Source organism: Dermacentor silvarum, chromosome 1, assembly GCF_013339745.2.
Source record: "Dermacentor silvarum isolate Dsil-2018 chromosome 1, BIME_Dsil_1.4, whole genome shotgun sequence".
NCBI lineage: Eukaryota > Metazoa > Arthropoda > Arachnida > Ixodida > Ixodidae > Dermacentor > Dermacentor silvarum.
This window is the reverse complement of record NC_051154.1, coordinates 165,866,046-165,938,134: the sequence shown is the minus strand read 5'-3', so window position 1 is coordinate 165,938,134 and position 72,089 is coordinate 165,866,046. Positions and strand designations below refer to the sequence as shown.

Below are 72,089 nucleotides of genomic sequence, written 5' to 3'. Positions count from 1 at the left end.
CATTATCAGTGTATGAAGGAAATTGGCAGTTCAGAGGCGAACACAGCTTTGGCCACTTAAAGTGCAGGATACGTCAACTATAGAATAACATGAAAAATTAATTAGATTCATAATGCAGCAGCTTAGTTAATTTACACATAAACATTTGTTTTATTTCATTAGTTTACACAGCAGTCATAAGCGACATGGTCGTAGAAAGCAGGGATGAGTAATCAGTTATGGTCAGGCCACGCAGCACAAACCATACCTGTACACGGTGTGCAGATCTGTTTTTATTGTAGTTAAGCAGATCTTTCGGTTTCTTACTTATCGTTTTGTTCTCTACGAGAGAAACAATGCGCCAACTACTGCAATAACTTCAGCTAAGCGAAGCAGCACTCACGTTGCGGAAATCTTGAATGTAAAATAGATAACAGGAACGCAAAACTAGCGGGAAATGATCGCCACAGATTCGAAGTGCATGCTTGCGATAAAGTGCAAAGCTTGATTTTAGGTTCGCTTGCTCTCTGGACTGAAAAGAGCGTGCAGAGTTTGAGCCTTCGCCGAACGAAAATGTGTTAAGGCAACAACAATGAGAAAGTGCGCGCCGCCTGCACATTTATGCGTATGTACAGCGGCAACAGCTGATCGAGGAAGTCGGTGCACTGCTGCGGGCCATGTTAAACGTGCCAAACTGAGCACGTTGTAAGATTTCGGCAATCCTGGCGAGGCCAGCGTGACGTATCAAACTTCGCCGGCCGCTGTCTCGCACGCTCGAAACGCCGGACTATCTATCCGCGCCTTAACAGTGAATAAAAGCAGCAGAAACGTGCTTGTACTTTTCCGACAATCCGACAGTGCACGACTACTTCGGTTCCACGACCAATGGGTTCAAGAATAAATCAGTGATTTTCACCAGAATCTCGTGCGGGTCCGCTGTCACGCCAGATGTTTGCACACACCGTGCGACCACTTCAGCCTCATTACCCACTGTGCCTCTCTCAGATCGGCTGAAATGACTTGGTCGGCGTAAACTACTCGCTCTCCTTCCACAAAACAGTGCAAACCGGCATCACACTGTACGAAAATCATCAAACTACAGTGTACTGTACATCAAAAAGAGCGGTTGCGGCGACGCAGGGACCTCCGTGTAGCCGCCATGTTGCACAGTGTAGCCAGACGCGGCCAGTTTTCGCAGCGCCCCCTGCAGTTCATTTGAGTGGCGAATTGGTTGTTTGTTTCCACCGCATCTGCGTTTTCGCAGAAATGTTCAGCACGCCGAACATCGAAAAATTGGACGCACAAAGGGTCCGGCAGCCTATTTCCAGCAGCTGCGAATTCGCACCATGTGAAACGGGCTTAAGACTGTATCGCGCTATCGGCGTTGTCACGACAGCCACCAGTGGTATACGTTGTTATTTTATTGCCGTCGTAACACAGCGATTGCGGGAGTGCAGTGAGCCTTTTTCGCATGAGAAAGAAACAGATGGCTTACGACGAGCTCTCGACGATCTAAACACAGACTGACAGGCGTGACGTGTCCGTCTTCTACAATCAGTGCTCTTGCGGGACGCTTCATTGAATAAGTTTTCGCCGCCACATCCTCATTAGCTTCCTGCTATTTGATTTCTTCACGGGGTTTCACGTCCCAATGCAACACTGGCTCTATGAAGAGGCCTTAGTAGAGGGCACCGGGTTAATTTGGCCACTTGTGGTTCTTAAACGTGCACCTAAATCTAAGCACACGTAGTGTTTTTGCATTTCGTCCCTATTGAAATGCGGCCTCCGGGGCCAAGAATTGAACCCGCAACCTCGCGCTCAGCAGCAGAACGCCATAGCCACTGAGTCACCGCGGCGTGTACTTCCTGTTATTTCCCAAGTGTATTGTTATTTTCGCCGCTTCCCTTGCAGCAGCGGCGCCAACGCTGGTTTATCTGACTTTCAACAGCAACGCGCACTCGTCGTGTTTTTTTTAGAGCAAGGTTTCCGCGTCGTACCCTGTGTCACATGCGCGGCGGGCATTTTATGGTCCCATTGTGTTCATGTAAAAGCTAAAGCAAACCGTTCTAGGTCCCATCTGCTACAAAAAAACAAGACAAAGCCAAGCTCAAAATATCGAGAACATTATCGTTTGCTGAAGTTTCAAAGCTTTAAGAGTTCGAAACTATATAGGTGCTCTAGCACAACATGCGGCTGTGTCTGCTTTAATACGCTGTCACTAGAGTGTACTAGAATGGGGGAGTGGGTCCAGTGGACGCCTTGCCAAGCGCCGAGGGTGAAGCAAAAAACGCGAGAAATGTGGCGGCGCTACGGTCGCCTTCTTCTGAATTTCCGGCCAAATAAACGTTGGCTCCGGCTATTTCAGCAGCGCTCATTGGCTGAGGCGAGCTCACGGGTTGAGTATAGCTGTCGTATCCTCGACGCAGCGTCGTTGTTGCGTTCTTTCCGTCGCCCTTTGCCATTTTATTTACAATAGAATGGTGGGGAATAATATCAGTGTTGCCGTCACCGAGTATCCGCCTGTCAAAGCTTCATGCAGCTGCGGTAGGGTCTCCGACGCGAGAAGTGTCCGGCCGGCGCGCGTGGCCGCTCATTCGGGAGAAAGCGACGGTGGCGCCACCAACTTTTCAATTAAAAAAAAAGCCTCAGCGGGGAGCCTGCATTGGACCCACTCCCGCAATCTAGTAGACTCTACCATCACCATACCGTCACTATGCACCAATAGCAGCCTCACACTCATCACATCACCAAGAAAAACAAACTTTGCCCACCATCGCCACTGCAGGGGTACGGACCTCATGTCATGTACGGACACTCACCACAAACCGTTCTAAACTTTACAGTACAGGTTGCGCACTTTCATCGACGACTTCAACGCTAAGCGACTATGGACTGTTCTAGAGTATGGATTGTTCTTAACGGTGATGTAATGTTAAATTGTGAAATAAAGAAACATAGCGGGGGAAGAAAAACTTATTCAGCTTTCTTAAACTTTTTGGAGTTGCATGGCTTCAGCGAAATATTTCTTCGCTGTTTTTGTGCGTGTGCCACTTGATCCCGTATTATAGTGGTGATGCACTTTTAGCGCGCTAAGTCACGGTCAAACTTTTTCTTCCTCCGTATACTGTTTTACTTGCAGCACGACGTTCAAATAAACCTTCCCGCAAGCGACGTCGTTCGTCGTCGTCGAAGGATCGTGGTATGGACTTAGTTGTGGATTTGTTGGTTTATAATGTGGAAAATTTTCAGTGCATAGTGAAACAAACACGCTAAAAAACCACGTATAAACAACGTCTGTACTAACGTGTGTCACGCAGCCAGGAGTGCGCGACCGGCTCCTCGGTACATACTTTATATAAATGTGGGTGCTGCTCGTTTTCCCTCCGGCTGACTGATCTCCCCTTCCGAACTTTACAAAGCGCTAACTTCAAAATCGTCAATATAGACTTCCCCTGCATCATTAGCTGAATAATCATCAGAGATACGATTGCGTCACAGCCTTACTGCTTTTAGACACCCGCACTTCTCGCGAACATACATTCGTTGACCGCGCATCACTTGCGGCCTGTGTTGTCAGTTTTGCTGCCTCTACACAGAGCGAGCTTGTCACTCGTTGACAAATGCGTCTCTTTGAATAGTCCTGTTGGCCTCGTGCGGGCGTGACGTATGGCCGCAGAGAAGCAATTGAGCGTACAGGCTATAGTAAAGCTTACCCATGGTGATGTGTAGCATTCCAAAAACTACCTGGGACATAATTGCGGCGTCTGTAGGCGCGTGCTTCATAGGCTCAGCAATCGTCCTTGTTTGCGCTGCTGTTCTGGAGCATAGATTTAACCAACACTCGTGTTATCTGAACAGCACGACCCTTCAGCGTCGACGAAAGCCACGACCGCGTGGAAGTCTACATAGGGGTCCGACACACCGACCGGCGACAGATGCAAAACGTTAAGAACGTTCCTAACGCGCCCAGTGCCCTTTCCGTTTGGCCACAGTTGTGTGTTTAGCTATAAAACGTTAGGTTCAAGATACCAACATGTGAGGAAACCGAATGCAACGTCAGTGCCGTTCCTCGAGACGCAGTCTAAAGAGATTTCTTTAGACTGCGTCTTTCTGCAGACATTCAAGAGCCGTGCCCGGCGTTTATGTTAGATGAGTTGCTAAAGCATAGCATAATTCGTATATTGCACAATGGCTTTCACCTAGGCATATTGAATACAGATGTATTTTAACACGAAAGTGTTTTATGCCGGGGTCCACCAAGACTTCACTGACGTATTTCCGTCACGGAAATACGTCACACGAACATACACGAACATAATACAAAGAAAGAAACCAGAAGAAAAAGTTCCACAAACATGCAAAATTTGGAAATCGAACCCACGACCTCTCGGTCCGCGACGATAGATCGCCGAGCGTTTAACCCATTGCGCCACAAACGCATCTGCAGAGAGCTACACAGACGCGCCTTATATATCTAACACTCCTCCGTGTACCCGCGCTCTTGCTCGGGGCGGTGCCGCCGCCTGCGAGCAGAAAAGAGAAGTACTGCATTATGACACTAACGCGCACCGACAGTGAACGCTTCGGTGGTCTCAGCACTACGACGCCTCGATGCCAGCATTCGAAGGGACGCTGGCATCAAGAAGCACTACCAACGCGTTCTCGCAGAAGCACTACTAGGTGGCGTTCACCGTACTCAGCACAGCGGAGCGTGGCCTCCGCAATTAGCTCTGAAAATGTTTCTGAAGTTGATCGCGGAGGCTGCAATTACGACGCGCTGTACGCGCTGATTTGACTCGGTGACGATTCAGTTACGTGCTTTGTCTTGCGCGTTGTATTAGTGTGTCAGTTACGTGCTTCGTCTTTCGCGTTGTGCTAGCGTGTGCAGCGTAGTGCAGCTTCCATATGCACGACGGTTGCTCATGGTCATCGACGTTGGTAGTCGTGATGGAGGAGACGTGCCACCAGGCGTCAGCGTGGGTGCATCAACGCCTAAGGGCGCTTTAGCCACAAAACACCAATAGACATTATATATCAATGTGCAATAAACATTACACTACTTCTGTGAAGACACGTTTCACTTTCGTGTTCTATACCGATTCCTATATAAGAGGGATCAACCACATTTTTCATAGTCTTGTTCCATCCGAACTGAATACCCGGACGCGAGCATTTCAGAATGGTATCAAGATGAACAGCAACATTAGGGAATGGAAAGAACACACTTAAAATGAATTCTTTCCGTTCACGATTTGTGTCGCATTCGATGCGCCTACTATTTTGCAACACATTTTCCCGACCTTCTGCTCTTGTCGCAGTCTGCGCTAGTCAAACTTTATGATTCGACGCAGCATTCGACGCTATCAACACCGCGTGCTGTCCCACGACAGTGCTCGTGGCACACACTCTGGTAGATTTAAGACTTTTCAGCAACCTCTTTTCTTCTATCTTTCTGGGATTTTGGGTGCCAAAACCAGTTCTGATTATGAGGCACGCCGGAGTGGAGGGCTCCGGACTAATTTTTTCAGCAACCTCGGAGGCCACAGATACGCATATACACTTGCAAGCTTTTCCCTGTTCGCCTATCACTCTCGAGCGCATAATAAAACGATATCGTGAGCTTTAGTGGTTGAAGGAATGACATGAACGCGCACGCAAATAGCACTGTGGGCGCGCTTGGAGTCTCGGATAGTCTCGGACAAATGATAATCTCTTTAATGCTACACTCGCGCAAGCAATAGTGCATATGCATGCGCAACGCTGCGGATGCGCATAACACATGCCGCGCAGTGCTGCAGATGCTGCAAATGTGTCCTGGTGCTGTTTCTAGTGCGCTCACGAAAAAAAAAAAAGAGAGAAAGCATGTTGGCCGTGTGCTTCGAAACAAGCCTCAAGAATTCCAACACCTAGATGACAAGGAGAGGAGCGCAGCTGCACAAAAATGAAGGCGGACAAAAAAAAAGAAATCGAAAAAGGAAGGCTACACTGGACGTGCCAGCGTTAGTTGAGCACCGAAACCACTATCCAGCAACACAGAATGCATGGCTAAGTTAAGCGACAGCCGAAAGTTGCTTCAGTCGTGGGTTAACCATGACACAAATAAAAAGAGACGATGATCACAGAAAAACGAGGAATGAGAAAAGAAAAAAGAGAAATCAGCTTATAACTTATTTCTTGACGGCGGTCCGGCCTCTGTTATTGCTTGTGCCAGAGTACATGGCAATGCATAGTGTTCAGAGCCATTTCCCTCTCAAGGGGGCCTGTCATTCCGTTCTTGAGTTCTTGTAGTTGGTGCACTATGGCCAGGCTGTCCAAGACAGGCTTTCGCCTGTCCTTCCTTTTTGGTTGTCACAGGAAGTATTGAAGTTTACGCGTAAGCACCGTAAATGCATGGATAGAGTGCTATGTCGGTAAGCACTTGCAGGTTTATACGTGACGAAATGCACCACGTACACGATGTCCAGCCGACATCCTCGGTCATATATCCAAGTGTAAATATATTTATAATGAATGAATATGAAATTGTGAAGCCTAAAAAGTTGCGTCAGTTCACCAGCAAATTTCAGAACGTCGCTAAATGCTTTGGTTGCCTGGACAGGAGATGTGTTGCTGCTACCTGTATTAAAGCTATGCTGTGGTTGACGTCGATATTTAGGCAGTAAATAGAGCGGTAGTCCGTCTCAAGTGTATAGCAAGAGGACGTTGTAGGACATCCGTGTAAAATGTATATACCAAGTCATCATGACGTAATAGTTCAGCGGAAATCCGCTAGGTGGAGATAAGTAATTAAAGGGAAACTGAGACGTCCACCCAAATGTAGCAATTCCTACATTTAGGTGGATGTCTCAGTTTCCCTTTAAACAAGTCATCATGCATGTACAGTTGACGGCCGATGAACGCCTTCTAACGGCGCGAAGCGACGATATCAGCACGAGATAGAGAGGTCCGCAAGACGTCAACAAGTCCTAGCTGATCTCGACGCCTCGCGCCGTTAGAAGGCGCTGACCGGCCGGCTAGTCGACGCTCGCGCGATACTGTTAAAGAATCGGTCGACTGTACGTATAAGATCGTCATACGAGCAATTTAGAAGTTCCAGGAAACGAAAACAAGAGGAGGTGTTTCCTTGGCATATCCGGTACGCAAGTGGTGATTTTCAGTTTGTAACGATGTTCACGGGGAGGTGCTGAAGGGGAAACTTCAGCAGAAGAGTGTCGCTTAAGCATTCCATGCTGAAATAAGGCTGCGGGCTTATAGACCATTTCGCTGTTTACAAATATGCGCCCTGGACGGCTTCCGGTTTGGCTCAATGACGTAGTCCACTAAATATAGCGAGCAAGAAAGGCGATGGCGGTGATATAGATTAGCAGGAGTGCGCTTTGTGATCCGGCACAGTAGACTGATAACGCCCGTGACCGGAAGTTTCTTGGGAGCGCAGTATCACTGCTGTTATCACGCGAGCGAAATCGTCTATAGTCTCGTTTCATCGTTTCGGTTCCGGATTAATATAGAAGAACCCTATGGTGCTGCTCATGGGACAGCTTCAAAGCTGTCTTGTGATATATTGGAAAGTATATTATAGAACCAAAGACGACAAATCAACTATTTAAATTCACATTTAGTTGAGAAAAATACTTCGGCGTCGAAGACGAGAAATTCTGACAGCAGCCACAAGAGTTCAAATCAAGCTGCTCGCGTCAGTACCGCTCATCTATGTCATTCCGAGTGGGCGCGCTACCGCTTACACAAGTAACGTGGTCTCTGAAGCTTAGCAGCTGCACTCAAATATCGCAGCCTCCTCTCCGCCGCACGAGCAGTTCGGGCGCTCGCCAGACACGAGACGTGCGCTCTATGCATACACGCCTTCGTGCCGGCGGCGGGAAAGATTGTGGAATGTTTTCCTACAGCACGGGAAGCCCGGTCAAGGCGCCCCACCTCCGCTTGCTCGCCTTTCCTGCATGGTGCCGCCAAGGTACCCGCAACCTCGCCATATATGATGCACGCTGCTCGCCGTGGGAAACCGCCGGGCCACTATACGATGTACACTCAAGAGCAAAAGTCTATAGACGCCACGACATCAGCAAAAAAAAAAAAAAATTCTTCTAGCACAGCCATGCAACGTGAAATTGTCTTAATGCATGACGCTGGTCAAACAGGCGAACGCAGACAGCACCACTTAATTTCAGCCTTTATGCCTAGGCTGCGAAATAAAAAAATTTTAGCGGCACCTCTGGTCCCTAGACTTGTGCTCTCGACTGTATATGCGTACAGCTCGCGCAGTGACACGAGAAGCCACTTTCTCGCGCAAGAGTACAAAACTAAGAACTTCACTTTTTGTCCGCGTCCCGCAGGGCTTCCTCTAAAGAACAACACGTCCCGTATTCGTAATAAACATTTAGCACAAGCAGGCCCACACAAGAAAGAGACACGAAAAGACGCTGTATGCACGCGGAGCCTTGTGTCGCCCCGTTTGTACAAAAAGTTTATTATGAATACTAGCCCGTCCATGCATCTTGTTGCATGAACTCGTCTCGGTTTCGTGCCAGACTTTGCATCCACCCAGCCCGAAAGCGAGCTATGCCAAAAGAGACAACACGACGTCCTCGTCCTGTGTTTTAGGTAAATCGCGAAGCCCGTTAAAATACGGTTCACAGCTATTTATTTATTTTATTTATTTTTAATACTGCCACTCTCAGTTGAGAGCATAGCAGGTGGGCATTACAAAGAGACAATCATGTTTAAAAAAAACGACATTTTGTAAACATGCGCTCTTATACAGGGCATTTAAAGCAAACGTCACGCACAAATTCAAATTAACATTTCAAAAACATGCATGCTGCGCACACGAAATGAAGTACAACCACGAGGAAGGATTACAACCAGTTTGCCAAGCAACGAGAATCAACGCCTTGTCGATCGTGCGCAAACAGAAAAATAATACTGGGAAAGAAAAATAAAAACGCGAAGCACAACCAGGCACAGGATTGCAATCTGTTAAAAATATGGAATGGAATAAAGAAGCCAGCAAGCGATAGTATAAGAACGAAGTTATGTGCAACAGCATAAGCAATCCCTTTCACCAAGAAAACCGGTACACATTTCATAGGCCATCACCAGCAAATATTAGGAAATGAAGTACATTGTATAAGTGCAGGAATATAAGAAGACGGAAAGAGTGTGCGTGGCAATGGGGGTGGTACTAGAGGTTAGATGTATGTTCTAACTTTGCACTGAAAGCGGACACTGTTTCGGCGTCCGTGATATCTGGATGTAACCGATTCCATTCACGTATCGTAAGTGGAAAAAACGATTGCCCAAACGAGTCGTTGTTGAAAGAATATTCAATTAATGTGTATTTATGCTTATGACGAGTCGGGCGCGACTGTGAAAATGCGACGTACTTAGACACATCTATCTTATAGCAGTGATGCAGCAGTTGGTACAGAAACTTGAGACGTGCCTGCTTTGCTCTTGTGGATAGAGTCCTAATGCCAGAAGAAGTCAGAAGGTTAGTGGGAGAGTCCGTGCGTTTATACTTGTTATACACAAATCTTATGGCTTTGCGCTGTACTGACTCCAATTTTGTTATACTAGTATTTATTCTAGTATAACAGAAGTGCTATTACAGAAGTTCTAGTACTATATTTATTCCTATAATAGCCAGGATTCCGACTTTTAGATTTGAACGCTGAAAAATAATGCCGAAAAACGTCTGCCAGGTAAAAAATTTACTCATCGGTAAAACAAGACACCGTTTCTTTTTTTCTTCTTAGTATATTGTACGGAACGCCACGCCATTGAAATAGCCAAGTATTTCAACGTAGTAAAACAACAAGCAGCGCCTCTTTCTCATTCTTTTTTTTTTCGCCAGTTGGGCAGCCTTAGTGTGCCCAAATTTATGACGGCTAACATATTTTGGGCAAACGTAACGGTTGTTGCTTCTAAAGTATTACAGCATCATCGCACGTAAAGACACCTCACACTGCTGCCTTCTTGTGCTGCACGTTAAGAGGATGCTTTAGCTCAGAGTCAACTCCGATTTCCATTTTTATATACATTGATATGAAGAAATGCTCTCATCAGACAAACGCTGACCCAATTTGTATTAAATTTTCAGCATTTATGACGGAAAGTGAAGTTCCACCGATGCTTAAGTGGCAGGAGAATGTTCATTTGGGGCCTCAAATGTTATACGAAAATTGCCAAAAATCGACAAAACACCCCCCAAAAATTGAAGCACGATGTTTCTAACTCCGTAGTTCTGCACCAAATAAACAGACATCGCCATTCTGTAAACTGAATCTGTTAGATCGTGTAAAACGTTTAAATATTACGTATTAGTCCGCAGCTGTTATGGTTTATTTACAATAGAATGGTGGGGAATAATATCAGTGTTGCCGCCACCGAGTATCCGCCTGTCAAAGCATCATACAGCTGCGGTAGGGTCTCCGACGCGAAAAGCGTCGGGACCCTACGTAATAATTTGACTGAGTCAAATTATTACGTTGACGTTTATAATGTTCCAACGCGAAAAACCACCCGCCAACAAGCTGCTTTGAAAAAAAGAACAAGAAACATCTTTTTTTTTTGCGATTTTCTGTTGCACCTTGCCTCCAAGCGGCCGCCGGCAGAAGCTGAAATTTGACGTCATAACGCCCACCGGCGCGCGCGCGCGCGACCAAGGTCGGCTACAGCCGTCGCAGTGTTTCCTGGGGTGTCGGTTCCTTGCAGCGTTTGTTTAACCCGTTTCGGCGATCTTCGCACGTGGTCCATCTGAAACATTATCCCCGTCGATGCTCCACGCAGGTGGTGCGACTTACATGCGCCTTCCTGCGGTCGTCGTTCGGTATTGACGCGTTCGTCGCGGCGGAAGGAAATGCCCAGACATTGCTGTTATAACAGCATCGTCGGTCGTGACACGCCGTCGGACACGTTTCCCAGAGAGGAGAAGGTGCGTAAACGTTGGATACCTGCCTGTCAGCCATCACGTCCCGCCTGGAGACCTCTAAAAAATGACTTCGTTTGCGCGGACCACTTCGCCAACGATGATTATGTGACCAGCCCGGCTGTGCTGAAAAGCCTCGGCATGCCGCTCAAAAGGCAACGCCTAAAGCCTGACGCTGCGCCATGGGTCTTCTCACGAAAACGCAAGGCTGAAATGATCAGTGGCGCGCTTGAAAAGAGGAGGCGAAAAGACGGTCGGTACTGTTTTCGTTCACTTGCAGCCTTCTTGAGCAGTGTGAGAGCGAGGCTGGGGCGAGATGCCTGAGACTGGGCACGAAGGCAGTAATGTCTTTAAAAATGTTGGCAAAGCATAGTAAAACAATACAAGGCTAGCGAACGCGAGCGCGACTCACAAGATCAGTCCTACATGGCAGCGGGGCAGACACACATAGCTCTGCTTCTCCACAGGCTAAAAGCAGAAAAAACTGGGGAGAATTCCAGACAGGCACTACCATCTGTCGGGCGGCTGGCAAAGTGGATGTGAGAGTCTCGGAGGTACTGATACCTCCCAGCAGTTGCTCACGCCGACGGCATAAACTGAGTACTATTAAGTCATCCACGCAGTGCTGAAGTACCCCGCAGCTGCCTTGCCTTCGTGCGCTCTTGAAAAAGCAAGTTTACAGAGGAAATTACAAATAATTCTTGGACAAGTGTCTGGTGCAGAGCGAAATCTTCGCGCTACGGTTCGCGAAAACCTGACCGGCACTTCCACGGCCGCCTGCTCTTCTTCGTCGCTTGACGCGGAGGGCTCGTAACCGTAAGCGGTAATATTTCTTGCCAAGTTGCAATGGTCCTCGTCTTCAGACGTGTACTCATCGCTGGTAGAGGCACCAGAACTCGAATCCATGCTCGCGATGGCGGCGTCGGCGCGCTTCGAATGACCGCGGCCGGCCGGCTGGCTATCCGACGAGGGTGTCGTGACATCATGCCGTCCAACTCCCGCGGGTCGGGCGGCGAGGCGCGCGCTCACAAAAACGCCAAAAATAAAGCCATCGGCTCAAAAATGAGCTAAGTGACTACTTCTTTTCGGTGGAATCATACACTGAGGATTCATTTTCAGCATTTCGTAAAATTTTCAGATTTTGTGTCCGTATCCCTTTAAATATGCGATAAAAATCATTATCAACCATTCTGGCCTTGAGTGTGCCATGCAGGTGATGCCCTCTGGATGGTGGCCTTCTAGTTTTTTTTTTTTTTTAACTGATAATCACTCACCTTTGGCAACACTTTTATTTTCTTTATCTATATAAACGCTGAAACACCAAGAAACATTCGACGATTTCAATTTTCTAAAGATAATTCACACGAAGTCGGAAGCCTACTTACGGACAAAGAAGCGGAGTACACTAACGCAGTCATCACGCTGGCGTTACTCATACAACTTATCTGTACGTTGTTATCTAGGGTGTCCCAGCTAACGTTGGACAAGCTGTTAAGAAAAAAAAAAGAGAAACACGGTGCAACATACGATTATATGACTTATACGGTGTTCGGTTGTCAGAGGTCGGACGACCGAAGACGTGCAGGACTTATAATCACATCTAGCAGTGTTTTTAACAGCTATGCAAACGTTAGCTAGGACACCTTATATACTGTATGCTAAAGGGAACGCCCGGTTTGACTTTCATCTATTACTGCTAAGATGCGACATGAAAGCTTACAGATAATTTCTTTATACACAAATGTCTTTCGCAAACACATATCAGCCACATTTTGTCGATAGAGCTCAAGAAATATTTCGAGTCATTTGCTCTATTACCGGATATGTTGTTCCATTAAGGGTGAACAATTATGTCTACATGTCAAAGTATAGACGTATTGTTTCCGTCTAAACACAACTTATTGATATATATATTATTCAAGGTCCTCACAGGCTCCGAAGTGGAGTATTGCGTAAGAGGGGTCACAAAAGGTTAAGCAATGAAAAGGAGCAAAAATCTTGTTATACGTGAATTCACCAAAATAGAACTTATACAATAGTTAGCGATAAAGATCATTTCAAATGTATACAATTCAAGCTGGAGTAAGAACTTTTTAAACATACAGATAATTCAATTCAAAACACGTTCACATGACATACTCGCAAAATGAATTCGATATCAACATTTAAAATGTGCACTTAACTCTTGTCTAAAAATCACGGGATTAACAATATTAACTATTGTGTCAGGAAGGCCATTCCAATATTTAATAGCCTGTGGCAGGGCGGATGAATTAAACGCGTTAGTTTTGCCAAAGAGCCGTTGAAAGCTATGTTCATTATGCAGACGTCTTAATGAACGGAATGGACGAGTTAAGGTTAAGGAAAACGAATGTTCACTGTGAACTATTTTGTGCAATAAGCAAAGTAGCGAAATAGTTCGACGTTTTTCTAAAAGCGGTAGTGTTAGTGCTATCTTGCTTGTTACGCTAAAATGTATGCTTTAATCTCTGACGATGAAACGAGCGGCACGGTTCTGAATAGCTTCAAGGTCATTGATTAGATAAGTTTGGTAAGGTGACCAAATGGGCGCAGCATATTCAAGTTGAGGGTGGACAAATGTTTGATATGCTAGCTTGCGAGTCGTTTGAGGAGCATCGTAAAGATTACGCTTGAGATAGTCGAGTGTACGTGATGCTTTTGCTGTAATTGTGGTGATATGAGTTGACCATGAAAGGGTTAGTGTAAGATGGACGCCTAGATACTTACACGAGGATGTGCTGGAAAGAGAACGGTTGTTAATCGTGTAGTTAAATGAAGAATTCATACGTTTACGACTAAAGGTAATAAACTTGCATTTTTCTGTATTTAAAGTCATTTGCCATCAGGAACACCAATGGGAGATTCGATCAAGGTCTTGTTGAAGAGTGATGTGGTCATGATGCGCATGAATTTGTCTGTATACGACGCAGTCATCCGCATGCAACTGAACTGTCGATAAAATACCGGAAGGAAGGTCATTTATTAAAATGAGAAATAAAAGTGGACCCAGCACGCTACCCTGAGGTACACCGGACGTAACATTAGACGTATCAGAACAGTAGTTGTCAATGACTGTGAATTGTTTCAGAGGCATGCCAGTGATATACCAATGGCACAGAATAGAAATTTATAGCTTTCAACAGCCTTGAACACTGTCTCAACTAAATATTCAGAACGCATATGAGAGCGAGGCAACGAATTCATTTCGAAACAGCATGCGTGGGTTTAAGTTTCCAACGCCATACTATAGCACACGGCGCAGTGTACTGTTCCAAAACAAACAAGAACATATTCTTTTCGAGTACATCCTAAAAAAATGACACCATCAAACCAGCCAGTGACGTAAATTTATCGCTGTTTATACACATTATTCCGTATGTACATGATAAAAAAGTACAACATATATCAGGCAGCAACGCTACGTGTGATGTGAAATATAAAAACCCCACAGAACATTTTACGTAGAAAAACTGTAGACGACCTAATCAATATCCCCTTAATTTGGCATGCCACTGGACGGTTATACAGGCTGGGAAACCTCGCTGGATATCTTCAGCTACAAATAGATGGAAACGATCGAGCATCCGTCCGCGCATGGTGACAGCACCGGGACGCTATATACCTTTCCCGTACTGCGCGCGTTAATAATGCAAGTTGCTACGCCATTGTCACGCGAGCGAATAATCGCCAGACGCGTCATCTTCGGTGCTCTCGGGCGGAACGCAGGGTAAAGTCCTTAGGGCGGGACGGACATGCACGCACTGACTCGCTCGACAAGTTGTATACGAGGAAGGCGCCGTATATAAACCCCGCGGGGAAGTGAAGCCGCCACCGTTGCCCGTCATCCCACCGTCATTGCCCCGACTTCCGCAGCGCAATGACCATCGGACACCAGTGTGGCGGCGGTACGGATCTAGCCACCGTAGCGGCGGTACCGTAACCCCGAGGGAAGTCCATGCCAGCCTCCCCCTGTTCGCGCCCATCGCAGCGTGCTTTTCCGTGGCTTTTCCGCCCTCCCTCCCATTCGCTCCCGGTGGAGGCTCCACGCACACGCAGTCTCCGGCCTCAGTCACTGCAACACCAACAGCACAGCGCCATGCAAAGCGTGCAGAGGCAGCAGTTCTTCCAGCAGTCGTCATCTTTCTTTTCGTGCAAGACCCTGCAGGGAAGGAACACGCATGAAATTTGATATAGGGCCAGTAGCGCACCCAGGATCTCTGCCAGGGCGGGGGGGTGTGACAATTCTCCAATACCATCTAAACAGCACTAATTTCGATTTCTTCACGAAAAATTGTCCAAAAATACGCTTTTTGCGAGTGTGCAGACGATTTGCGCGTCTTACATCTTAGTTGCAGTACTCAAATGCGCAAGGAAAGAAAAGGGGTTAAACAAAAGGGGGGCTTAAGCAGGCCTCCGGGGGGGTTACAACCCCCGAATCCCCCCCGTCGGTGCGCCACTGTATAGGGCTCTTTTATCTGCCTGATGGTTGCTCTATGCTACCCACGTTGAATTTTCAATTTTATTTTTTAAGCAGTCTGGAAGGCTTAAGTAGCCTTCCAAGACTGCTGCTGCTTTAGTTGTCTTTCCATTAATCGGAGGAGACTAATTTTGGTTATGCTTACTGTATTGTACTCGTCCTCTTTGTTGTATGCTCTAGTTGTCCATATGTTCTAGTTGTCCCCCCCTAAACTTCACCTTTCGTAGCCGCACTACCCTCCCATATTTTGGACAACACGTACACCGTTGTCGGTTGTGCAGGCGGCACGTAGAAACTGCCAGCCTGCTGCTGCGTCGGGTACAAGTGCTGGGGCCCGGGAGGCGGCGGTGGTTGGTATGTGTCGCCCACTGGCGCCGACGCCGCGAAGTAGGGCTCCGCTACGGGTGCCGGCGGCGGTTGCGGGTAGCCAGGGTAGCCGGGGGGCGGCGCCTGCTGTGGAGGCGCAAATCCGGGTGCCGGCGGTGGTTGGTACTGGTGATGCGCCTGAGGGTATCCGTAGCTCATGTCTGCCAGCGGTTTGCTGCGTTCGAAGAAACAAAAGTTTTGTCGGGCTCCGCGTTCTCTCCGTGCGACTTATTCTTGGGGCGGAAGAAACGCGTTGGCTTATTCAAATGGAAGTCGTCTGAGTGCTGCGTCTTTCAGCGACAACCGTAAACGGTTCTGCCCGCTGAACCACCGGAACGCTCGCGCTATACTTTCGATAAACGATAGTATTCGACGGTTTGTTCTGTTGAATACTATTTGCATGTAAAGAAGTGATGTATCTTCATCGTATCAGCGAGAAGATGAAATCAGTAAAATTTACACTAAAACGCATCTAATGTATCTATGTAAGTCAGGTCACCGCAATGTCAAAAATGGTGTTAGGCTGATAGCTGATAGGCCTCCGTTCGTTGAGGCTCGGGCTGTTTGGTCAAGATGGAATAGCGACAGCCTGGAGTTGCGCGTAAGAAAACTACTCCATGCTTTAGCAGTCATGTATGGACAGGGACGTGCATGCAATTGAGGCACCGAGTGTGTTCAAGTTGCCGTCAGTTAAAAAAAAAAACTATGCTGCACGACTCCCCATGCTCATCAGTAAAGCACATGGCGTCCACATAGCTGTTGTCGAACGTCTGTGAACGAATACCTTATCGTTACGCGAAATGACGGAACCTAAAGATATGTGTTCGCGCTGCACTAGACGGTTATTCTGCTAGCTCACTTCCGGCTATCACTAATGGGTTTACGAATTGAAAACGAACCATTGGGAACATTTTTAATTTGGATGTTGTGATACAGATGCTCATTTGCGACGGCCTTAATCCTGTCGTGATCTCCGTGCCATGGCCGACCTAGCTCTGAACTGAACTGTAGCGTTTCATAATTGAGTATACCCTGTTGCGAAAGCCGAGGTCCGAGCGGCCACGATCGAGGGTTCCATGTATGGTGCCGTGCCAGGTGCCAAGAGGAGGAGATATCCAGGGAGATTAGAAAACTGTTTTATATGCACTGTACATGTTGGTATATTACAAGAAGGGCTCCATGATATTGGAGCCGTCTACATGCTAACATATTTGCATGTTGTAGCGTTTACATCTCCAAGCGTTCTACATGGTCGAGCGTCCACAACACTCAAGTCCCGCTGTTTTATCCCTTTCGTTTCCCTCTTTCACTCGACGAGGGAACGCACTTTAGTTCCTCTTAGCCAATCACCATCTTCGACCAGGTCGCCATATCCCGCACATGATGTACCATCGTTTTCCCCTCCCGGCTCCGCCTCCAATCTTGCCTGGTCGCCCCCGAACACAGGCAGCGGTTGACACCTTGGGAACCGAACGTTGATGTGGCTCCCACGGGATTGCTAGACGCTGGCCCTTTGCAAGAGTCGCCTCTCCGTAGCGGTCAATTCGCGGAAGCCACCATTTCCAGGGAGGGTGGTGGTTGTTGTCTCGAAAGGGGGCTCCAGGTTGGCGCGTCACTGTCGGCGCCGGGCCTCGTCGTAGTTCGGGCGGCGCTGGTAATTCACGGAAACGCACCAAAGGGCGACATTGCCGTTTAGCGACGCATGAGGCCGATGACTCATTGCACCCTGGAGACTAATTGCTCATCCATCAGTCCCAGGTAACACTCCCCGGCCGCGAGAACCGACAAGCGTGAAGAGTACTTGATATGTTCACGTCTGTCAATTAGGCCTCCTTTGTCCCGAAGGACCGCCAGACACAACAACCCACACTTCACTCAGTTCAGCTTACCAACAACATTAGCAAGAAGTTTTAAGAGCTAGAACAGACTGGAACCTCCGTCCACTATGGGGCATTCCACGCCACAATGGTACTAAGCCCTTAGCAAATTTCAGCAACAATCCTTCTGCGTTGACGGCCGCTGTAATGATGCCGCGTTCAACGAAATTTAAGCTGCTGTTGTACCACGCCGTGCCGCGGTGCACCGCACTTAGGCACGATGCCAGTCCATTAACAAAACACTATACAGGTTGTCCCAATTATCATGCACCAAGACTTAAAAATATGCGAATGCCATGTAGCTGAACCGAACCAAGGTAATGTTGTTTGTCGTTGCTTAGAGATGCTCAGATTATTTTTTTTTTTGCATTCCGCCTAATTACATGATTAGTCTTCATTAATCAGCTTCTGAAATATTATAATTAGATTAAAACTGTCAATGAGAAAATCGTAGAGCAACATGAAAAACTCCCGATACAGCTTTCTGTTGCTCAATACGTGCTACATAAAAGTGTTTTTCCGAGCGTGAAAGAAGCCCGCGAAACACAAAAGTGCCTCGAGCGGTCAGTCGCGCGGCAATATTGCGTGTATTCGCGGACTTCTTTCACGGCCAAATCTAGGCCGTGAAAGGAACTTAAAGCTCAGATATGTAGCTGCGTTGCCGTGAAAGGAACTTAAAGCTCAGATATGTAGCTGCGTTGCCACAGATATTCGCAAGTGCTTGTAAATATCTTGTATTGTCAGCTAGTAACACTATGTCGTCCGCATATGTCGTCCAGGGACCTTCTGTTGCCCCATTTGTCCATTACACATGTAGGCTAAAGCAAGCCCTAATTCACTGCTTTCCAGTCGTCTTTCTATGCCCTTAACATAAAGTGTGAACTACAATGGAGACAGAGGACATCCTTGCTTCATTTCTTGGTGAATATCCACCACTTCATTACATTTTTGGCCTTCCCATACAATTTGTACTCGGTTGTCTCTGTATATATCCCTCAGCAGCTCTACGAAATTGTCCCCTATGCCTTCGTGCTTGAGAATATCACATAATTCCCTGTCTACGTTGTCGTAGGCGCCTTTATTATCTACAAATGCTATCCATAAAGGTCTACTCTGAGCTACTGAGATCTTTATGCACTGAGTTAGTACATAGCATCTTGTTCCTTTTGCGACACCCTATAGGCATGTTGTCGAACGGGCCTTTCGGTATAGGTTCGGTAATGATACGATGCTGGGCAAGCGGCGTCTGGTTAAACTTCGTCGTTGTAGCGAAACAATATTGAAAAGAATCGAGTACATCCAGAAGCTTTTCTCGTTGTGCTGATGGTAGGCTCGGGTTCACATCGAGAGTGCTCGCGAACGCCTTGGCAGAATGGTCGCACTGCGAAAGAGCTGCTAATACTGGCGGACCGTTGACGTCGGCAATTTCCGCAAATTATGCAATGGCGGTGCGTCTTGTAAGATGACGATATTCCTCGCTGAATTTCGTGACCAGCAGGTGAGCCTCTCTGTTTCGAGGCTTAATAACTCCTCGGGCAACACAGATTTGTCGAGCAAGAAAGAAAGACAAGTTTGCCTCCACAATTACAGCGTCGAGGACGTCCAGTTCACATTCCACACCGACAACGAGGCGGCAGAGTCGCGGATTCATCGAACACACGTAGCGCGGTCTTCGTGGTGTTGTCAGCTTCAGAAGGAAAGGGGTCCTCGAACGACACCAGCAACTCACGTAGGTCAATGATTGCGCTGTATTCACGAAGAAAGTCCATTCCAAGGATTATTGGGCGGGAGCACACAGCACACGCACGGATTCGAATACGTGCCGTGCACATTCCAGTTGGCATCACCAGATGGCCGCCTGCCGTGTGTAACATGGGGCCCTTTCCATGGCCCCAGTTACCTGGGGCCCTTGCCACTGGCGTGAGGAAGTGGTGACTTTCCTCGCGCCAGTGCGCTGCTCATAATTGAATAATTGGCACCGGTGTCGACGAGGGCAGTGACAGCATGATTATCAACAAATACGGCGATGTCGGCAGAAATAATCTTAGTAGTTTCGAAAAATAAAGAAAAACCGGAACCGTTGTCGTCGGGTCGTTGCGTCGAGACAGGTTCTTTGAATGTTCGTGGGAAAGCGACTCCACCCCCAGAAGTCGCGGTTCCTAGTTTCCCCTGTGGCGACTCGGTGACCGGTTCCTTAGGGGAGGGTCAGACGATGAGGACAAGCTAGGTGACACGGACCGGCGAGGGGATGGCGATCGCGATTGGCGGTGCTGAACAGTCGAAGGAATTCGCTGGCCCGTCAGATACGCGTCGATTTCGCGGGGACGCTCACCGTAGTGTGGGCACCGCGCGTCGGTGTAAAAGCCGCGGAGACCTAGCTGGCAGTACTGGCAGTCGCGGTACACGTTACCCGCTTCGCCACAGTGGTAGCAGAGCGGACGCTTATCCGACGAGCGCCATACACTTGCCTTAGTAGCGCTCTGTCTTGAACCAGGCGGTCGATACGTAGGTACGTTAGGGTCAGGGGCTCCGGAACCGGGGGGCGGGGGGGGGGGGAGTGGCGGTGCAGTGGGGGCAGGCGCCCCCACAGGTCCTACACCAGTGAGGGCATGCCCCCACCCTCAAAGCTGTTCTGACGACCCCCCCCCCATCTTCTCCCCTCCCACCACCCGTGAGGCTAGTGACTCGTTTGGTAGTTATAGGGTGCTTCTTTCCTTCAACAAACGAAACACAATTTTCTGGAAGCTTGTGACTTCTTTGTGAGACTTCTTTATTAGTGAGAACGCACCATATATGTGAGTTCTCACGGTAATAAATCTCCGAAGATTTTATCAGACTGCAGCCTTCATTTCTCTGCACTGCGCTTCGTCAGTGGTCGCTGAAAAAGCTTAGCAGGGGTGTGCGCGATAAGTTTGATTTGCATAAAATGCGCTTTCCTGAAGGAGTAGGCGTATATTTGGAGAACTCAAGAGGCCCTGCGAACATTGCACATGCATGCTCAGTTCTTAGCCTCCTAAAAATCCGAATGAGGTGAAAGTTTGTTATCATTTGAAGAACGTATAAAATTTCTTAAATAAATCGTACGTATATTAACCCACAATCCGCGGATTTTCCAAACAGTGCCGGACACCAGAATTAACCACTTTTGTGTTGGACAGCAGAAAATCACGTTTGTTGTGTTTTATTAATAAAGCTTTCTTTCACAAAAAGTCGCAGTTTCCCCCGAAAGGCGAAGCATCAATTGTAATTGCAAATTAGTAGACAGCTATGCGGAGTAAGGATAGTAGCTGTATCGGCTGCATAAACTTGGGCACATTCGATTATTAACTGAATTAACCAGCATGGCGTCAGCGCGCACAAACATGAATCGATCACACTCGATGACCGCAGACAACCCCTGTCAAAACGCTGGCGTGAGCAAGCGAGGCTTCAGCAGCGAGCGAAGGTTCGTGCGGTCTGTCGCTTCAACGGAAACAGAGCGGCGTAAGCACGGCGCACACCAAGGTCAGAGCCATGTGGAGATCGCTTTCAAGATACGGTGCGCGCGACAGCCCGAAGCTGCGCAAAGTACAAGTACGCAGTTGCTGTCAGAGTAGAAGCAATACCCCGTCCCTCCCACGCTGCCTTCCCGCTTCTCTCTATTCGCGTAGGAGATTGAGTCGCCAAATCTCTTTGCGCCCGGTCGCAAGATACGCATTAGGGCGGCAGCTAAAGTCGCCTCCCCTCCCTCCCTCCCATCCCCCCACAACCATTCGAACGACGGAAGACATCGCGTTTGCTCTCCGCCGTGCGCTTCTCTCCGTGACAGTGCGCGTCTCTCGCACGCTTTCACGCGCACGTACAGCATACGGCGCGCGGCGACAATTTTATCGCCCTTTTACTTTATACGGAACCTCACGGCGACGACGACGGCGACGGCAGAAATCCGCTTGGAGTGTCCATATAATTGATATCGAAATGTGGAGGTGGAGGTGGATGACCAGCGGAGCGGTGTATAAAGACACATACCACATGACTTGTCATTTCCTACCGTCTTTATCATTTGGTCACTAAGGTGACTATAGCTTTGTGGTCGCTATGGTAGACGGTCATGGGTTCTGTAACGATGCTTGAGCGGGAATGGGCGCGAGGCGTTAGCCATTACACGGCGGGAACGCAACTGAGATAACGTGTCTATGCAGTGCGTGAAGGCACCAACCAAAAAGACACAACCATTGGCTACTAAACACAGCTGGGGCACACCGGCGATAGGCTTTAGCTTTGTATCGAGGCTACGGCGTTTTTGTTCTACGCGCTCGGTCTACGCACGCAGCGATCCGCTGGAAACTAGAGTATAACAGCTCCGCTGTAAAATCAGTGACATATAGTAACGATATATATATTTATAAATTAAATTATGGGGTTTTACGTGCCAAAACCACGTTTTCATTATGAGGCACGCCGTAGTGGGGGACTCCGGAAACTTTCGACCATATATATATATATATATATATATATATATATATATATATATATATATATATATATTGTAAGGAAGAAGAAGTGCGTCGTGTAGAGCTCCGCAGCCGAATCGCCAGCGCTACTGTAGTGGGGCTCGTGCTCGACGCTGTTCCTGGTGCGCCTGGCGAAACCTACGCTGTTGTGTCTTCCTGTCGGCGTCCTTCGTGTCGTCCACAGCCGTGCTAGACTTCCTTGTCATAATATATATATATATATATATATATATCGTATAGTTTCCTCTCTCTCTCTACGTATATATATATATATATATATATATATATATATATACGTAGAGAGAGAGAGAGAGAGGAAACTATACGATGCGACATGAGCCCCCCTCCCCCCCCTCTCCCCCCCCCCACACACACACAAATCAGATATACTTCCGGAGCGCTTGAGCCAGGTAGCGGATGCGAAGAGGTGTCCGGGAACAGTTGTGTAGCTTGGTTCACTGTCTGTATGGTAGGATCTGTAGATGGTGGCGCAGGAGCCCTCAAAGCCGCCGCATATGTTAGGACGGGGACCTCAGGTCTTGGTGGTGGGAGTGGTAGCACCGCCTGTCTGATTTCACTCCGGATGCAGTGTTGCCAGGTTTTGCCTTTATATAGCCAAATTGGGCTACAGAAAAAAAATTTGGCGTCGACTTTGACGAGTTGGCTACGTGGCTATATTTGGGCTACTGAAAATCTGCGACTTGGCTTTGTTTGGGCTATAAGTGGCGCCCTAATCAACGCTCCAGAGGTTGCTCTGATCGAGTAGAAACGAATCTCGATGGCTATGTTTTAGCTCGCTGAGTCGCCAGCGCGCCTGTGCGTGTGTGCGTGCGCGAAATGCCGCCCCCCCCCCCCCCCCCGTCTCTCTCCCCCTTCATTCGCTGCGCCGTTTTCTGAGCCGGTGGCTTTGATGTACTTAAACTGACATCGCGCTTCACCGTGAGACGCCTGATCCCCAGGCATCGGGATGAGCCTGGGAGTAGAGGTGTTTTCACAGTACACAGTGCTATGCTGACTCAGAAAGCAATAAAATAGGGTCGGGCGATCGTGGCGCCGACATGAAAGAAGATCGGGTAGATGACACGCTCCAGTGTGTTCATGGTCATGGTTTCTTGGTCAACTATCGCGCCGGGCACAGCTTTCGACCTGCTTCACGTCATGTGAGAGCTCAATGATGCTGAACATTATTTTCCGTTCACGTGAGCTAAAAAACAGAGTTCGTAGTTAGTTACTGTATATAGATAAAAATAATTCTCAGTCCTATTTGTTATAAAATAAAAGCACTATGATTTCGCCCTCTGCAGCAATGTGCTGGAACTTGAGAGCTTTCGGGGCCAACCAAAAAGTGTTCTGTGTGCAAGCGTGGTGTCGACTGTCATGGCGGCAAGGACATTTGGTTACAACGGGTTGTGCAAAATAGGGTTCCCGTAGTTGAATGTGAAAATTTATATAGAAATAAAACTGCAAATAAGAATGGCTACATTTGGCTACGAAATATTTGGCTCTCTTTTTGTGTTTGGCTACATTTGGGCTAGAATTTCTCTAACTTTGGGCTACGCCGCGTCGTCCGACCTGGCAACACTGACCGGATGACGTCCGCAAGTGCTGTCATAGGTGATTGGGGTCCCACTGGTGCCACTGCTTGGAGTTGCCGCAGTTCGTCACGCACAACGCTTCGTATGAAGTCTCCGAGGGCCTGCTTCTCGCAGTCGGACCCAAGAGAGCATGCAGTAGCCGTGATGTCGTGGCGTTCGTACTGCGACGACCGCTGCTGCAGAGTACGCTCCATGGGGGTTGCCTCACTCACGAACTCGGCCACGGTTGTTGGTGGATTACGTACAAGTCCGGCGAAAAGCTGTTCCTTCACTCCACGCATTAAATGTCGCACCTTCTTTTCCTCGGACATTGAAGGCTCTGCGCGTCTGAAAAGACGAAGCCTGTCCTCGACAAACATCGAGACTCTCTCGTTGGACCACTGGTTCCTAGAAGAGATGGCTTGTTCAGCTCTCTCCTTTCTTTCGGCGTTGCGGTACGCATCGCGGAGCTGTCGGCTAAACTCTTGACATGTCGCAAAGGAACCCTCATGGTTCTCGTACCAAGTCTTCGCAGTCTTCTAGTGCGTAGTAAACTCTCCGCAGCTAGCGAACATCATCCCACTCGTTGATGATGGCAACCCGATCGAAGTGGTCCAGCCAGGCTTCCACATCCTCAAAAGTGTCTCCGTGTCTGTGGCGCATGAAAAACATGCGGGAGAGAAGACTGGGCATCGTGGGTTTGGCTCGCCTGGTTTGTAGTGGTCGTTGACATGATTATTTCCAGTCTCGATGACAAGGGACCGAATTCGGGTGGTAGTCCTTGAAGCCGGCGGCTGCTTCTTGCTGGGGGAGCTGTGGCTGCCTGTAAGGTGCTAGGAGTGACGGCGGAAACTTGGGAGCAAAGGTGCATTTACCCAGCGCCTGCACCAGTAATGTCACGAGCGAAACAACAGAGACAGCCAGGAGCCCACGTCTTTACGGGCACCAGACCAAGGAAAAACGTCCTCTTCTTCTACCAACCCCAAAGCGTGTAGGTGCCACATTAGATGACTCATATGTGACGGCATGTGCCATTATTATCCTCTAAACGTCTACATGCTCTGAACCCATTCTGTAGTTATTCCAGTACATCATTTTAAATGCGAAGCATTTCTTGGCGAACATTTGCCACTTTGACAGTATCTATCTATCTATCTATCTATCTATCTATCTATCTATCTATCTATCTATCTAGCCGCCTACGTCTTGGTGCTCTCATGGTCATTTCGTTAATTTGGTATGTACTAAAATTGGCGTTGTATATCACAAGAGTATGACGAACATAAATTATAGGTCATGACATGTGTGTTATGTAGGTCATGAAACAGCCGCCTACGTCTTGGTGCTCTCATGATCGAAACGTTTCGCTAACTTGGTATATAACTAGAATGGGTTCGGACAGAGTACTAACTGAAGGAAACACTAAAGGATGATGGCAGAAGTCATAGTCATGAGCATGACTCAGAAAAAATGACAATGACTCAGCGAAAAGTGATTAACTCTCAAAAACCCCTGGAATGGGTTCAGACGTGGGCACTAAGTGAAGGAAGCACTAAGGGATCGTGGTAGAAGTCATAGTCATAAGCATGACTCAGCAAAAATGACAATGACTCAGCGAAAAAAGGATTAACACTCAAAAACCACTGAAATGAGTTAGGAGATAAATGATAGGTCATGACATGAAAGGTCATGACCTATCATTTGGCGTTCCAGTTACATTCTTAACAAAATGTCGTTTTATGCATTGAAGTACAAAAGTAAATGGAACGCCAATGCATTTCTCCGCAAAATTCTGGAATTAATATCTCGAAACTGGTGTCATCCTGAGAATTCATTCGGACAACGCAAATAGACTTTATCATTAATACAAGTGGACTGGCTTTGCCAGTTCCCAGCAGCGCACCATGCCGCTGCTATGCATGTTACTCTCTGTTTAAAACACGTCCGCGTGTTCTAATCACCAGCTGAATTGTTACTATAATTACTCGGATGACTAACTACTCGCCACTATACTTAAGTGCCACCGAAGCGACATCATGTTTTCTCGTATTAAACGTCGTAGCGAGCAGAAAATGGACTTTGATGTACGATTCCTTCGCCAGAACGATTTCCTTCATCCCTACACAATTCTAACTATTCCTTACAATTACGTGGTGATTCTCTTTTTTTTTTCTCATTCGCTCAAATTTTTGCCCCCGTGTGCCTCGCGAAAGGAAAAACTTTCTGCACGGAATATCACTGACAAGAACCACTGGTATGTTCCGACTATTTAGAACAATAGTATTTGCTTGCGCCATAGGTCTTCCCTGTCGCTGAAGAGTTTACAGGGTTGTCAGCTTTCCTATCGGTGAAAAAAAAAAAAAAAACAAAGCGCGGCATGTTCTGTCTGCGCGTTCTCTCTATATACTCTGTCGCTATCCATCCGCCCAAAACAATATGTATTGCATCATGCGGAGAAAGCCAGGTGTGTCTGATAGCGACTGAAATCCAAGGTCGGCAGATGACGCATAGTGAATAAAAAGGCGCATGTAGAAGTAGCATCTCAAGTTTGAGGGTGGGGAACTGCAGCTTAGTACTGTACTCTCATAAGTTCCTCAGCGACATAGGATGCAGATTCACAATGCTGTTCGCATGCGAGGAAAATTCGTATGAGAGGGTGCCAGCTGACAGTGCTAGTGAACGAAGGATTGGGAAGATAGTGGGCAATGATAAACAGCTATCGCGAACGAAATGCTATTGAACTCCGGCCCACGTGTTTTTCCAGCGTGGAGTACTCCATTGTACAGTATCCCTTGCGGTATCACTGCCTGCTGATAGCGCCCCTGCAGCGTATTGTCGGTTAGAAGCTTCAACAGAGGTTTCTGGTTTCAGTCCTGGGGCTCTGTGCGTTTATTAAATATACTCTACTCATCTTCAGTGATCGGCGTCATATACCTGGGCGCTATTATATTGTAGGTCTTTCTGAAAAGCTTTTGTCGCGTTACACCGGACCTTACAAGGTGTTACGGCAACTAAGTGACGTTAACTATGAGATCGCGCCACTGGACAGTTCTTCACCATGTACCGTATCTCGCGACGCCGTGCACGTATCCCGGTTGAAAGCGTACTCCCGCACCTCCATGTGCATCAAATAGCTGAAAGTGAAACACGATTTGTAAACAGAGACTATTTACAGAAATGGATAAGATGGCTGAACACGCGCAGCGTCCCTGTCATCGTGGTCTTCGCCGTTAATCCAAGGAGGTACGTGGCTCGTAACAATAGAAAGCTATCCAAACTTTTCTATTCCATTTCTGTAATCAGCCCACCACGATTTGTCAAAAATTTTTTGGGCCACCCCCTACTTTGCTTGTTTGTCACGCGACGTCAGGAAATCCGAAAAAAGGTCCTCATCTGATATGACGCGTACACACTGATTATGCATGATTAGACAAAAAGAAAATAAAAATAAAAAGCGTCTGAACGCGCTCGCTCGCCAGCGAGGAGTTCATAACTCGAAGGACTGCTCAGCGTCAACCAATTGAACATTAAAACTTTTTAATTTATACACTAATTTCATACACTCATGACATGGAGCCACCTCCTTTCCATTGGCTGCGCCGTCACGCGCCCAATGAGGCACGCACTAGGCACACCTTTAGTCAGCCAGAACCATATAACCGTCGTGGCATCTGCTCTCGCACCCCGGAGGCCCGCGTTCGATTACCACCCAGACCGAAATTTACCGAATTTCCTTTTCAAAGCCGTTAATTTACTTTGTTTACAGGACCTCCCTGAGAGATTTGACGTCAATCTTATTATTTCTAACGTGCTTTTACTCTGCGCCGTCGGCCAATTCTGGTACCACTGTTTGCGGACAATTCACTGTAGAATAATTTACACCCCTAAAAGTGAAAAAGGGTGTAAATGTGTCTATAACTAACACCCTTAGGGTGTAAATTATATAAGTAACACCCGAAGGGTGTGAGTTATAGGTACATTTACACCCTTTTTCATTTTTAGGGGTGTAAATTATTTTACAGTGAAGGCCGGCTTTTCTGCCTAATTGGACATATAATGATTAAAAAGAGACTGGAATAGTTTTTACGTTATAGGGCCCCTATGCGGCGTCGAACGTGTGATGTGCCGTTATGAGTCGCCTGCATTACTTTGACTAAAGCTATAAAGGCTCCCTTTTGACAGCGTCACTCTACACACCATCTCTATAACAGCAGTTTCAGCGGGGACCTCATTATTTTTCTGTGGGTTCGTCATATTAGCATAAAGAGTAGCGCCTCGTTTTTTATTAGTCTCATTATTATGGAGATTCGAATATGAACAACTCGTGTGAGATCAAAACATGTTCAGTCCATCTATGCCTCGCTGATATGGCAACTCCTTGTTTTCACAATAGACAGGGAGGAGTGCACAAACACTCTAAGAGCCCACGTACTCTTTGTTTGTCTTATTAATATGGACCCCGTCGGTCTGACTAAAACCTGAGCTCGGTATATGGAAACATTTTTGGGGGGCGTTTTAGCGAATGTGCATGTCCTGCAGATATATACCGCTAATTCAGTAGATTACTTCTATTTGACGCGAATTTTCGCTTCTTTGTTCTGTTAATTGGGACTCGGGGTAGCGTTTAGGCCGGTGATCCTTCAGCCAAAGGGATGAGTACGTCCGGGAGTAAGAGCGATAGAAAAAAGGGTTTCTTCTACATACTTCTACATATTCTACAAGCCCACTCCATGGGAGAGCACTTTGAAAGTCTCAGCTCACTATACATGTCTGAGCACATATCAGAACACATCAGGACCTACCACTGCACTCAAGATGTCTCCTTATAAAACATTGGTCTTCCCTAGTTGACCCGACTAGGGAATCTGATGACCTTGGTGCAGCCAATCAGAATGCTCGTATTGTTTACAGAACTCCGCCTCTAATGCTGCACCTTTGAAGCAAGGACGAGGCAATCTGGAAACAGGGGATTCACACTCCTTCTACGAAAGTCGTCTCCTTGGTTTCTATCTCTCAGTGACGTTCGTCTTGCCAGGGTCGGGAGAGTGACCTTCGCACTGGTCCCCGCTTCCACGAAAGGTGGTGGTTGTGGTCGCTTGGTGAGCTTCTTTGTCATCGCGTCCCAGCCGGTGTCGCGCCGCGTCGCCGGGTAGGCGGCCGCTGATGAAGGGGGTGGCATCGAGGGAAACACACAAACGATGCGCACTGCCGATTTGGGGCGCTTGTTTGCCAGTCAACGTCGGTGTCGGGCACTGTCGCCGTCTGGGCGACGCTAAAGAAAGGGCCTGCCTCGATGGGAAACACTCAAAGAATACGCCAGCCGATTCGGGGCGCAACAGTTCCTATATGCGCGCAAGCAGTGCGCTGGTGCACTGACGGAACCGTGTATCTCTATCAGATCAATGTCAATTTGAATGATTCGTGAGCTCGCAAATCCTCTTGGCCTAGTCACGTTAAGTTGTTTTGGGAAAACGACCAAAATCTATCCTGGAATCAGTGGATTGTGGATGTGGCCGTGAGGCCGCGAGACATGCAACCAGGAACGACCAAGTAAATGCGAATGTATGAAAAATGCACACCGTGCAACACCATTGCTCTCGCTAGCAATTCTACAGACGGTGCTATTTTGGTAATACCCAATGGTATTACTCCCGTGTGCTACGTTTCATCCGTGTCAACCTTATACGTGTTGCGTGCATCCGAGTCCCCCAGTGCACAAGCAGTGCGCTTTACCCTTTGCTTCCCTTTCCTGCAGTTCAGTCAGTCGAAGAGACGCAGCCACGGGGGGTAGGTTTGGGAATAACTCCCAAAATTTTGTTTATGCCTATAATAACATCTAAAAATTGAGACAGATGTTACTAGCATGATGTAAGCACCCAGACCCTTAATTCCCCTAAACTTGTTGGCAAGTTTAACGCACACCAGAAAATTACGTCCTGGCTGCGCTACTGGTTTCGGCATTTTCGGTATTTTAAGAAAACGGGATTGTATCACATTTGGTAAGTATCCCTTCCAGCTTTATTGATTCGTCTATCTCGTGTTCTGTTTACGCCCTGTGTCCTTTGCCTTTGTCCCTACGTAATTCCTTCCCATGAAACATTACCCCTTCGCACCACAATGAAACTGTCATATACATTTTCCTAACAGATGCAATTCCAACGCCCAAAAGCGAGCATAAATGCGCAATTTAAGCTAAAGACCAGCATAACAATTTGCAGGTTTCCCTAATCTCGCACAAACTTGCATTCCGGTATAGCTCGTTGTGGGGAGGATACCAGGTGGTAACACTTGTGATGGCTTGTGCATATGTAAATGATCTCCATTTGGTATTACCTGTATATATAATACCTCGATCGTTGCGTATGAATAAAACTTACTTGCGAGTCAAAGCTTGCCCCGTGGCCTTCTTGGTCTTTGTGTCGTGTCTTTTTGCGCTGTTGATATTATACGAACTCGCCCAACTTTTCATCCTATTGGCGTATATTTTAGGCGACCTAATTTAACTTGGCACTCTTGCCTCTACCTCTATATCCAGAACACCAGTCAGGATCATCGAACTCTCTCTGTAAACAACCCCTCATGAAGTATTACCTGTCTTTGTGCGTCCGCCTGCTTGTGTGCGCCGTATACTTTGTGCGGTTGCCAAAGCCTTCCATATACGAAGTATCCATGCAGGCTCCAAGGCAGACATTTAGCCACAGAATTTATTAAAGGCTTTTTGCAGTATCCTTCGTATATCGCTATGGAGCAGACTCATATTACGGCGTCCCCCACGGCTGTTGAGCTGTTTAGATTCGTTATGTATGTATGTATGTATGTATGTATGTATGTATGTATGTATGTATGTATGTATGTATGTATGTATGTATGTATGTATGTATGTATGTATGTATGTATGTATGTATGTATGTATGTATGTATGTATGTATTTTTGTTTGCTAGTTTGTTTATTTGCTTGCTTGCTTGCTTGCTTGCTTGCTTGTTTGCTTGCTTGTTTGCTTGCTTGTTTGCTTGTTTGTGTGTCTGTCTGGTCTGGTCTGGTCTATCTGTCTGCGTGTTTGTTTGTTTGCTTGTTTGTTTGCAATAACAACAGAGGTGAGCAGGAACGGCGCAAGTTGCCTAACGAATTCCCTTGCCTCACGCAAGTACAGATTGCACAACAAGCTGTCATGTATAAACGTCGCAGACTGCGAAATTGTCACCTTAATTCGCAGGCTTCACTCAAAGTAATACTACGCCGCTGTTTTGTAGCGATGCCTTTTGTGGTGCTATTCCTTTTCGTGCTTCGTCAGTGGTCAGAGCGACACTCCGCCCGCGTTGTCAATGGGATCAGCCGGCAGTGAATGGTGGATTACATATAAGAGTGGCATAAGAAACGAGCGGAACGCATCGCTACAGAATCGCGACCCTAATATATGGAATAGAAAATCATTAAATACGCATAGCAGTGCCAACATACATTGCATGCAATAAAACTGAATAAATAGTTCAGCTCTGATACAGGTGGCATCGTCCTCATAATAAAAGATTTACACACGCGATACGATTTAAAATTGTATCGTCAATTCAACGCGCTGTAACGCGACTACGTTTCAGCATCGAGCGCCTCGAATTCCGATAGCAGGCTACGAATGCGCACCGTTTGACTTTTCACACGGACCAGAAGCCGAACTAACGGAGGCGTAGAATGAAGCCTGCAGCAAACGTGCCGGAAGACACAGCCGCCCATCCGTCCGTATGCCTATATATGGAAAGCAGCCGACGACGTGCAGGCGTGACATCGATCCCGATAAGCGGGGGTCCCTAAGCCCGCAATCGCAATCGACGTCTCCGAACGATGGCCCGCCTTCCGTCCACAAGGCTCTCTTTACTTCTGCTTCGATGATCGTGATGAACACGTCTCGCTCATCGCGTATTAACATGCCCGGCAGAACGGGTCCTTGGTGTGGGAAAGAAACGTCCCAGTCTGATAGGTTTTGTGCGCCGTCGCACGAAATGGCTTTCTCGAATTTGCATTTTCTCACGCTTAACGTGCGCATGCATCTCTTTGCCTACCGACCTCCCCCGCATCCCAACTGCTGTCTTCCAATTATGTTTTCACGGCACTTCAAGAAAACCTCGATCGTGAGCTAAGGTTACAAAGAGGGCAGACAGAGAAGAAAGAAGAAAAAAATGCAAGAAAATAAATTCCAGCATTCCTTCAGTCAAACCCCCCTATATAGAAACTACCAGAATTCATTCCGGCCTGTGTACCCTTGACCATGCGCGAGATTATGCCTTAGGGCTATACGGGCGCCTTCGCAGCGGCACACTGTGTGCGAGCAAGCAGGCGGCCGTGATTTAGACACCAATCATACCATGGAACGGGTAAATCTCTCGACAACTGCAATCTGAGCGCCGGCCACCCGGGCCGGGCACGTTAATTTCGCAAACCTCGCCATGCGCCGTGCTGTGCTGACACCACCCTTTATTCAGCTAGGTTTCCTGGACAAGAACTTTCGAACTGAGCAAAAGTAAGGAGAGCATCAAGATTCGCGTGCAGCTACAACGCACGGCTTTCCGAGTAAATAAATATACGATGCTGCCAGTCGACAAGAGTCGCGACGGCATTCGATTTGCAGCTATACTCGTATATACTTGCCACGGAATGCTCGAGCCATTTTGCACAGTTTACAGTGAAAATATGGTTGAGTAATGCGCACTAAGGGGGTCATAGGATATTTGGCATTGAAATCGACCAATATGTGTATAGCGTAAACTTTGGCATAAAAGCAGCACTGCGTGAAGTTCAAAATTTGATGGGTGGGCAAGTACTGCGGCAGAGTAGACGATTCGCGCAAACCGCAACCTGATCGCTGGTCTTTTATATCAGCAGACAATTCTTTTTACGAAGCATCATGCTTATTCGCGATCACTGTACCCCAGTCCGACAGGAGCACCTGCTTTTAGGAAAAGCTCCCACTTGAACGCTTAGGGTAAACTCTTGCAGGACGCAGGTTACAGCACCCGATTAGGTGAGAACATAACGATCCCAATACCTCAAATGGTAATACTTTGTTTTACAAAACAAAAATAAAATGTTTCGACTGAGCTGGTGCAAACATGAGACCAGGCGAACCATGCACCGCATCGTCCTGTTCATTAGGAGTTAACCCACCCCCCCCCCCCCCTTTGTTTTCTTTTTTTTTTTTTCACTTCTTGATTTACAAGCTGCATGTTGCCAGCCTATCATCAGCCCGCTATTCCGCCCAGTGAAAACAATTAAACGAACCAGATCCGATTACGACGTACTAGCAGTTCTTTATATAAAAACTATTCTCGAAGTATTTATCAAATTTGAGCTCGAGCAAGCATGCACAGCGAAGCGTTGCCGAGATTAAAACTGAAATCTTGTTTTTAAAAATAGCACATTAACAAAAAAGCAGTCGGATGCATACACTCAATAATAATTATACAAACAACCTCAGTGGTCGCCAGTGCGGAGGTTAGGCGCTCACACAAGTACGCCCCACTTCCTTTTTACATTTCCATATGGCAGATGCAGACTGCCCTCTATATGACACTGGAAAACGTCCACAGGTATGGAGGTCTAGAGCCAGTTCGGAGTTTTTATATCGACTACAAAGCAGGTGTGAGACACATCTTCGTTTTACGGATTTCTTTTTATCAAACCCCCAAACAAATTTTATGAAGGTAAAATATTAGAATTTGCTCGTTATAGTGCATACCTTTGGCAGTACACCATTTTCCCAAAAAAACGACGTCTTCTTTTATGTGTACTAGAAGCGTGTGCTATAGAAAATTCTTTGAACTCCTTTCTACCCGATCGGTCATTCGAGACAAAATGACCAATCGGCGACCGAAGCAAATAATACAAGCGACATTCACTGTCCCTCGCGACTCGACAGTACAGCGCAAAACGCGAAAATGTTTCGATGCCAGTGCCAATGATGTTAGTGGCTTCCTGTAAGTTCCGCTGACGCATAAGTATACTCTAAATTGCAATATGCTGCGCTCGAAGTATACCTGCTATATGCTCCGGTGTTCGTTCTCTCAGCTCGTGCGCATGAGTAATGGGCAATGCATATACATACCTCGCAACGGCGGGTGCGTTGACAGCAAGGCGAGAACAGAGTGTGATACCAAAAGTCCACGTCGAGCTTGCTAAGTCAACAGCAGTCCTATCGCGCTATCGGCGTTGTCACGACAGCCACCAGTGGTATACGTCGTTACTTTATTGCCGTCGTATCACAGCGACTCCGAGAGTGCAACTGAAGTGCAGTCAGCCTTTTTCGCATGAGCAAGAAACAGATGGCCTACGACGAGCTCTCGACGGTCTAAACACAGACTGACAGGCGTGACGTGCCTGTTTTCTACAATCAGTGCTCTTGTCGGACGCTTCATTGAATAAGTTTTCGCCGCCACATCCTCATTAGCTTCCTGCTATTTGATTGCTTCACGGGGTTTCACGTCCCAATGCAACACTGGCTCTATGAGAGAGGCCTTAGTAGAGCGCACCTTGGTCACTTGTGGTTCTTAAACGTGCACCTAAATCTAAGCACACGTAGTGTTTTTGCATTTCGTCCCTATCGAAATGCGGCCTCCGGGGCCAAGAATCGAATCCGCAACCTCGCGCTCAGCAGCAGAACGCCATAGCCACTGAGTCACCGCGGCGTGTACTTCCTGTTATTTCCCAAGTGCATTGTTATTTTCGCCGCTTCCCTTGCAGCAGCGGCGCCCCAACGCTGGTTTATCTGACTTTCAACAGCAACGCGCACTCGTCGTGTTTTTTTAGAGCAAGCTTGTTTCCTCGTCGTGCCCTCTGTCATATGCGCGGCGGGCATTTTCTGATCCCATTGTGTTCGTGTAAAAGCTAAAGCAAGCCGTTCTAGGCCACATCTGCTACCAAAAAAAAAGACAAAGTCAAGCTCAAAATATCGAGAACATTATCGTTTGCTGAAGTTTCAAAGTTTTAAAAGTTCGAAACTATGTAGGTGCTCTAGCTGAATCTCCTGCTGTGTCTGCTTTATTACGCCGTCGCCATGCACCCCATCAATGGCAGCCTCACACTCTTCACATGACCAAGAAAAATAAAACTTTGATCACCATCGCCACTGCAGGGGTATGGACCTCGTGCATCTGCGGCAGTTGGGAGCCGGACACTCACCACAAACCGTTCTAAACTTTACAGTACAGGTTGCGCACTTTCATCGACGACTTCAACGCTAAGCGACTATGGATTGTTCTATAGTATTGATTGTTCTTAACGGTGATGTAATGTTAAATTGTGAAATAAAGAAACAGAGAGGGGAAATAAACTTATTCAGCTTCCTTAAACTTTTTGGAGTTGCATGGCTTCAGCTAAATATTTCTTCACTGTTTTTGTGCGTGTGCCACTTGATCCCGTATTATAGTGGTGAATGGTGATGCACTTTTAGCGCGCTAAGTCACGGTCAAACTTTTTCTTCCTCCGTATATACTGTTTGACTTGCAGCACGACGTTCAAATAAACCTTCCCGCAAGCGACGTCGTTCGTCGTCGTCGAAGGATCGTGGTATGGACTTAGTTGTGGATTTGTTGGTTTATAATGTGGAAAATTTTCAGTGCATAGTGAAACAAACACGCTAAAAAACCCCGTATAAACAACGTCTGTACTAACGTGTGTCGCGCAGCCAGGAGTGCGCGACCGGCTCCTCGGTACATACTTTATATAAATGTGGGTGCTGCTCGTTTTCCCTCCGGCTGACTGATCTCCCCTTCCGATCTTTACAAAGCGCTAACATCAAAATCGTCAATATAGACTTCCCCTGCATCATTAGCTGAATAATCATCAGAGATACGATTGCGTCACAGCCTTACTGCGTTTAGACACCCGCACTTCTCGCGAACATACATTCGTTGAACGTGCGTCACTTGCGGCCTGTGCAGACTTTTGCTGCCTCTACACAGAGCGAGCTTGTCACTCGTTGACAAATGCGTCTCTTCGAATTGGCCTCGTGCGGGGGTGACGTATGGCCGCAGAGAAGCAATTGAGCGTACAGGCTATAGTAAAGCTTACCCATGGTGATGTGTAGCATTCCAAAAACTACCTGGGACATCAATGCAGCGTCTGCAGGCGCGTGCATCAGAGGCTCAGCAATCGTCCTCGTTTGCGCTGCTGTTCTGGAGCATAGATTTAACCAACACTCGTGTTATCTGAACAGCACGACCCTTCAGCGTCGACGAAAGCCACGACCACGTGGAAGTCTATATAGGGGTCCGACACACCCACCGGCGACAGATGCAAAACGTAAAGAACGTTCCTAACGCGCCCACTGCCCTTTCCGTTTGGCCACAGTTGTGTGTTTAGCTATAAAACGTTAGGTGCAAGATACCAACATGAGACGAAACCGAATGCAACGTCAGTGCCGTTCCTCGAGACGCAGTCTAAAGAGATTTCTTTAGACTGCGTCTTTCTGCAGACTTTAAAGAGCCATGTCCGGCGTTTATGCTAGATGAGTTGCTAAAGCATATATAGCATAAATCGTATATGGCACAATGGCTTCCACCTAGACATATTGAACACAGATGTATTTTCATAGTCTTGTTCCATCGGAACTGAATACCCGGACGCGAGCATTTCAAAATGGTACCAGGACGAAGAACAACATTAGGGAATGGAAAGAAAACACTTAAAATGAATTCTTTCCGTTCACGATTGGTGTCGCATTCGATGCGCCTACTATTTTGCAACACATTTTCCCGACCTTCTGCTCTTGTCGCAGTCTGCGCTAGTCAAACTTTATGATTCGACGTATCCTTCGCCGCTATCAACACCGCGTGCTGTCCCACAACAGTGCTCGTGGCACACACGGTAGATTTAAGACTTTTCAGCAACCTCGGAGGCCACAGATACGCGTATACGCCTGCAAGCTTTTCCCTGTTCGCCTATCACTCTCGAGCGCATAATAAAACGATATCGCGAGCTTTAGTGGTTGAAGGAATGACACCAATGCACATGAAAATAGCACTCTGGGCGTGCTTGGTGTCTCGGATAGTCTCGGACGAGTGATAATGTCTTTAATGCTACACTCGCGCAAGCAATAGTGCCTATGCATGCGCAACGCTGCGGATGCGCATAACACATGCCGCGCAGTGCTGCAGATGCTGCAAATGTGTCCTGGTGCTGTTTCTAGTGCGCTCACGAAAAAAAAAAAAAAGAAAGCATGTTGGCCGTGTGCTTCGAAACAAGCCTCAACAATTCCAGCACCTAGATGACAAGGAGAGGAGCGCAGCTGCACAAAAATGAAGGCGGACAAAAAAAAAGAAATCGAAAATGGAAGGCTACACTGGACGTGCCAGCGTTAGTTGAGCACCGAAACCACTATCCAGCAAATCAGAGAGAGAGAGAGAGAGAGAAACGAAGAGGGAAAGGTAGGGAGGTTAACCAAGGACGTGCCCGGTCGGCTACCCTACACATGGGGAGGGGGAAAGGGGAAGAATAGATAAAGAGAGAAAAGAAAAAAAATGGAGTCAGTCATTCGCAGAGACAGTCAAAGAAGAATCTCCGCTGTCACAAGCGTTCGTACAATCCAGTACTCTTCACGAACTGCAGAAGGGCTTTTGTGGCCTTTTGCATGCAAGAATGCATAGGCCATGGCCCAAGAATCTTTTCTTCCGAGAACGTTCTGTTGTCTAACAGGTTGAGTTTAGCTTGGAGAATACGTCGTTGAGTGTCAAAAGATGGACAGTGACACAGAAGGTGCTCGAGAGTCTCGTCGCACCCGCACAAATTGCGCGCCGCACTGTTGGCCATCCCTATTAGGAACGAATAGGCGTTGGTAAATGCGACACCCAACCACATGCGACACAGTAAAGTTGTTTCACGACGGGAGAGTCCAGGTGGTAGGCGAAGTCGCAAGTTAGGGTCAAGAGAATGCAAACGTGAGCTGGTGAAACCCGGTGAATTCCATAGCAGAAGTGTCATATGGCGAGCAATCGATTGAAGTTGCCGTGCAGCATCCGTTCTTGAGAGAGGTATAGGAACCAGCTGATGTTTGTGATGAGCCGAGCGTGCTGCTTCATCTGCGCTGTCGTTGCCGACAATTCCGCAATGGCTCGGCAACCATTGAAACACAATATCGTGTCCTTCTTCGAGAGCGTGATGGTGAGCGTACCTAATTTCGTGCACTAGCTGCTCGTGTAACGCTTGTCGTAGGGAAAACTGCAGAGTTTGTAGAGCTGCTTTAGAATCACTGAAAATGGCCCAACGATTTGGAGGCTGCTGGAGCACGTAGTTGAGTGCACCTTGAAGAGCCGCAAGTTCTGCAGTTGTAGACGTGGTGTTGTGCGAGTATTTAAATTGCAAAGTGACGGCGTCCGATGGAATAACTACTGCTCCGGTAGAGCTGTTGGAAATGGTGGAACCGTCCGTATAAATGTGTATGCGGTCAAAATAATACTCGTTGATGACAAGCAGAGACAATTGCTTCAGTGCTAGTGTTGAGAAGTCTGCCTTTTTGCTAATCCCAGGAACTGAGAGGCACACGTGAATTTGCCGGAGGCACCACCATTCCGATGTTGGGCGTTTCGCAGGCTTGAAGCCACACGGTATGGAGGCATGATGTCTTGTCACAATACTACAGAATGTAGCCTGTGGTCTTCGCAATGGCAAATCGGCTAAATGATGGGATGGTAGCCGTGAAATTTGTAGAATGTGCGCTCTTAGCGTCTCACCGACGATATGAGTGGTGATCGGGTGCTCCTGTGCAATGACAATTGTTGCAGCTGTCGATGAACATCGCGGGAGGCCAAGACATGCCCGAAGTGCTTGGGCTTGTACGCTCTGTAGTGCAAGGATATTAGTCTTGCATGTATTGGACAAGACAGGAAGACTGTATCGCAGGAATCCGAGAAAAAGTGCCGTGTATAGCTGTAACATGGAGTGCACGGATGGTCCCCACGATTTTCCAGCTACGAATTTAAACATATTCTCAATACAATTAATCAGTTTTTTCTTCATGTAGGAGACATGGGGACTCCAAGTGAGGTCGCGATCCACAATAACGCCCAAGAACCTGTGAGTTTTCTTGTACTCAATTGACTGGCCCTCGATACACACCGGGTAGAAATACATCGGTCGTCGTGTAAACACAGCAACACAGAATGCATGGCTAAGTTAAGCGGCAGCCGAAAGTTGCTTCAGTCGTGGGTTAACCATGACACAAATAAAAACAGACGATGATCACAGACAAACGAGAAATTAAGAAAGGAAAAAAAGAGAAATCAGCTTATAACTTATTTCTTGACGGCGGTCGGCTTCTGTTATTGCTTGTGCCAGAGTACATGGCAATGCATAGTGTTCGGAGCCCTTTCCCTCTCAAGGGGGCCTGTCATTCCGTTCTTGAGTTCTTGTAGTTGGTGCACCATGGCCAGGCTGTCCAAGACAGGCTCTCGCCTGTCCTTCCTTTTTGGTTGTTACAGGAAGTATTGAAGTTTACGCGTGAGCACCGTAAATGCATGGATAGAGTGCTATGTCGGTACGCACTTGCAGGTTTATACCTGACGAAATGCACCGTACACGATGTCCAGCCGACATCCTCGGTCATATAGATAAGTGCAAATATATTAATAATGAATGGATATGAAACTGTGAAGCCTTAAAAGTTGCGTCAGGTCACCAGCAAATTTCAGAACGTTGCTAAATGCTTCGGTTGCCTGGACAGGAGATGTGTTGGTGCTACCTGTATAAAGCTATACTGTGGTTAACGTCGATATTTAGGCAGTAAATAGAGTGGTAGTCCGTCTCAGGTGTATAGCAAGAGGACGTTGCTATACATGCAGTTAATAGGACCATCCGGGTAAAATGTATATACCCGTGAAAAAAGGAAAAAATACCAAGTCATCATGCATGTACAGTCGACGGTCCATGAACGCCTTCTAACGGCGCGAAGCGACGATATCAGCACGAGCAAGACAGGTCCGCAAGAGGTCAACAAGTCCTAGCTGATCCCGTCGCCTCGCGCCGTTTTAGAAGGCGCTGACCGGCCGGCTAGTCGACACTCGCGCGATACTGTTAAAGAATCGGTCGACTGTACGTATAAGATCGTCATACGAGCAATTCAGAAGTTCCAGGAAACAAAAACGAGAGGAGGTGATTTCCTTGGCACATCCGGTATGCAAGTGGTGATTTTCAGTTTGTAACGGTGTTCACGGGGAGGTGCTGAAGGGGAAACTTCAGCAGAAGAGTCGCTAAAGCATTCCATGCTGAAATAAGGCTGCGTGCTTATAGTCTCGTTTCATCGTTTCGGTTCCGGATTAATATGGAAGAACCCTATGGTGCTGCTCATGGGAGAGCTTCAAAGCCGTCTTGTGATATATTGGAAAGTATATTAAGAACAAAATAAGACAAATCAACTATTTAAATTCACATTTAGTTGCGAAAAACACTTCGGCGTCGAAGACGAGAAATTCTGACAGCAGCCACAAGAGTTCAAGTCAAGCTGCTCGCGTCAGTACCGCTCATCTATGTCATTCTGAGTGGGCGCGCTACCGCTTACACAAACAACGTGGTCTCTGAAGCTTAGCAGCTGCACTCAAATATCGCAGCTTCCTCTCCGCCGCACGAGCAGTTCGGGCGCTCTCCAGACACGAGACGTGCGCTCTATGCATACACGCCTTCGTGCCGGCGGCGGGAAAGATGGTGGAATGTTTTCCTACAGCACGGGAAGCCCGGTCAAGGCGCCCCACCTCCGCTTGCTCGCCTTTCCTGCATGGTGCCGCCAAGGTACCCGCAACCTCGCCATATATGATGCACGCTGCTCGCCGTGGGAAACCGCCGGGCCACTATACGATGTACACTCAAGAGCAAAAGTCTATAGACGCCACGACATCAGCAAAAAAAAAAAAAAAAAATTCTTCTAGCACAGCCATGCAACGTGAAATTGTCTTAATGCATGACGCTGGTCAAACAGGCGAACGCAGACAGTACCACTTAATTTCAGCCTTTATGCCTAGGCTGCGAAATAAAAAAATTTTAGCGGCACCTCTGGTCCCTAGACTTGTGCTCTCGACTGTATATGCGTACAGCTCGCGCAGTGACACGAGAAGCCACTTTCTCGCGCAAGAGTACAAAACTTAAGAACTTCACTTTTTGTCCGCGTCCCGCGGGGCTTCCTCTAAAGAACAACACGTCCCGTACTCATAATAAACATTTAGCACAAGCAGGCCCACACAAGAAAGAGACACGAAAAGGCGCTGTATGCACGCGGAGCCTTGTGTCGCCCCGTTTGTACTAAATATTTATTATGAATACTAGCCCGTCAATGCATCTTGTTGCATGAACTCGTCTCGGTTTCGTGCCAGACTTTGCATCCACCCAGCCCGAAAGCGAGCTATGCCAAAAGAGACCACACGACGTCCTCGTCCTGTGTTTTAGGTAAATCGCGAAGCCCGTTAAAATACGGTTCACAGCTATAGTGCTATAATTATTCCTATAATAGCCAGGATTCCGACTTTTAGATTTGAACGCTGAAAAATAATGCCGAAAAACGTCTGCCAGGTAAAAAATTTACTCATCGGTAAAAACAAGACACCGTTTCTTTCTTTTTTTTCTTCTTAATATATTGTACGGAACGCCACGCCATTGAAATAGCCAAGTATTTCAACGTAGTAAAACAACAAGCAGCGCCTCTTTCTCATTCTTTTTTTTTTTCGCCAGTTGGGCAGCCTTAGTGTGCCCAAATTTATGACGGCTAACATATTTTGGGCAAACGTAACGGTTGTTGCTTCCAAAGTATTACAGCATCACCGCACGTAAAGACACCTCACACTGCTGCCTTTTTGTGCTGCACGTTAAGAGGATGCTTTAGCTAAGAGTCAACTCCGATTTCCATTTTTATATACATTGATATGAAGAAATGCTCTCATCAGACAAACGCTGACCCAATTTGAATTAAATTTGCAGCATTTATGACTGAAAGTGAAGTTCCACCGATGCTTAAGTGGAAGGAGAATTTTAATTTGGGGCCTCAAATGTTATACGAAAATTGTCAAAAATCGACAAAACACCCCCCAAAAATTGAAGCACGAAGTTTCTAACTCCGTAGTTCTGCACCAAATAAACAGACATCGCAATTCTGTAAACTGAATCTGTTAGATCGTGTAAAACGTTTAAATAATACGTATTAGTCAGCAGCTTAAGTCAAATTAATACGTTGGTTAAGGCGAGTTCTGCAAAATTCCTGCTTTTAATTTAGCAGTGTGTATCAATTGTGTCCACTTTAAACGTCCAAATAGGTGTAGTTTATATGCAGATTTGCAATATCGTTCTTTATAGCCGAGTCTAAGTTGCAAGCTTAACACTTTTCTTTCCCTACTCTCGGCATTTTTTGAAGAAATACGTAGATGGCCTAAATCAGGAATATACTCCATAAAGTCGGCGTATAGATTTAAACTTTTCTCTGTAAATGCATTGCACCACTCGCCTTTCAACAGGCAAGAAGACTGGGAAGAAGCCGTCAAGAGCGACGACCTTCAAGTCCAGCTTCGGGCTGTCCAAAGGGCCTGCGAAAGGGCTGAAGATCACGGTCTTCCGCCCCCGGTGCAGGTGCGGCCCGCGACTACGACAAAGTAGTCCCTTAGGACAAAATAAAGTTTCTTGTCTGTCTGTCTGCCTGTAAATGCAACAAAGTTCCTCCAAACCGGTCCCGCCGGGAGGCGAACAAAACAATTTCTCTGTTCAAATGTTTTTACGCAGGAGTTCCCAAATAGGTGCCATTATGCAGTCCTGCGGTTCACATCCAAGGGTAAATTTTAGTCCTTCAAAGCGATATTACAGGGACTAAAGTTACCTTTCTTCAGCTTTTACAACGTACGGGCCGATGTTTCTTCTTCTGATATAACTAGTGTAAAAGCGCAATTCATTAACACAACGTGAAATACAGTCCCGTTTTCGCCGACATCTATTGTTTGTTCATGGCTGTTGCAATTTAACTGTGGCGCAGAGAAAGGGGCTTACTTCAAAGTTCTCTCCGGGAGCAGTGACGCTTGTAAATTCAAGTGGGTTTTGCTCGAGCTGCGCATGTTCATTGGTCAACCACCACTTAGTTTCAAACCCCTAAATATAGTAAAACGTGCGACAGGCTTCCACTAACTACTTACGCCTTCATGACGATGAGCAAAACGAGAACAAGGTGAAAGCAGGAGCCAACGTTTCGACAAGTGGATATTTCTTTCTTCAAGGCAAGTCCTATCTGTACGCCTTGGTGTGATTCCGCTTGTTCGAATACAGGTATGACTTTTCCTCTGTTTACGTGTGCTATATGTACTTAACCAGAAATTACACATCTCGTCCTGTCCGTTTACTCGTTTGTGTCTGTCTCGTCCTGTATTGTTTAAGTATGTGATAAAAATCCTCATCAACCATTTTGGCCTTGAGTGTGCCATGCAGGTGATGCACTCTGGTTGGTGGCCTTCTAGTTTGTTTTTTTTTTTAACTGATAATCACTCACCTTTGGCAACACTTTTATTTTTTTATCTATATAAACGCTGAAACACCAAGAAACATTCGACGATTTCAATTTTCTAAAAATAATTCACACGAAGTCGGAAGCCTACTTACGGACAAAGAAGCGGAGTACACTAACGCAGTCATCACGCTGGCGTTACTCATACAACTTATCTGTACGTTGTTATCTAGGGTGTCCCAGCTAACGTTGGACAAGCTGTTAAGAAAAAAAAAAAAAGAAACACGGTGCAACATACGATTATATGACTTATACGGTGTTCGGTTGTCAGAGGTCGGACGACCGAAGACGCGCAGGACTTATAATCGCATCTAGCAGTGTTTTTAACAGCTATGCAAACGTTAGCTAGGACACCTTATATACTGTATGCTAAAGAAAACGCCCAGTTTGACTTTTATCTATTACTGCTAAGATGCGACATGAAAGCTTACAGATAATTTCTTTATACAAAAATGTCTTTCGTAAACACATATCAGCCACATTTTGTCGATAGAGCTGAAGAAATGTTTCGACACATTTGCTGTATTACCGGATATATTTTTCCTTTAAGGGTGAACCATTATGTCTACATGTCGAAGTATAGACGTTTTGTTTCCCTCTAAACCCAGCTTATTGATATATCAGAGGCATGCCAGTGATATACCAATGGCACAGAATAGAAATTTATAGCTTTCAACAGCCTTGAACACTGTCTCAACTAAATATTCAGAACGCATATGAGAGCGAGGCAACGAATTCATTTCGAAGCATAGCATGCGTGGGTTTAAGTTTCCAACGCCATACTATAGCACACGGCGCAGTGTACTGTTCCAAAACAAACAAGAACATATTCTTTTCGAGTACATCCTAAAAAAATGACACCATCAAACCAGCCAGTGACGTAAATTTATCGCTGTTTATACACATTATTCCGTATGTACATGATAAAAAAGTACAACATATATCAGGCAGCAACGCTACGTGTGATGTGAAATATAAAAACCCCACAGAACATTTTACGTAGAAAAACTGTAGACGACCTAATCAATATCCCTTTAATTTGGCATACCACTGGACGGTTATACAGGCTGGGAAACCTCGCTGGATATCTTCATAGATGGAAACGTTCGAGCATCCGTCCGCGCATGGCGACAGCGCCGGGACGCTACATACCTTTCCCGTACTGCGCGCGTTAATAATGCAAGTTGCTACGCCATTGTCACGCGAGCGAATAATCGCCAGACGCGTCATCTTCGGTGCTCTCGGGCGGAACGCAGGGTAAAGTCCTTAGGGCGGGACGGACATGCACGCACTGACTCGCTCGACAAGTTGTACACGAGGAAGGCGCCGTATATAAACCCCGCGGGGAAGTGAAGCCGCCGCCACCCTTGCCCGTCATCCCACCGTCATTGCATCGACTTCCGCGGCGCAATGGCCATCGGACGCCAGTGTGGCGGCGGTACCGCAACCCCGAGGGAAGCCAGCCTCCCGCCGTTCGCGCCCATCGCAGCGTGCTTTTCCGCCCTCCCTCCCATTCGCTCCCGGTGGAGGCTCCACGCACACGCAGTCTCCGGCCTCAGTCACTGCAACACCAACAGCACAGCGCCATGCAAAGCGTGCAGAGGCAGCAGTTCTTCCAGCAGTCGTCATCCTTCTTCTTTTCGTGCACGACCCTGCAGGGAAGGAACATGCGTGAAATTGGATATAGGGCTCTTTTATTTCCCTCATGGTTGCTCTATGCTATCCACGTTGAATTTTTAATTTTATTTTTTTTAAGCAGTCTGGAAGGCTCAAGGAAGGCTCAAGTAGCCTTCCAGACTGCTGCTGCTTTAGTTGTCTTTTCATTAATCGGAGGAGACTAATGAATACTGCGTATTCATTAAACAGCGCAAACTTGAGAATGGCTGCTAGCGGGGCTTATTGGTATGAGGACATAACACGGTCAACAGCGCGAACGCGGAAAAAGGACTGTAGACTGCGCCAGTGTTGCCCTCTTTTAGCCTTTGTCCTGTGTCTGCACTATTGACCAGGATGCACACTAAAGATTTTTATACATGTATGGGTGTATAAGGGGTGTTTCGTTGTCCCATGGCTAAGACCCTCACGTTTAAGGGGTAAGATCGAATTGTTGGTGACGGCCAATAAAGTTTTCTTGTTTGCCAACTTATTGTGGCAAGTAAAAGTTATGACAGCAGCGACAGGCGACGAGCAAATCATATTAAATAAACTTTCAAAACTGTCCCTGTCAACCTCTATTGTCAGATATTTCTCTGCGCCCAATGTGGTCAGAATTATTACACAGTTTTCAACTGCGTCTTTTCTCATCGCACCTATCGCTAGAGCTCGCGTCGAGGGCAATAAAAAATTGTATAGCCCTAAAGGCAGGGGTGTTACCCATGGAACAAAGTAACACCCCTGACTGACGGTGCAAAATTTGTTAGAGTGTATGCCGACAAACATCAGAGTCACTATCGCAACTTTACCCTCCGTTTACGTTCATAAAGAGCTCTTTTGTCTTTTTAATCGACGTCATGTTAAAGTAAGCCCCTCAGGAACAAGAATTCAAAGCCATATAGCCACTGACTAGCGTTAGCTTGGTTCACAAAGAAATGAAAGCGGCAAACGGTGTCTTTATTCACCGGGTGTTTTTCGTTCCCTTTTCCTACTAGCTCTACGCATGCACGACCACGGGTGGGCACTTGTAGCAGGGTCACACTAAAATGCCTACAACAGCGCGTGTTCTAATTTTGTGCGAGAAAAAAAAGGCATCTTCCGTGAACGATGTAAAGTGGGGCGCAAGGCTTATCTAGTGCGTCCTTCTGTCTTAGACTGGAGGCCGCCATGCTTGTTTGACTAAAACAGATTTGAGTCATGAGACATGGCACAAATAAGGCCTAATTAGATCTAATTTGTTAACCGTTTTACTGCCGTCACGGCCTCGCCCAAGGGGCTGGTGTACTTTCTTAGAACTAAAAGAAGTTTAACGACATCGTAAGGTTATACTTTGCCAGCGTGCAGATTTTCGTTTTATCCATGCATAGACTTTGGATATCGTAGAAAAGATAGTTCATTCAAAGTGTCTTGTCGTATAAACGGTCAACACACATTTTATGCACTATAGAAAGTATACAGAAGAAATTGTCCGTTAACAGTACATAACATCCGGGGACTTGAAAAAAAAGCAATCATTTTCAAGTCAGAAATCGCTATGCGTTAGTTTATTGAGATCCGTGACAAGCTCACTGTTTCCTCCAATATAGCGGTTTTATGAGCACAGTAGCATAAACATGTAGTCACACAAAGTGACCGTCTTCTTATGTTCGCTCAGGTAAAATCCGCTTTTTGTTTACCCGAACACATAGCTAGAGGTATAACGTCGTGTAGCAGTTTATGTTCAAGCTGCACGCTGGATTGTACTACATCGCGGCATTTTAAACATCGCACTTCGGGGGCGTTTTTTCGTTATTGGTGACGATAAAACTGTCTCGCACGTAATAAAATGTCAATCGTCGCGAGAAACCGTGGCAACAAAAAGCTTAAAGCAGCGACAAATGGCGTCTCACGCATCTGAGGGAGAGAGAAACAGAACATACACACACGTCTTTTGCACGTGCGTCATTGTATATACAAATATAGGCCGGCAACATAAATTTCACTAAGTGTCTCTCGCGGGCTAGCAACCTTGGAAGAGAATCGGTGGGGCATGGGTATAATACACTGAAAACTTTCCTCTATTGTGTATATTATTCACTGATTACGACTAGACAAAAAAACGAAAAGAGCATACAACAGATGGCAAATATCTCTTTGCAACGCGGTACTTTTATCTTGCTCTTCTTCATATATCTTTACGCATAACACGTGCGTAAAAAAAAATAAAAGGCGCGACAAAAACAGAACAGGAAAAGTGGAAGCTTCTTCCAGCGCCAGCAACGTCATCTTTTTAACGCTAGGATGGTGCCTACGCACCCAAAATTTATCTCCGTCGAGAATAAATTGGCCCGAACACTTCCGCCAGAATGTCATCCGCTTCCTTAGAGCGACGCACAAGAAAATTTAACGTTAACGACAGTACCGCATCACAGCGTTGCTAGTTTAAAAAATCCCAACATTCTAATGGATGACTGTGTACAGATTAAATGGGAGCAACGCATAAAGTGTAGCATTAGCCGTCGAGTGTGCCTCTACAGCTTGTTAGCTTTTTTTTCTTCTTCGTCTTTCAGCATTCACGAACATCGGGGCCCCGGTGTCGCGCTAACAAGCTTCGCTAACAAGGATGGCCTCGGCGCTAAGCGTGTACTCTTTTTCTACTCCCCTTGCGCGTAATGTCATCCAGGAGTCACGCGCTTGAACCGCTTGCAAAGTTCGAGCGCCTTTGACATGCTTATTTTGTCGTTTTTTTTTTTCTTTCGCCTGTGGGCAATCAGTCTTAATTGTCCTGCCGCTATTTTGTTCACCGCTAAAATATAACGTACTCCCAACATGCACGCTTAAACGAGCAAAGGAATGGCATGGCGCTCCGACGCCGTAACCGCAATAACCGTAATTCGTACTTTTTTTTTTTTTTTCAGTATCGCCATCGCGGAAACAACGCACCCAATTTATGCCGCGCTATGACCACGCTGTAATCTGGCCAGAAGTGTATTCCCATGCAGCCTCCAAACTGTCCTTATTCTTGACTCCTTTTTTTTTTTCTTCTTCTTTTTAAAGAGAAAAGCGGAAAGAGGGGAGAGCGAACATTTCGCTATAAAGACCTTCCGAATGTGGGCAACGCCTACGTCGAAAATGCATTCAGACTATTTTCCATGCATGTGCTTGCGGCTTTAATTAATTAACACTGCCTTAGGCGGCAATATACCTATTCAGATCGATTATAGAGCACGGCTATTTTTTAGAAGCATCCATGACGTGTTACTGCTCAAAGGTTTAGTAACGACCAGTAATACCAGACAAGCACTAATACCAGACCAGTGGTACACAGCCAGTGGGCGTACAGTCAGCGTCGAAATGTTATGAACAGCGGAATCTAAGAAAAAGTTGAATGTTTCCGCAGCCAGAGCGCGTAGCCTGGTATACAGATTTCCAGCCTGTTCGCATATTACACGCGAACAACCTACTGTACGGTATATATCACTGGTGACGGTCACAAACTACCGGGAAATTAAACGCTTCCTGGGATCAAACTTTCGCGCCGACTAGTTGCTACTTCCTTCGTCATCTAAGCGCAATCGAGCATGGCATAACCTTGTCCGAGCCTTTTGCAGTTACAACAGCAAAAATCGCCCGTCTGATATATTGAGCCACAGTGATGAATAAGTACAGTCATCAATGTGTCTACTCAGTGTGGCAGCTGCCGTCGACCAAAAAGAAAGCAAAAGAGAGAAAAAAAAAAAGTGGTAGTTTCGCCTGACAGCGAAGTATTGAAAGAGACAGCTGGGTTTAGCGTAGCGCTCGAGTTCCTCGCAAGGTGTTCTAAGAAAACGCGGAGGGTGCGACGCAACACGCGAGACAACTGCTGTTGCGCAGCAGGAACAGCGCCCTTGCAGACACCGGGCGCGTCACAACGCTGGTGCGATGAGGAACGCCGGAAGCGACGTTACAGGTTGCGCACGAGATGAGACCGACGGAAAACAGCCGGGCTTTTGCCAGCATCCAATGAGAAGATTAGATAGATTTAGCTTGACGTTTACTGCCCGTTCCGCTTAGACCAGTGTATTGCCCCGCGGTGTCGTATATGCACACGGCTGCTCAGGAACGCTGTGTGCTCGCACAACGCTCATGCCAGCAACGGAAGCCAGAACGCTGCCGTGCCTACGGCAAGCTGACTGAGCGGAGCACGCCCGTGCGTCCACTTGGCTTCGTCTTTTTCGCAGCCAAATGCACTGCGCCCCTCTGGAACCCTCCCCGCGGGGGGCCGCGCATGCGCCGTCGACACCAGGATAGCACAACGGCGGTGCCGATCGCACCTCGAGCGTTGCTGCAATTAGTACAGCAACAAAATGAAATCGAGCGGGTGAGGGTATTGACCCTTTTCGCGAAGCAGTTTGCTCTAGAGAAACGAGATGGCGCTTTCGGCGGCGCACAGAACGTTACCTCAGAGAAAGCGCATGAGTACGAAACCATTCCCTCTTCTTCCCTGCTTCTGTGCGATCAGCTGTCGGAAATGCAACTGGGTTTTTGCTAACGCAATGTGCTCCATTCATGATGTAAAGTGTGGAGCGGTGGAGTGAAGACGTGTGCAGTAATTGGCTACAAAAATTCTGACTGGCATAGTAAGGAAGGGAATGAATCTGTATGCCCAAGTTCACGAACTGCTGCTACGTAATGACTGCCTGTGTTTCCGGCCCTTCGCGATGCACGGCATTCCTCGAGGATAAAAAAAATGTCGCAGTTTCGCCCGAAAGGCGAAGCATCAATTGCGATAGCAAATTAGTAGAGTAAGGATAGTAGCTTTATCGGCTGCATAAACTTGGACACATTCGCTTACTAACTGAATTAACAAGCGTGGTGTCAGCGCGCATAAGCAAACATGAATAGATCACACTCCGGTGACCACAGACAACCACTGTCAAAACGCTGGCAGCAAGCGCAGCCGCCGCAGCGAGCGAAGGTTCGTGCTATCTATCGCTTCAACGGATAAACCAAGCGGCGAATGCACAGCCCATACAAAGGTCAGAGCCGTGTGGAGATCGCTTTCAAGATACGGTGCGCGCGACAACACCGACAGCCCGTACCGGCGCAACGGACAAGCGCAGTTGTTGGCAGAGTAGAAGCTCCCCCCTCCCTCCCGCGCTGCCTTCCCGCATTCCTCCTTTCGCGTGGGAGATTGCGTGGCCAGTTCCTCTGGCGCCCGGTTGCAAGATACGCATTTGGTGCCGCAGCACAGCGTCGCCCCCTCCATCTCTCTCACCCTCCCTCCCATACCCCCACGGTCTTTCGAGCGACGGAAGTCGCGTTTACTCTCCACCGTGCGTTCGCTCTCCGTGATAGCGCGCGTCCCCCGCGCGCTTTCACTCGCACATACGGCGCGCGGCGACGATTTTATCGCCCTTGGCCTTTATACGGAACCTCACGGCGACGGCGACGGCAGAAATCCGCTTGAAGTGTCCATATAATTGCTATCGCAATAATAATTCACTCATCGTGTTATCGCTAACCTCCAAGGAAAGGACTGCACGTCTGCACAATTGAGTACCGCTCGCTGTACGGTGACAAAAGGAGTAGCGCCGTTTCTTGACATACCGCAAGTTTCTCGCACGTTATCTACACACATCCACCCCAACTCAGACGCAAACTTACGGCCACTCTATCGCCAACGTATGAAAATTAAGTGAACGGTCGCACACTTGAATCAATGTACCGAAGCATGGGTGACGGCGACTATACGGACAACACACTAATGTTCAAAGCTGAACGTTTCGTAACGGTCCACACAGTAAGGAAGTGACTAGCGATAATACGTATTTGCTAAAAGGTATTACAAAGTACAGAACATCTACGTTACAAGCCAAGAACCAATCTATGGCAACTGAGCATTGCGAGCGATCAGGCAGAAAATAATCAGATAGTGACCGCCCGGGGAATTTTACTGAGTCAGAAACGTGGCAAGCCGCTGCTTAAAAGTATTTGCCAAATAAAGAACGAAGAGCTAAACGCACTGGTACTGATTCAATTCATAAGCGGGACGTTACGAAAGCTTGGAGCACATTTTTATTCCTGCTTTTAGTACAAGCATCGTATACGCTGCTCGCGCCGTTTGGACAAAGCGTAATGAGTTCCGAAAGCGCTTACATGTCCTCTGAAGCTGTGGCCAAAGCTTCGCGTGTCGTCCACCCAGCCAGCGTCTACGATATCCGCCGAAACAGAGGTGTGAAGAGCCGCACCGGCGTAATGTACATCCATTGTAAACAAAGAAGCAACGGAGGCAGCTGAGGCAAGCAATGGGCGCGTCACCACGTGATCAAACATGGCAACGCCCACGGGATGGCCGTGAAAAGGGTAAATACTCACACGGTGGTGGCCTGCGGCTGCGGCGGTGGGTAGTAGGGCGCTGGCTGCTGTGGAGGCGGGTAGTAGCCGCCCTGCGGGGGCATCTGGAAACCCGGCTGTGGCTGTGGCTGGTAGTAGGGGTTCTGCTGGGGGTAGCTCATCACCAGGCAGGTCTCAGGGGCTCACTCACTGACGATGCTCTCCGACTGCGCTCACCAAAGAAGAAAGCGCGCGTCGCGTCATCTTTGGTGCTATAACGCTGGCGCGCAACGTGAAAATAGAATATATTACCACGCTTGCATTAGCTACGGGGAATCCCGCATCCCAGGGTTGTTTTTATTTTTCTTTGCTGTTCTCTCTCTCTTTCTCTCTTTAATTATATTTTTGGAGACCCACAAGGCGACAGTGGGCGCCTACGCGTAGCCATGAGACGACAGTTTATTTGTTTGTTCCTTTGTGTGTGTGTGTGTGTGTGTGTGTGTGTGTGTGTGTGTGTTTTTTACGCTTTTCTTTCGGCCTTTCGGCTTCACGCAGCCGTGAACTATACGAGCGCCTGAATGACTGGACTCCTGCGCCCGCGACGCAACATTCTGTCGGTGATCAGAATACGTGTTCGCCCAAACCCCAGTCTAATTCATAGATTTCAACAGTGAACATATTTATGGCATCTTCGACCGGTCGCTTCGACGCGTGCCGGCATAACTGTAAAGCCCATCTACGACCGAATTAAAGTCGCATGGTAAAAAAGGGCGTATAATAGCAATAACATGATTAATTATCGCCATTCGCGGCTGCTTATTTTCTAGTACAGTTAAGTTTTCGCCCTGTACTATCTACACTACTCTTGTAGCGCTGCCGGAGTTCTCGAAAACGACCATGCGAATACGGCCTTAGTAGCAGCCTTTTTTGTTTTCTTTTCGTCATTGACTTGCATTGCTTTCCTGAACTAACGGGCTAGTATTAGGACGCCTAGTGTCAAGTATTTACGGCAAAACCAAAGGCAGTTAAAAATTGTGACTTCGATGGACCATAGGCGACCAAGGGTGCGGCTTCAGCAGCCGATGCCAAGTAAGAAGCACGAGCATCGAAGCCCAAAATGTTGCTCTGGACAGAATTGAGGCTTCACTCTTGCACGTGTTGGGGCAGGTCACTTATCGGTACTTTAGTCGCAGATACGGAGCTCTACCCAGAGGGTTGTCTAAGTTTAGATATCATAAATGCTGTAAAAAGATTTTATTTACCAGGTGTTCAAAATTAAGTTTTACGGAATTTTAAAAATCGCCTGTGGCAGGTAGCATAATTCTTATCGTTGAGCTGGGCTATTCGAAGAGGCGTACATTAGTAGCACAAGAAATCGGAAGACATATTCAACTAATTAACAAAAATGACTAATGAACTTCTTAGTTAGTTACTTTACGACACATATTGCAATTTACGAATTGTAGACGGTGAGTTTGCAAGACGCATCCACTTGAAGTTAATTTCCAGGACGACACCAGTCTCGAAACATTATTTCCCAAAGTGTGGGACGAAAAACATGGGCGTTCCAGTTACTTTTGTGCTTCAATGTATAAAACACGAGAAGGGAACCGATGGGCCCGATTTTGATTAATCATATCATAAAAGACAAGAAACAGTTTGTTGGCTTTTATGAAATGTATAAAAACAGCATTTTAGTAAAAAAGTAAGTGGAACAACAGTGCATTTTTACGGCGAGTTTGATGGCGAATATCTCCAAACTGGTGTCATTCTGGAAATTCATTCCAAGTGAATACGCCTGACAAGCTCACCGGCTACAGACCGTAAATTGCAATATGTGTCGTTCTTCTTCTTCTTTCTGGGGTTTTACGTGCCAAAACCAGTTCTGATTATGAGGCACGCCGTAGAGGAGAGCTCCGGTTTAATTTTGACCACGTGGGGTTCTTTAACGTGCACTACAACGGAAGCACACGGGCGTTTTTGCATTTCGCCTTCATCGAAATGCGGCCGCCGCGGCCGGGATTCGATCCCACGACCTCGTGCTCAGCAGCGCAACGCCTTAGCTAACTGAGCCACCGCGGCGGGTTTATGTGTCGTAAAGTAATTAACTAAAAAAGTTCATTAGTGAATTTTTGTTAATTAGTTGAATAAGTGTTTCGATTTCTCGTGCTACTAATGTCCGCCTCATCGAATAACCCAGCTCAATGATAAAAATTATGCTACCTGCCACAGGCGATTTCCAAAAATTCCGTAATACTTAAAAATGAACACCCTGTATAGCAGTACACAAACTTCATTAATTACAGCTGTGCTATTAGACCAGACGGGCGCAAATGTGAGAAGGCTACGCAGGCAATAACAAGGTTGAACACGGTCGTTATCCAAGGCAAACTGAGGAGTTCTACAAACAGCGAACGTCATCAGCCATACATACAGAAAGAAAGAAATTAAGCAAGCTCTGAGGAATGCGCTTTGTCTGGCCAGACTGTTCATAAGCAGTTAGTGCAATAGCGTCTGAACTTGATGGCAATGCGCAAGAACAGGCCAAAGGACGAGACACAATGACAGGACAGCGCTGCGTCGTCATTTATTTCGTGTTACGTCCTCTGCGCTGTTTTTATATCATGTATGCACTAGGGAGGCTTCAGAAATGTAGCAAGCCCAAAGTCAGCAGACACTATCAGCCCTTTTCGCTTTTGGGTACTGCGCATGCGCAGAATCGCCAACGCGTCGCCAATTTTTGGGGGCAAGGACCCTTTAGCCTATACGCAATTAAGCCTGTTCCCTCCATTGTTTAGAAAATTTTCTATTACCATCTCCGGCACAATGTGGTGTGGCGTCGCTTGCTGTCCACCCGCCTATACGTCACAGCTACTCGCCACGCGGCATGCGTTTTGTTAAAGCAAGTGGATCGAGCGCAAACTTCATCCCCGATATCCCAAAGCATGGCATATCGCTAGGAAGATTCTACAAAATGTGCCTGCCGCAAATTTCGACAGGCGTCAACTGTGCATATACAAAGCTACAAATACGTAAAACATGCCTTTAAAACAATTTATTTTGTCGATTGACAAAACCTGTGCGAAGTTATACCTATAAATTGTGCCCGCGCGGACAAACAACACAGCAGCGCGAGTGCAGATAAAGTAACGCTTGCTTTAATAGTTGAAAGCTTGAATTCAAACGGTCATGATTACGGTTCGCCCATGCATGGCAATTTTTTTTTTTTTTTTTTGCCAGAAATTTAATGCTCGAGTTAGATGACCTCGCCGGCAGGCTCGTTTGCAGCTCAACTAATATGTACTCAGAGTCGTCACGCCAGAAACCTTCTACAGAGATATCCGTTATGAGTGCTTACCCACGTTCTACGTAATGTGTGTGTGTGTGTGTGTGGGGGGGGGGGGGGGGGGGGGGCGTTCGGCGACCGGCATCGCACATAAGTCGAAAAACAAAACGCAAGAAAAATCACAAGGATCTAAACGGGCCTCAGTTCTAACTTTAAGCCGAGCGTCCTACCTCCGAGTGACGGAAGTTGCCTCTACAGCGCCGAAAAAAACGACCCGCGGTTTCTGGGCGTCGCAGATGTGTGACGTCAATGCTGCAGAGACGACAACGCTGCAGCTGCAGAGCGCGTAACGCGGACTATATATAGGAGCACCGTTTTCGTTGTCATCAAGTATGCACAATGTAATATGTAAAGGATTCAAGCAGGGCTTTTCAGCTATGTCGGGCCAAGCTTTAAAATATCCACGTGTGAGTTACGAGAATACAGCCAGCTTAGCACTGTTCGCTGTCCTCTTGAGCAACTCAGTTTTTGCTATGAGCCCACGTAATTAACCAACCAACCTTTAAAGCATTGAGTTAAACGCAAAATCTTCAATGTAGAAACTGTAGAGCCTATTGATAAATATCCAAATAATGTATTTTCGTGCTCATAGCTGTTTTGGTTTTATTTTTACAGGCTGCAAAGAAAGCCCGCCATATTTGAAAAACTACCACGTCACTACGTACTTGCGCGCAGCTACATTAGTGCCCTGAAGCATTAATTCTACCAACGAAGGTTCCACGATGCACGCAAACCGAAGGCATGAATAGACAACAATAAAAAATGATAGGCGGTGGCCACACCCGTCGTCTCCAATGCATTGCCATCCGCAGCCAAAAGCTCCTCGCCCTTTACGTTGCCAGTCCACAGCAAAAATACTGGCAGAGCGTCAAGAATTGCCCTGCGTTATTTATAGCAATACCCAATAGCTTCAACTTACAAGATATCTCGGCAGTAGTCATTGTATTCGATCCATCTCGGTTGCTCATCGCAACCTTGGCGTGTTCGTGCCTTCGGTCTGCGCATCGATCATTCGGCCGTGGCAGATTTGAGGGAGCTACTGTTACTGCACGTAAGCGCGTATGCATGTGGTACTTTATTTTCAAATCTCGCGCGCTTACTGTGCAGCCCGGAAAAAATTAAAACTACAGCCGCTATCATCGCGGGAAAAAAAATTATTCGGACATTTCTCAATAGGCTCTACAACTTCGACATTGAAGATCTTGCGTTTAAATCATTGCTTTAAATGTTGGTTAATTAATTCTTGTTAATTACCTAAGCTTGTAGTAAAAAATAATTTGAGTGGCTCAAGTGGACAGCGAACAGTACTAAGCTGGTTGCATTTTCGTAACTCAAACGTTGATTTTTTAAAGTTTGTCCCCACTTAGCTGAAACACCACATTGACAATGTATAAAGTAGATCAATGTTGCAATAGTGCGCTCGTTGATATCGCTGCGAGTATACAGTGGAGTTGCACAGGACCACTAATCTTATTTTTTCTCTCTCTCCCTCTTCAGGGTCACGTTAGACAACTATTCAAGAAAAGGAAATTGAAGCGTCGCACTTTGCGCAGAAATGTCACAAAACTGCTTGCGAATGGACACGTGAGCAACAAATCGTGGTTCCCACTGGTGCCCAGCACGCTTGTGTTACACTTCGAAGCCATGAAGCTTTGAGCAAGCCCGCCGCGTTGGCACGTTCAGTTGCTGAGCACGAGGTCACGGGTTCGATTTCCAGCCGATGGGCGCGAAAAGCGGTCGTGCAAGCGCTTCAGGAGCCGTTAAAGATCCCCAGGTGAAGGCCAAAATTATTCAGGAGCTTTCTACCATAGCGTCTCTCAAAAAACCACGTGTTGTTTAGGGACGCTAAACCCCATCAATCCGTATGTTCGTGGAAGCCGGGAACTCTGCTAAGGCTGCCACTCGTACGCAGCAGAACGTAGTTACAAGCTTCGATAACACACGCATTCGGTTCACAGGTCTTGAGGGCATTGAGAGGCGTACCCCGAACTGCCAACGTTTTCGTGGCACGGGATCCGAACGAAAAACAAAACGAAATTACTCCGCAGCATTCGCCCCCCTCGAATCGAAAGATGCAATGTTTACTTCTCAATTTGATCGCGCCGCTCACCAAAATTCCTGGCATTGCGGCGAGGTCGTGGATAAATAACTTTTTCGCCAATTCCATGCTTCTAAATCTTCCGCACGTGGCTGTCTTTGGCGGTTTCATCATTACAGTTCATCTGGTGCTTACACTCAGACGTAGCAGTGGCAGGGGAACCCGCCGTGGTTGCTCAGTGGCTATGGTGTTGGGCTGCTGAGCACGAGGTCGCGGGTCGAATTCCGGTCACGGCGGCCGCATTTCGATGGGGGTGAAATGCGAAAACACCCGTATACTTAGATTTAGGTGCACGTTAAAGAACCCCAGGTGGTCCAAATTTCCGGAGTCCCCCACTACGGCGTGCCTCATAATCAGATCGTGGTTTTGGCACGTAAAACCCCATAATTTAATTTTTAATTTTTAGTGGCAGGGGCGGCTTTAACGAAAGAAAAAAGAAACGAGGGGGGGGGGGGGGGCTACCCTAATTAATTTTCGCACCCATGACTCGCAGTGCGTGGGGAAGTGCCTTCCTTCAACCCCAACGACAATGGATAATCATGTTCACCACCTCCTCCTCCTCTCCCCCAAGATAAAAAAAAAAAAAAAAAGATCCTGGCGCCGCCTCTGAGCAGTGGATAGGTACGTGCTACATACATGCCGAGTGAAACAGTGAAAGGACGGATTTGCTCTTCTGATTGGCTTCTGCAAGCTCGTGTTTACACAAATTTGCGCGGCTTCAGTGAGGATAGTCTAAACAGAACGACAATATTTTACCGCCGTGACATCGTTAGAGACACGCGCAGACGTCGGGGCGTGCTCGGAACCGACCTCCCTGCTCCGATGTCGTGGGTTATACCCAAGAGCCCGCCGGGAAACCCACTGTCGTTCGGGGCACCAGCGATCACAACAAGTATACTGCCCCCCGAGTCCCTGCAGCCATCTGTACACTTGTATCGCTGAGCGCAATAATAAGTTCCGAGTCGCTTGTTTTTACTCGAGCGAGCTGTATGTACACCTGCCGGTCCTATTTTCTTCCTTCTGTTTTTTTCTGTCGTTAATTTCCGTTTTCGGGTCGAGCTGCCACAAAACAATGGGCCTCCCCGTCACGGTCGCTTGCTGTATGCGCAGCTGCGCGCACAGCACCCGCGCACCGGAAGCGTTGACTGCGCTGCATTCCCGCGAAACACGCATGCGCGCCGAGGCCGAGGCTGCAGCAACACGGCGACAGCGCAGCGCTTCGAGCGTGGCGCTGAATAGGCACAGGGCGCGGTTACAGCTGCTGTCTGCAGCCCGAGTGCATGCAGCCAATCGGGGAGCGCGGCGCGACGCGACAGATTTACGACTTGTACGAGAGAGAACGAAGGCAGAAGCTGTAGGTGACGCCATGAAGGTCAAAAATATATCGCTGATTAAGCGCCAGCAGTATTTGAACGGGCGAGGCGGGAGAGGTGTATCCCTTTTCCGGCTGGTATATATGATGCGCCTGGGAATACTTTGGAGGATAGCTACAAGTGTAAATATCCGCAAGTTGCCGGCATGCGATCGGCGAACAGATGACACACGCGGCTGCGTACCTGAATCTCGTCAAACTGTGAATACTCGCTAAAATGTAAATAAATGTAATATCGAGTGGCTCCATCGTCCACGAGCGCGTATAGAGAACTCGCACTTGCCGGACCTCGGCTACGATTGTTTCAGCGAAAACGGACGCAGAGTATGTGAGATCTCAATTGTCCAGAAAGAAGAAATGAGAGATTTTTATTGTTTATTATTATTATTATTATTATTATTATTATTATTATTATTATTATTATTATTATTATTATTATTATTATTATTATTGCAGCGCAACATTTGAAGCAAACCTGCACTCGAGGTGCAGCACCCTTAACTATGGAATCCTGCGGCTGACACCTGTTTTAGATATCCGTTCTCAAAATTGGTCGCGAAACACATCGGCATCCTACCATAATCCTGCCCCCCTCCCCCACCGCTCCCAAGAAAAAAAATGAAAAATACACACTATCACATACTTTAGCCGAATATTACGTGAATGCCAATGAACTTGAGCACTATACCTCATAATGCTAAATCGACAATCCTCGAGCACAGGTTGGCTTGAATTTATCACTAGGGGCGCTGAACCCCTAAGTAAATGTTTCATTAGTTAATTTTATTTTAAAAATCATTTCCATATGTCAAACACACCCGCCCACCACCGCACTAATATGTAGCCGAACGTTTTTCTCGCAAATTCTCCAGAAATGTTTCCCTTTAAACATCCCGCAGACACACCGCGGACGACAGAAGCCTGATTTCCTCCTCAGAATTTAAGCCCCGCAGACGTTACCACAGTTACCAAAGCAAAGTTTCTATTTCAGACAACAGGGACGAAAATTGGAATAAAATTAATTCCGGTGATAACGGCATAAAGACCCCCCCCCCCCCCCCCGACATATTTTCCTCCTAGTATATTTCTGCGCGCATGCATCTGCAGGTCCCCCGTAGAGGAAGTCACTCGCCAACGAAGAAGAAATTCGGGGAAAAACACAAAACAAGGTCAGTGGCTACAGCTGGCGAAAAGCGGCACGCCGGCGGCGACTCTCTACCAAGCAGGCACACGCACCGGAGCAGAATCGCAAGCAACCTTGCAGGAAAAAGAGCCGACTGTTCCTTTTCGAGCTATTCGCCTCGGCGGCAGCCCACACGGCGCCGAGGAAAAATCAGCAGCAAGGACGCCATCACGCGTCGCAGGCGTCGTGCAGGCCTTTTATGCAAAGTGTTTTCACTTGCTCCGTTGCTGGAACGATCTCAGAGTCGCTGAATGCACCTGGCTTTACATCGCGCGATTCTGCAGGGACAGCACATTTCGAGTAGAAGCAGCGTCTGCGTGGCCAGACATGTCGCAACGTGCACATACGTGAGAATGTCGACAAGTTGTACGGTTGCCCTTTCTTCTTTTTTTCTGCGGTTATGTCATTTTTGGAGAGGAAAGCACCGCGCACAAGCAGAGGTTGGCCCAAACCGGTCTAAAGATAAAAGCGGCGTTCCCACGCGCTGGCGAACGTCCAGAGAATTTCTCCCCTCGCGACATCCGCTATGAGAAGAAGCGCATCGAGTCAACGCATTAAAGCCATCTGAGAATCTCAAAATATACGAGGACAGGAGTGACTGAAGGATCAAACATCATCATAAACCTGTGTCAACGCTCTGTTCAAATTCGCTAGTACCGATGATTTTTTTTTTTTTTTTTTTTTTTTTTTGTCGTCGTCGTTACGGAGCACATGCGATTGAATTTTTGAGCGGCCGCGGCTTGACGCAAAGGACAGTGAGTGTGTGCAACTGCCTGGTTTTCTTGGTCACGGCACACGTACTAGTAATCGCATTATCTTCAAAGTATATCTTCATCTACAGCTATTTTATTTTTTGTTTGAGTGATCTCCGCGAAAAAAGCACTCGTTAACAGAACCAACGAGCTCATGTGGCGCGACTTCAATGATTAGCAGATACATAAAAATAACCAATATTTGTGTTCGTCGCACAACAAACCGTATCGAACAACGAAACTATTCACATATGAGTAAATAACATGCACACAGGGAAACAGCGCAGAAATACGACAAAGACGAAGAGTAGAATGAATGCAGGCTTATTTCTAGGAATAAATCAGCGCTTACAAGAGAAATTATATCGAGGCTGCCGAAATTGCACGTGCGGGTCAACGATTCTGTAAGCCGTGCATCTGCAGCCTTGTGCGAAAGAGCTGACGTTTTCAGAAACCACCGCCAATGCGCGATAGTGACATAAGCAGTAGTATCTGTGCATATTTTTCTATTTTGTTGCTGCGATCAGCAGAAAACGCTGTCCACATGCAATATAAACGTTTTGTTGAAAGTACAAAAATGCTGTGTGTGTCGTCTTAGTGCCATCTCTTCGTCACTGTCAAATTTCTGCGTTGTTTCCCAGCACGATGAACAACCAACAAGCCCGCTGCTCAACGAACATGCATGCGTCATTTCTATATCACATGACACGATAAATGTCTCATTTAATACACTGCAGAAGATGCCGCGGCATTCACGCAATCAGTCACGCTCCTGGCATGCAAGTATGCATTACAATAAAGCTACAAATTTATTGAAGCGTTAGATCACAGTCATCTGCTGGAAGTAGGTCGTGTAGTATAGCTTCAACTACCATGCGGCGCACAACTTCTGTTGTAGCAAATTGTACCAGAATATCTTAATCCACTTATGCTTCAAACATTAACATGTTTTGTACGCGATAAACACACTCAAAAGCCCGTTGCCGACGGCCCTATCAGGAGTTCCTCCCTACCCGTAAAAAAGTTTACTGCTTGCCGCTAAACGAAAGCACAGAGTTGTAGTGAATTAAAACGCCTTCTCCCCTTCCGAGTAATTCATTCGGTGGTGTGTAGCGAATTAAACGCGTCCGGCGAGGTCTTTTCAACGCTGGTCCGGAGCCCGTTCAAGACGTCTGGCCTACAATTCAGGAGGGAAAAAATGGAAATTAGTTTTAACCAAAGAAAACTTTCATAAGCATGGCCGCGCAAAGCTCTCCTCAAAATGAATATGCCCAACGCATCCATGTAAGAATGCTGACGCTGTCTTTACTGCCCTTTTTTCGCTCGCTGGCACGCTGTCAAAGATTGTTTCCTCCGTTATGAGTGCGCGTAGCGCTGCCATCGAAAGGGAAAGTTTCGGCCGGTAGGTCATTTGAGCCTCTGAAGGACACAAAAACCAGTCGGTCAACCGCATATACACTCCGAGGACACGTAAAATGAGTCGCCAAGTGTCTGTTCGCCTGCTAAAGAATAAAACATTGGTGCGTATAGCCCGAGAAGCAAAAACAGCGAAACCTTTTCTCTCGCAGCAGATGAGCTAGAAGTCTGTTCCAAAGATGTCACAATCTGGTAATGAAAAAGTATTTTCACTAAGCAACAGTAGTACACTCACTGAGCTCACTACACTCACTATAAGCTTCGTCAAAACGGGTGATCAGCTGGTTCTAGTGGCCATAAAGTGTAAGCCTGTATAGGCTATTCTTTTAAAGCCGAACGAGCGCACTAATTTCCATAGTTATAACCAGGATGATTACGTGGGAGGTCTGCTTGCAATCCTCGACTTATTCAGGTCGAGCAGCACGGCACGAAAAATTTTACAACGTCATTGTGCCATCACCAGAATAGGGGAAAGGTGCGAGCAAAACAGATGACACGGAGAACAAAATTTTGCAAGCTGACCACCTCCTTAAAACTATTTCTCTGGGAGCAACCGTAGCGTGAAACTGTGGAAAAGCGATTGTCTCTCCCTCACTGAGATCGAACCCGAACTTCGGAAGGGCACTCTGCCGCTTTGCTGCTGCGGGTTAGATGCCTAGTTGTGGTAGAAACGCTCGTGCACTTCTTAGGCGCACGTTCAATAACTGCAATATTGAGCCCTCTTACACAGCGTCCCTCGCAATCCAGGTGTTGCTTGAGGACGTTAAACCACATGAATCGGGTCGCGGAAGGGTCCGGTATACTTACGTGCAACATGTGGTTCAGGCATGCGGACACATCAAATCCGTCGGGCTTACGCAAGGTAAAAATGCGAAGAACTAGACTCACCGAAGCCGCGAAAGTTATCCGTTTGCAGACGCAAGCGCCTAGGAGAAATGCTGCAGTACCGCGACGGGAAAGTCTTGTGGTGGTGGGGGCTAGCGAGGCGTCACGCGGACTGGCGCAGCAGCTCGGCAATAGGGCAGTCTCAGCGAGGGCGAAAGGGAAGGAGGGGGCACGCTGATTCACGTGTGACGGCGTTTTCTCTTTCCTTCTCGCCTAGATGTTGTTTTTCGTTCCGCCCTGGGACAAACGCCTTGGCTCGGATGGCGACGGAGACCCCGTTTGGAAATAGAACGGATGGCGCAGCGGCAGCGCGCGCAAGCGACTCGGTGGGCGTGGGCAGCACGGCGCCATAGGGGCACTCGTGCATAGCACTCCTGCGAGGCTGGGCGCGCACTCGCAATGGGCTCGCCAACGTCCTTTTCCAAGCACCCAGCCTTTCGAGCACCAATTCTATTCTGCGGGGTTGTGAGCGACCGCGCCGCGGTGGTACATGGCCAGCGCGCACCGAAGTGCACGGAGGTAGTTCGGCCCCGGAGAAAGGGCGGCTCGCTGGTGAGGCAAGTACGCCCTTTGTCAAACGCATACAGGTAACGTCCCGTGAGACTGAATCTGACCACAGGCTATGTCTGTACGGCTCCTGCTGCAGCCTTAATGATCCACATTTCTGGAAAGTGGTGAGAGCTCTTGTTCTCGCCGGCAAAGCAGTCTTGCCAGGCAAAACTATTGCTTCGCAAGTGAACGTAGAGCAAACTCTTCGCCCTTGCTCATCCTGCGACACATATGCCTCACATTTCAGCACCGAGTCTGAAACCCCATGTTAACACCCCGTCTCGACAACCTGCATCAACTGCACAAAACGCTAACGTCGGGATTTGTGCAATTGGCAACATAAGCAACTGTTCAGGCTGGAACAGGCGGTTGTTCTTTTGCTATATAGCACACAGGTTTTGAGTTGGGCGCCGTCACCATGCGAACTCGCTTAAACTATGTGACATGTTTAGTGCATATACTAAGCTTTCCAAAAGGATTCCATACCAGCAAAGCAACCATCATAAGGAGTTTCGACTTTTACATTCTAGGAACACAGTTGTCCTGCACCCTCTTTGACAGTAGATTGCAATGGCGAATTTTCTTTCATAGGCTACCAGCTTTGGTCTGTCGAAGTAGATATTCGCGGAGCAGGCGTTATTTTGAAGCTTGTGCAAGCGACCACGAATCTACTTCCACAAGAGAGTGCCATAGAAGGCTCGCGATAAGGATCCCTTGACGTCAAGTGGCCCTCGAATGAATGTATATTATCTCAGAAACAGAAGTAGAAAACAGTAATGTAATTAATGGGTCCGGCTGCTGACTATATTCATATTACACCTGTTTACTGAGTACGAGACGTAGCGACGACTCATTGGCTAAGGCAGTTTACTGCTGACAATAAGATTGCAGGTTTGATTCTCGAGTGCAACGACTGCATTCCGATGAGAGAAAAATGCAAAACCAGCCTTGTACTGAGATTTAGGTGCACGTAAAATGGACCTCAGGCAGCCTAAAGCCTTCCACTATACGCCTTCCAGCACATGTGCGGTTTGCCTTCATGCTTCATTGTTCTCACGAGCAGGCTGTGCCCGAAATTAGCAAGCTCACCACCAAGCTGCCGACAACGAACGTGACACCTTATTTAAATTACTGCCAAGTCACTGCGGAATAATCGGCAACGACAGCGCAGATAAAGCTGTGCGCTCCCCTGACCAACAAGATCAGTGTCGGACGCAACGTGGCAATTTTACTAATTTATTCACTATAGTTAGTTGCGTCATGCTTCGGCAGATGAATCCACTAGGTGTCACCAACAGGATAGAAAACTGACCGGTTGGTAAACGTTCATGGCGAACCGTGCAAGCAAAACGGACCACGAAAACGAGAGACAGGAGAAGCGGTTTCATCGACTCATGCTTGCATTCATTCACTCGACTCTCACTTGCGCCTTCGCCTGACACCCGGGCTCTACCGTGGCGAAACAACTTCACTATGTCACTTGAGATTGGAATTTGCATTCAAAAACGCTCATCGGAATGGCCAAAAGCGCGCGTGTGGATGTGACGAAACTATAGAGCACCTTTTGGTCCACTGCCCTTCCTTCAACGGCCAACGAGCATGTGCACCAATTCCGTATCTTCCCATCATCGTGTTAAACAGGCAGACTCTGTTCAAGGTACCTAAATTTTCTTTTCTCTCATAATAATAAAGATACAATAATCCCCGTCATTTGTAAACCAAAAACGAATCACAACCTCGTAGATGAGCCATTTGCGCGGCCTCTGTTCGCCGTTCCTAGTCTGTTCGATATGTAGACTCATGCTGGATATCGTTCTGTCAACTACTACGAGAACTAGATTACATCAAAGGGGCTTTAACTAAGATACATTAAGAATAATTTAAATGACGGTTTGCAATGGCAGACCTGCATATGCACCGGAGGCTTTCCAGGCTATCTCGTCCTCGAAAAGCGACGTATGTACCTCGTGGGGATCAAAGGCGTGAATAACTGATGATATAGGGCGACGCCTTGAAGTTCGTTAGCCGTGCACTCGAGCGTCATTTGAAAGCGTTGTGCGACTTATACGTATAACAGGGGGTCGGTTTTAACTAACACGGTTGTTGATTAAGAAAGATGGTTAGGGGGGGGGGGGGGGGGGGGGGGCGTTACCGGCTTTCCGAAACGATATTTCGAGAGCTCGCGTATAGTGTATACCACCTTTGCTTGTATTGCAGAAGTTTGTAAGATTAGCGTTATTATAAAGTCTTATCATAGCGGAGACGTATTAGTGAACCTGCATTATAGCGAAATACCTGAAAGTGTATTCCGGAACAACAGTGCGTTTATGCCATGCAGAGCATATGCAGTCGGTCATATAATAGTTGTGCGTGTTTGGTCAAACGCAGCATCACAAAACATGGCACCACCGGCGCTGCTGTCCGCGTTTGAGCCTCACGCTATTACGGTACATGTCCACGAAAGTACGTATCCGCTATGCTAAAACTCTTTAGTATGTCTGAACAACACACGCCATGCGTTGTGGCGCAGGTGTAATTCCTCCCTTCCACCCTCATTCCGACAACCAAAAAGAAATTGCAACACATGTGTCAGGAACTTGAGTGTTCACTGCGTGTTTACTGCCATTGTTCACATGTTATTAGCTTGTTAAACCTTTTATGTACATCCCACTCCTGCCTAAGGCCTGTAAAAACAGGCTGGCAGTACGAAATAAATAAATAAATAAATAAATAAATAAATAAATAAATAAATAAATAAATAAATAAATAAATAAATAAATAAAATACGGGTAAGATAAATATGCGGTCAGCCCAGGACTATCTCAATTACCAATAAAGATAGCTCCAAAGCTATCTCGCTCCCAGGGGAGCATTCCTTCTTAGTACCATTTTGCGTGAGGGTAAATGCTCTCATTCTATTTTATTTTGCGGGTCTGCTTGTCAAGACATCCGTCATCCGAATGAATTGTAATGTCTGCCCTCAATGAAAATATGCAACCCGCAGCATGACGGACACGTTTACATGTCACATGAAGTGACTAAAACACAAGGCTGAAGTCAAAATGAGTGCCGATTTCCGCTGTAACTGGTGTACTTCTGACAAGCCTTAGAATCAGTAAGTTCACCATACACGTTCATAAACGTTCACAATTGCCACGTGGCGACGTACGTGCCACCACAATGAGGCGGAGAATGTCCGCACTCGACAGTTGGAAAGGTACCGTGCTTGCACACCCGGATCGGGCAGACCGCTCAATAGCATGATGTAAAGATTATTATTTCAAGCCTGGTGACTGTGATCCTTCACCCATTCACGACGGCTTCTATCAAGCTCGTTTCTGGGATCCAGCGTTCATGAAAGGCAAAAAGCATGCATCATTCACACGCACTCCTCCTCCAGACGGCTGCCGAAAGCGAAGTACAGTTGGTACGCCTCTATGCACAAACAAGAGATGCACGCGCCGGGAATGATGCACGGCGCATAATAAACAGAATGCAGATGCAATGAAGCGCTCACTGACAACGCATCACCACAGCAGGAGTCTATTGTTCCCTTCAGGGAACCAGCGATGTTTGCGCGGACGTTGTACCCGGAGAGACATCTTGCAGTGGCCAGGTCGGAGCGTTCGCTGACTGATATCGCTGTCGCCAATGCAACGCACAGGTGCAGCGACGGTGGCACACAACACAGGAACACCACCCGAGCTTACAGGGCCTCGCTCTCTCTAAACAAAATTTACTAGTTAGTTAGTTAGTTAGTTAGTTAGTTAGTTAGTTAGTTAGTTAGTTAGTTAGTTAGTTAGTTAGTTAGTTAGTTAGTTAGTTAGTTAGTTAGTTAGTTAGTTAGTTAGTTAGTTAGTTAGTTAGTTAGTTAGTTAGTTAGTTAGTTAGTTAGTTAGATGTGCATTTGCACCACTCGACGTATACTGATGCCCGTTCAGAAAGCACTGTACCGGTTTCTAGCTCTCGTGCGCAGCTGGCGACTTCTGTCCTTATATTTCTGCTTGCAGTAGTCTCCCTATCGCTCTCTGCCGCGAAGTCATGTAGGGGTGTAGTGAGGGGGGATTTTTCAACGCCCACAAAGACAATATGTCCTCGGGCACCGCCTCCGCCTATTGTCTCGCCGGCCGCAATCAGACGTTGCAGCTGCGAGTCCTTAGAGTGACACTTCATCAGGTTATACTGGTAGTCTTACAAAACTACGTTAGCGCTTCTCTGACGAAAAACGGTTGACTGTCAGCGCAGAAAAAGCGAAGTTTCGCGCCCACATACTGCGACCGATGACGACAGTGTGACGTTAAAGATTTCACGGTGTTCTTGCAGGAAAAGATCCCCAAAACTGTCAGGTTGAATCGTTGCTCTTTCGAGCGCAGTTACGCAGCCCCGAGCATCACTGAGGCAGAGCTGGTACGGAAATTTCGAAATTGTGATGCTAACGGTCACGATCACTTGCCTGCCATCTGTGGCCGAGTATTTGCCCAGTAGCCAGTCATCCACAAGTCTACCCTCTCTCCCCTTTCCAACTTTGCTCATCAAGTTTAATTTATCGCTGGCACCAATGAAATATACACTTCATGTTGCTTCATTCGAATACAGATTAACTGCGAAATCACCCCGCGTCGCGTCCACACCTACTCACACTACCAGGAACTCACTGACGCTCATACTCACGTCCACTGACACTCACTGGCATTCACTCACGTTCGTACAGTCATATACCTACTTACACTCACCAGCACGACGTTCATACTCATATCCACTCACCGGCACTCACTCATGTTCCTACTCCCGTTACCTCGGACCCTTCGTCCCTCACACTCACGTCTGTTGAATGAGTGTGAGCATGAGTAAGCATAGTCGTGAGTATGGCGACCTATGCCGGCGTCACCGATTATTTCTCATTGTGTCAGTGAGACCAAGCGTTTCCTTTTTTTTTTTTTCTTCCTTTACTGTCCCTCTGGCTCATTTCGTTGCTTAGAGCGAGAAGTGCAGTCCCCAAAGATTGTGTCCACAGGTGCAGGCTCCTGACAAGCGCCATGAGATTAAAAAAGATGATGATCACTCTAAATAGCGTCCCTGAGCATGCTCGCCTCGGAGGAAAGTTTCGTGATAAGCAAGCGGCTCGTAGTTTACCAAAGTTTCAAATCTACAGCACACCTGGCTCGACCTGTCGTCGGGCTGCCCTTGTGGCGTCCCTTTTATAACATTCGTCACTCCGGAACGTCAGAGATTGAGATACAGTATTCTGCGCTCTCCTGAGCAACTTGCAGGTTTGGGCAACTTGGTGGGACGTACTTACAATTAGTAGCGCGAAGACCAGACTTGAACGACAAAGGAGAACACGACGGAGCTCACGTGGTATCGTGGTAGGACAATCGTGGTAGGACACGATTGCGATTAACAGTGCAAAGACACAGACAGCGAGAGAGACGAGGACAGCGACGGCCTCATCTCTTCCGTTGCCCAATTCTAGTCTTTGCAGGACCCGGCGACTGATCATGTCCCGAGCGCAGACGGTTTCGGAACTTTTCACAAAAAATGTACCGCATGTAAGAAAATACCCGTGTGAGAACTGCCAACGTAGATGTCTATACCGGACGGAACGATAAATACGGCCGGAGAAGCTTGCCCGTTCGCGAAAGCGGATAGAGTAGTGGTAGTAATAGAACTGCATGGGCAGGGAGAAAGGAGACACGGTGCAACTACCACTACTGCGGTCGTAGCACCACGATAATAGCAGCACACATGAGCAAGGCCACCGTCCCGTACCAGCGCCTCGGCAATCCGAAAAGCACACAACGAACCATCGACTCACCACTTGGAGGATGATTGAGTTCCTCTCGTGTACTCTGCAGGGTGACGAATACGCGTTCCAGTCGTCGCGCAGCCGTACCTCGCAGTGCGCTCCTTGCCCGGCAGAGCAGCAACACTTCGTCCTGTTTTCAAAGCGCGCTCGACTCCCGGCGGCTCCGTGACGTCGTAGGTGACGTGTGCGCCCCACTGGCCCCACCGTCGTTGCCATGAACGCCGCCAGCGCTGCTATCAGTCGCGCTTCACGCTGACGTCACGTCACCCACGTAAGCGTACGCGTACTCCGCCCACACCACCTCCGCCGTCCTGCTAGGCTCGCTACGCAAAGGTGATTCTCCTAATGGTGCTTGAGCGCGCTGCGCGAAAACCTCAGCTGCATGATCGCGAGTGCGTTGTTGTGGAGGAGAGACGGCTTGGCCACAGCCCTACCCCCACCATCGGCCACATTTATTTTTTCGACCATTCATCAGCATTGGTCCTATTAGAGTCGTAAACGCGTCGCAGTTTCTTTACATGCCATAGCAATTAGGCCCTGGTCGCAACACTCCCTCTCACGAACGACCACACCTGTTCGCGTGAGCCGCGAGTCAAGGCCATGGGCACTTGAGAGGGGTGACGAAGGGTGCTGTTTCTTGGGCGAGTTGGAATTGCATACTGGTAAGGGTTGCGCTTTCTATACACGGACAACAGGAAGGCACACCTATAAACAAACGGGAGGGCTCCCGTTTGTTTATCGGTGTGCCCTCCTGTTGTCCGTGTATAGAAAGTGCAAACCTTACCAGGTGGCGAACGGTCTGACGCAAGTACTGGCCGTATCGGAGACATGCCTCGATGTTCGTTAGATGACGTTGTGGTAGTAGTCTATATAAAGTCAGACGTGTCCTTGGATCCACTAATTTCCAGTGCTTGAATGATAGGACGCACGACGCGAAAACATTTTATTTTTGACGACGTTTGGACTCGGGCATTTATCAAGGAATGCAGGTAACTGAAATGCGCGTTTCTTACGTGCTGTACCGCTATCCATATCATCGTAAATGTGACCACAGGTCAATAATAGTGATAAGTGCGTTGCGGATCGCTTTCATGCACCTTAAACAACACTAAAAAAAGAAAAAAAAAACAACAATTTGGTAGCATTTTGCAAAACTTAACCGGAACATGTCGAGAAGGTTGCAACAAAGCACGTTTTAAAAACAATTCATGAATAGTCATACCTAACAAAACGCTTTAAACCAAAAATGGATGTGAATATATATATATATATATATATATATATATATATATATATATATATATATATATCATAAGAAGCATATATCATATATATATATATATATATATCATAAGAAGCCAACAAACATTGACACCAAGAACAACCTAGGGGAAATTACTTGCACACACTAATTGAATTAAAGAAATGACAAATTGATGGAAAATGAAAACGGATGAAAACACAACTGTCCGCAGGTGGGTAACGAACCCACGTCTTCGCATTACGCGTGCGATGCTCTCACCATTGAGCTACCGCGGAGCCGTTTTCCCATCCGCTTTCTGGGGTATTTATGTTTTTTACAACGAGAACTAACTCTGGGAATGTTAGCCAGTGCCACCACTCCCAAGCCTAGGGGCGGCGGCAGAAAGGATGTTCCACATCCGCACCTAGGCTTGGGAGTGGTGGCACTGGCTAACACTCCCAGAGTTAGTTCTAGTTGTAAAAAACATAAATACCCCAGAAAGCGGATGGGAAAGCGGATATATATATATATATATATATATATATATATATATATATATATATATATATATATATATATATATATATATATATATATAGCGTTGACAACGAGGTTGTGTACATATACCTAGCAAGAAATGTCCTAACAGTGCTTCAATTACTACATACGTGTGGTAGGGTGAAAAACAATCAGCACAGGAAGGATTGCCTAAAACAATTTAAATATGGTAAGGAGACAAAATAGGGGCGCAAAAAATGGAACAAGAAGGTGCGACAAAAGAGGTGTGTAAACAGGCATAACGAAGTTGTGATGGAGGTGGAACTACCAAATTGTTAGCTTGCCTGGGCTTTGAATGAATGAATGAACTTTTATTTCCCTTTTGAAGAAAGGGGAGGGGCCGGAGGGGAGAGAGGGAGGCCTGTGTGCTCCAGTCTTAGCACCTTGTGCTGCCAGACGTCCGCCTACCAGTCGTGGTAGGCCTCCGCTACTTCCTCAGCCCACCTCAGGACTCGGTCCTGCAGGGTAGGATCGGAGCTGCGAGGGGCAGTCTCCCACAGCCTTTCTGGACTTTCGTTTATGCCAGATGAGACAGCCTTAAACTTATGCGTAAGAAATGACTCACTAACACGGTGGAAGAATACGTGCTCACGAACTTCCCTTTCGAGGTGCGAAGTGAAACCTGATTCTAGTACAGTGGCTGTTAGTTTATCAAACGAGTGGCCGTGAATGTTCACGTGCTTGGACAAAGGAAGATTAGAAAGACGTACGTGTGACCTGGTGATTCTTAAAACGCAGTCTGAAGAAGATTTCAGTTTGTTCGATGTATTGAAGTTTGCACACGGAGCATTCGAGCATGCACACAACGTTACTCATGTCACAGTCAAAGTGGCCTTTTATGTTCAATTTAAAATTTGACGCTGTGCTCTTTACTGCAAATGTACTGGTCATGTGGGTGCATGCCTTGCAACGGGGCTTGTTGCACGGATGACAGCCAAGGTTAGCTGAAGGCGATATCTCCAATGACGTTAGCAAATCGCGTGAGTTCATTGATCTACGGTACACTGCATGTGGTGGCTCGGGAAAGGTGCCTTTGAGGCGATTTCTTTGCAAGAGTAAGTTGTGATGCTTCTGAAGGATGCTGTTAATATTTGGTAATGATGCTGAATGTTTTAGAACTAGGTTAGTACGTGCTGGTTTCACAGCGTGCTTGTCTGTATTAACAAGTTCGTTGCGGTCCATTCCATACACGTTTAAAAGCATCGTCAACTATTTAAGGTGGATAATTTTGTTTGGTGAAGGCATCCCGAACTTTGTTGCAGTTTTCAACAGTTGGAATCTGCAGAATATATATCTTTTTAAAACGGAGTGTTTAGCTATGAGGGATGCCGGTCTTGCAATGTTTGGATGGAAGCTTTCGAAATCGAGGTACTGATGCCTATCCGTGGTTTTCCAGAAGAGCTTAGTCGTCAATTTATTAGCACATAGGGTGACTGTGACGTCAAGGAAAGGGATTGACGTGCTTGAGTATGATTTAGAGAAAACGATGGTGATCATTCTTGAAGTCTGAAATAAATACATGAGTTCCGCATCTCTATTGTGTCAGATTAGGAATACGTCGTAAATAAAACGTTTCTAGTAGAATGGTTTTAATTGACTTTTGCCAAGAAATTTCTCTTCTAATTGGCCCATAAATATGTTAGCATAGTTAGGTCCTATTTTCCTACCCATTGAGGTTCCACTTACCTGCACAGTGTGCT

General features: G+C 47.1%; 2 protein-coding genes across 7 annotated transcripts; both read right to left on the bottom strand.

Moving 5' to 3' along the window:
* Positions 1–12,191: 12,191 nt before the first annotated feature.
* LOC119436370 (cysteine-rich and transmembrane domain-containing protein 1-like) lies at positions 12,192–68,792 on the bottom strand. 5 transcript variants are annotated; one of them, XR_007463958.1, is made up of 4 exons: positions 68,598–68,792; positions 51,224–51,408; positions 43,232–44,886; positions 12,192–12,206 (listed from the first exon to the last, which is right to left on the bottom strand). XR_007463958.1 is itself a non-coding variant. In XM_037703194.2 (3 exons), exons 2-3 carry the CDS (start codon positions 51,361–51,363, stop codon positions 44,790–44,792), a joined length of 237 nt encoding a protein of 78 aa, XP_037559122.1. In that variant the 5' UTR covers positions 51,364–51,408; positions 68,598–68,753; the 3' UTR covers positions 44,111–44,789. The 5 variants fall into 5 exon arrangements, 2 of the variants coding, with proteins under 2 accessions (XP_037559122.1, XP_037559121.1); XR_007463961.1 differs by lacking the exon at positions 12,192–12,206 and adding an exon at positions 12,347–12,361 and having other exon boundaries at positions 43,386–44,886; positions 68,598–68,786; XR_007463962.1 differs by lacking the exon at positions 12,192–12,206 and adding an exon at positions 12,603–12,617 and having other exon boundaries at positions 43,640–44,886; positions 68,598–68,778.
* On the bottom strand, positions 14,912–34,190 carry LOC119436371 (uncharacterized). Of its 2 annotated transcripts, none has more exons than XM_037703195.2 (3): positions 33,824–34,190; positions 15,682–15,960; positions 14,912–15,101 (listed from the first exon to the last, which is right to left on the bottom strand). In XM_037703195.2, the coding sequence occupies exons 2-3, from the start codon at positions 15,942–15,944 to the stop codon at positions 15,008–15,010; spliced, it is 357 nt and encodes a 118-aa protein (XP_037559123.1). In that variant the 5' UTR covers positions 15,945–15,960; positions 33,824–34,190; the 3' UTR covers positions 14,912–15,007. The 2 variants fall into 2 exon arrangements, with proteins under 2 accessions (XP_037559123.1, XP_049513236.1); XM_049657279.1 differs by lacking the exon at positions 33,824–34,190 and adding an exon at positions 31,369–31,884.
* Positions 68,793–72,089: the final 3,297 nt, after the last annotated feature.

What these genes read in the sequence shown, in the direction of transcription:
- LOC119436371 (XM_037703195.2), bottom strand. Translation starts at nt 15,944, where the DNA reads ATGAGCTACGGATACCCTCAGGCGCATCACCAGTACCAACCACCGCCG. An exon ending in CCTGCACAACCGACAACGGT is followed by an intron (nt 15,102 to 15,681) that starts GTACGTGTTGTC and finishes CCTTCCCTGCAG; the next exon opens with GGTCTTGCACGAAAAGAAAG.
- LOC119436370 (XM_037703194.2), bottom strand. Translation starts at nt 51,363, where the DNA reads ATGAGCTACCCCCAGCAGAACCCCTACTACCAGCCACAGCCACAGCCG. An exon ending in CAGCCGCAGGCCACCACCGT is followed by an intron (nt 44,887 to 51,223) that starts GTGAGTATTTAC and finishes CCTTCCCTGCAG; the next exon opens with GGTCGTGCACGAAAAGAAGA.